The sequence below is a fragment of the Myotis nattereri genome (genome assembly GCF_964212035.1).
Source record: "Myotis nattereri genome assembly, chromosome: 17".
Classification (NCBI taxonomy): Eukaryota; Metazoa; Chordata; class Mammalia; order Chiroptera; family Vespertilionidae; genus Myotis; species Myotis nattereri.
The window spans coordinates 27,979,883-28,051,971 of NC_138092.1; the positions used below are offsets into that span (position 1 = coordinate 27,979,883).

The 72,089-nt window shown below is 41.2% G+C and overlaps 2 pseudogenes across 2 annotated transcripts; both read right to left on the reverse strand.

The window, feature by feature from the left end:
• Positions 1-7,237: 7,237 nt before the first annotated feature.
• On the reverse strand, positions 7,238-30,862 carry LOC308533258 (cTAGE family member 2-like; annotated as a pseudogene). Its single transcript has 2 exons — positions 30,734-30,862; positions 7,238-7,991 (listed from the first exon to the last, which is right to left on the reverse strand). The product of its transcript is annotated as a cTAGE family member 2-like (transcript).
• Positions 30,863-57,691: 26,829 nt separating this feature from the next.
• Positions 57,692-58,211, reverse strand: LOC308533664 (ferritin light chain-like; annotated as a pseudogene). The gene has a single exon. The product of its transcript is annotated as a ferritin light chain-like (transcript).
• Positions 58,212-72,089: the final 13,878 nt, after the last annotated feature.

Below are 72,089 nucleotides of genomic sequence, written 5' to 3' on the forward strand. Positions count from 1 at the left end.
GCTATCCTTTATAATATTTCATTTGCTTATTAAGTCCTTCACAAATAATATGCCAGATGTGGTAGATCACATGTCCAAAGCCAGCTACAGCAATGCCTCCCATCCCATAGTCACTGTGCCATGTGACTTTGTCACTTCCCACCAAGAGATAATGTCTCATTCTCATCGGCGTGAATCTGGGCCGACCCAGTGACTGCTCTGACCAATGTATAGCAGTAGAAGTCATGTGCTGAGACTGCAAACACATGAAGAAGGACCAACAGGCTCCTAGGCATGAAGAAGGACTGACAGGTTCTGTCTTTCAGCTCTTGGAAGTCTAGCAGGTAAACAGTCTGGCTACTGGGTAGACCATGAAAAAGAGGCCACATGGAGAGGGAGAGGTCCTGAAACTATATATTGAGAAGTCCAGCTGTCCCATGCTCCAGCTGAGCACAGGCCCTAGCTAACCTGCCAGGCAAATGAACCCGCATGGCATGGCCCCAGGCAAGACCAGCAGAAGAAATACCCTGCTTCTCCTACGTTGCAGAATCATGAACAAATAAAAAGTTGTTATTTTAAACTACTAATTTAACTTAATTAAGTAGCTTATTTTATTTGGTTGTTGACAGTATTACAGATGTTTCTCATTTTCTTCCTTTTGGGCCCCTCCCACCCAAACCCTGCCCCACCCCAGCCCTCTTTATGCTATTGTCTGTGTCCATGGGTTGTGTATATATGCATATATGGTCTTTGGTTAATCTATTTCTGTCTCCCCTCCGCATTGAGATCTGTTATTCTGTTCCATGTAGTCATATCTCTGGACCTATTTTGTTCATCAGTTTATTTTGTTCATTAGATTCCACATATAAGTGAGATCATGTGATATTTGTCTTTCTCTAACTTATTTTGCTTAGAATAATTGTCTCCAGGTCCATCCATGTTGTCTAAAAGGGTAAGAATCCTTCTTTTTTTATAGCAGCATAGTATTCCATTGTGTAGATGTACCACAGCTTTTTTTTTTTTTTTTAAATCCTCATCTGAAGATATCTTTTCCATTGATTTTCAGACAGAGTGAAAGGGAGGGAGGAGGGGAGAGGGTGAAAGAGAGAGAGACATGGACGTGAGAGAGACACATCCAATGGTTGCCTTCTGTACCACCCTGACCACACCCCCACCCGGCCTAGGGATTGAACCTGTAACTGAGGTATGTGCCCTTGACTGGGAATTGAACCTGAGACCTTTTGGGCTGCAGACCAATGCTCTAACCACTTAGCAAAACTGGCCAGGACTGTACCACTGCTTTTTTGTCCACTCATCTACTGATGGGCACTTGGGCTGTTCCCAGACCTGAGCTATTGTAAATAACGCTACTATGAACATAGGGTGAATATATTCTTTTGGATTGGTGTTTCAGGATTCTTAGAATATATTCCCAGAAGTGGGATCGCTGGGTTGGACAGCAGATGCATTTTTAATTTTTTGAGAATCCTCCATACTGTTTTCCATAGCGGCTGCATCCCACCAGCAATGAATAAAGCAGTGGTTCTCAACCTTGGCTGCACATTAGAATCACCTGGGAATCTTTTTAAAATCCTGATTTCTGGGCCTCATCCTCTGGAAATTCTCTCTCTTTGTTATGGGGTGGGGCCACAACATTAGCAACAAAGAAACAGAATTTCCAGAGGATGAGGCCCAGAAATCAGGATTTTAAAAAGATTCCCAGGTGATTCTAATGTGCAGCCAAGGTTGAGAACCACTGGCATAAAGGTTCCCTTTTCTCCACACCCTCATCAGTACTTGTTGTTTGTTGATTTATTGATGGTAGCCATTCTGGTATGTGTGAGGTGATACCACATTATAGTTTTTAATTTGTATCTCTCTGATTAGTAGTGACCGTGAGCATGTTCTCATATGTCCATTGGCCATCTGTATGTCCTCTTTGGAGAAGTGTATATTCAGGTCCTTTGCCCATTTTTAAAATTGGATCGTTTGTCTTCCTGGTGTTGAGTTGTATGAGTTCTTTGTATATTTTGGAAATCAAACCTTATCAGATGTATCATTGGTGAATATGTTTTCCCATACTGTAGGGTCCCTTTTCACTTTGTTGATGATTTCTTTTGGTGTGCAGAAGCTTTTTAGTTTGATGTAGTCCCATTTGTTAATTTTTTTCTTTTGTTTTCCTTGCCCTAGGTGATATATCGGTGAAAATATTGTTAATTGAGATGTCTGAGATTTTACTGCCTATGTTTTCTTCTAGAAATTTTATGGTTTTGCAACTTACATTTAAATCTTTTATCCATTTTGAGTTTATTCTCATGTATGATATAAGTTGGTGGTCTAGTTTCCATTTTTTGCATGTACCTGTCCAATTTTCCAACACCATTTATTGAAGAGACTGTATTTACCCCACTGTATGCTTTTGCCTCCTTTGTCAAATATTAATTAACCATATTAGCATGGGTCGATTTCCTTTCATTTAAAGGCTGAATAACATTCCATTGTATGTTCATGCCACATTTTGCTTGTCCATTTACTCACTGATAGACATTGTGTTGCTTACACTTTTTGCTACTTTGAATAATGCTGCTATGAACATGGGTACAAATATCTCTTTTAGTCCCTACTTGCAATTATTTTCTCTTTAAATTTTTTTTAAAAAAACTTTTATTAAAATATAGACAAATAAAATTACATATATTTGTGCATCCAGCAGACTTTTCTGTAGGATGTAAGCTCAGTAGAAAAAGTTGGAGGTATCACGCTATCTATCAAAGTATTCAACAAGGCCATACTAATTGAAACAGCATGGTGTTGGCATAAAGACAGACATACAGGGTGAGGCAAAAGTATGTTTACAGTTGTTTGTATGGAAAATAGTACCATAATTAAAAAATTTAATAATACAAGAATAAACTCTTTGGGTTTTGGGTACTCACAGCTATAAATATATGTTTGCCCCACCCTATATAGATCAATGGGACAGAATAGAGAGCCCAGAAATAAACTCACATTTACATGGTCAATTAATATTTGACAAAGGAGACAGTCTATTTAATAAACGGTGTTGGGAAATTTGGACAGATGTATGCAAATAAATGAAACTAGACCACCTTCTTACACAATATACAAGAGTAAACTCAAAATGGATTAAAGACTTAAATGTAAGACTCAAAACCATAAAATTCCCAGAAAATTACATAGACAGTAAAATCTCAGACATTTTTCTTAGCAATATTTTTCTGATATATCTCCTTGAGCAAAGGAAACAAAAGAACAAATAAACAAATGGGATTACATCAAACTAAAAGCTTTTGCACAACAAAGAAAACCATCAACAAAACAAAAAGACAACATACTAAGTAGAAGATATTTACCAATGATACATCTAATAAGGGGTTAATATCTAAAATCAGTGAGATACTACCTCACACGTGTAAGAATGGCTATCATCAGTAAGTCAACAACAAGTGTGGGTGAACTCTCATGTACTGTTGGTGGTAATGAAGATTGTATGGAGGTTCCTTAAAAATAAAAATGAAATTGCCCTATTACCCATCTATTCAATTTCTGGGAATATATATATATATATATATATATATATATATATATATATCTCCAAATCACTAATTTATAATAATATATGCACCCCTATGTTTATTGCAGCATTATTTACAATAGACAAGATATGGAAGCAACCCAAGTGCCCATCAATAGATCAGTAGATAAAAAAGCTATGGTACATATACACAATGGAATACTACTAAGCCCTAAAAAAGAATGAATGGTTACTTTTTGTGACAGCATGGATGGACCTAGAGGGTGCTATGCTAAGTGAAATAAGTCAGACAGAGAAAGACAAATACCATATAATTGAACCTATATGTGGAATCTAATAAATAAAATAAATAAACAAAAAATGATTATAGTGTTCGGATCTTTTAGCATCTCATTAAATTCACATAGCTATAATTAATGGGTAAAAAATATCTTTATAGATCTGGAGGCACCCCGGCTATTTTGCTGTCTTAGACATCTCTTCAGTCTTTTTACTGAAATGGATATACTAGTACAAATGGAAAATACATAATTTCTGGAGTATAGGTCACATTTTCCTGATTCTTTGCATATCCAGTAATTTTTCATTGTATACTGATGTTCAGGGAGTGTTAGATTATGCTATCTGCTTTAAAGGCTATTGAGTTTTATTCTAGCAAGCAGTTAAATTATTAGTGGGTTCTCTTGATCCTACCAGGTGGATTTATTTCTGTTTGTCTCTTAGTCCTTTTGTCCTCAGTCCTAAAGGACATAACTTTTTCCAAGGCACATGCTTCACTCAGAAAGCATGGCCTTCCCAGGTCTGAGTTGAATGCCTGCAGTGCTAGCAAAGTTTCTCCACTCTGAGTGGTAGGAATCCAACATCTCCCAGCCTGAGCGACCCGAGGACCCCTGTGGAGCTCTCAGCCTGCAGCTGCTCTTCTCTGCAGGGCCTATTAGCATGTCCTCTGCACTGATGCAGTCCAGCCTTCAGCCCAGGACCATGGGGCAAACCCACTCAGACTTGTGCCATCCCTTCTCCCTTTCCCTACAAAGTCCAGCTGCTTCACCTGAACTCCAGTATCTGCTTCTACACGTTCAGAGCTCTTTGCTCCCTGTGCTGCAGTTTGAGTGTGTCCCTGGGCTGAAAGCCAGGCTAAATCGGGGCTCATTTCGAGTATTTCCCTTTTCTCTAGGATTACCACATTCTGTTTCCTGTTGTCCAATGCTTGGAAACATGTGCTTTATATATTGAGTGCAGGGAAGCTAGGGCTGGTACCAGTCACTCTGTCAAGGTTGGAAACTGAAGTCTGCATTTTGGATGAAGTAGCGAAGTTTTCAGAATTGTACACAATTTTTACAATATTTTGTATGGTTTTGTGGTCTCGTTTACATAAAATGATAGCTTTTTATAGCCTGAAAGAATTGTAAAAATGTCGTCATTTCTTACTTTTAGAAACAAGAAAACAGAGACCCAAAAGGGCAGATAATTTTCAAGGTGAAAAGCTAGGGGAGTGGCAAAACTAGTTTTATCTGGCCCTCTTCATTTTTTTTTTTTTTAAATATATTTTATTGATTTTTTACAGAGAGGAAGGGAGAGAGATAGAGAGTTAGAAACATCGATGAGAGAGAAACATCGATCAGCTGCCTCCTGCACATCCCCCACTGGGGAAGTGCCTGCAACCCAGGTACATGCCCTTGACCGGAATCGAACCTGGGACCTTTCAGTCCGCAGGCCGACGCTCTATCCGCTGAGCCAAACCGGCTTTGGCCCCTCTTCATTTTTAAATGTGGAAGGCAGAGTTGATAGCTCTCTCTTCTTAAGTCCCACTTTCTTGTCTTCGATTCCCATTCTTTGCAGAGTCTCAGCCAGCCTCAGGATCACAGAGCAGTATGGCAACTCTGCTTGTTATTAATGTCTCTCAGCTCTAAGCCCTATTTCTCAATAATCTGCTCTGTAATATTTTTCTTTTAATTGTGGTAAAATAGACATAACATAAAATTTACAGTCTTAACATTTTCAAGTGTGCGACTATCACCACGAGCCACCTTCAAAACTTCTTCATCATCCCAGACTAAAACACTGTACCTAGTCAACATGAACTCCCCTCTCCCTCCTTCCCAGCTCCTGGCAACCACTATTCAACTTTCAGTCTCTATACATTTGAGTCTTCTAGGTGCTTTAGAGCAGTGGAATTACACAGTATTTGTCCTTTTGTGTCAAGCTTATTTCATTTAACATAAAGTCCCCAAGGTTCATCCATGTTGTAGCATGTGTCAGAACAATATTCCATTGTATGTAGATACCACGTTTTGTTTATCCATTTATCTATCAGTAGACACTTGGGTGGTTTCCACCTTTTGGCTATTGTGAATAATGCTGTTGTGACCATGGATGTTCAAGTATCTGTTCAAATCCCTACTTTTGATTCTTTTGGAACATACCCAGAGTGGAAATGCTGGGTCAGGATAAGTTTGGCCTGATGGAGGAGTCATCAAGAATGATCCTATTCCCAAGGAGGTGAAAGTGACTCCGGGTCAGAAGGTTCCCTGTGAGGATCATTTAAATGGTCTTGGCTTGATTCTCCTCTTTCATTAGAAATCTGATGGACCTGAGGATTCCCTGGGCCTCTTGAACCTCTTCTCCCTTTTCCTGGAAGCAAAGGTGAGAGTCTGAGTGGATCCTCCAACAAAGATGGAAGGGAGAGAAAAGCTCTCCTTTCAGATTAAGGTCTACCCAATGCTGAGGGACAATATGGGGAATGCTCTCTGCCAAAAGCTGTATTTGGAACATCAAGTGCATAAGGATCTTTTTCTAAAAGTTTAAATTTAAGCTCTGTTTTAATTAATTTTTGTCTGAAGTAAGAATTTTCTTTCTTTTTTAAACTTTTATTTTTGTTAATCCTCACCCAAGGACACTTTCCCGTTGATTTTTAGAGAGAGTGGAAGGGAGGGGGAGAGACAAAGAAGAGAAACATCGATGTGAGAGAGATATCAATTGGTTGCCTCTGCACGCACCTCGGGGGCTAGGGATCAAACCTGCAACTGAGGCATGTGCCCTTGACCAGAATCAAACCTACAACCTTTCAGTGTGCAGGCTGGCACTCTATTCACTGAGCCAAACCTGCTAGGGAAGAATTTTCTTTCTTTAAATCATTGAGGTTTCTTTTAGCAGTCCGAGCTGTCAACCACTTACCATGTGAAATTTTTCTCATGGGAAATAATCTGCCCTTGATAAGAATGAATGGTTCTCTCCAATTCTTCAAGATCTTTGGCTCACTTTCTATTGGTCTCTAGCACTTCAGCTACATGGCTGACCTAGCTTTTCATCTGCTTTAGAAAGTTTTTCCTCTTTCTCTAACCAGTTATTTCCTTCTACTGTCAACTTCCTGTGAAATATCATTTCATCTTCTAGATACAGTTCAGTCATTACTGTAAGTTTGTGCTGAAGCTTTGGATTCTCATTTCCAAGATGTTCATTTTCTGACTGCAGAGATGCTGTTCAAGTCTGGAGATTTTTTGTTTTTTAAATATACATTTATTTCAGAGAGGAAGGGAGAGGGAAAGAGAGAGAGAGAGAGAGAGAGAGAGAGAGAGAGAGAGAGAGAGAGAGAGAAAGAAACATCAATGATGAGAATCATTGATCGGCTGCCTCCTGCATGCCCCACACTGGGGATTGAGCCCGCAACCCAGGCGTGTGACCTCCTGGTTCATAGGTCAATGCTCAACCACTGAGCCACGCTGGCGGGCAAGTCTGGAGATTTTTAATACACTCTGTAAGCTTTTTCTTTGTTTTATCTACTTCAGTTACTTAGTGTATATTTGACTTCTTTCTCCTTCTAGGGCTTTTAAAAAAGCCTTAAAAACCCTAGCAGCATGATTCAACTTCTTCAAAGTTATTTATTTATTTATTTATTTTGGTTGATAACCTAAGAGTGCACTATTTTCTGAATCATTCTTCAGTTCCAATTCCAGTTTTCATCTGTTAAGTCTTCTCCAAGCACAGCAGTCCAATCTTGCATCTTTAGCAAGTATTCAGTCAGGGATTTGATCTGATTTTATCACATAGAACTTGTTTTACATATATTTTGGAGTCTTCAAATGTTCTTTTCTGTTTATTAAATTCACTCACTTGTTTGTTCCATCCTTCAGCTTCTTGTAAAAGCTGTTTCTAGTTTTCCTAAAGTTAGAATTTTCACTTAAAACATCTTTCTAGCTATCTTAAGTCATTCTTTATTCATTTGAAACATTTTGAAGGTCATTTTGGCTTCAGTTACTTGTGAAATGAGTGATGTTGGTTCATCTTCTAAGGACTATACCCTTTTTGAAATATCCACCATTGATTCATTTTGTTAAGAATGTTTAGATTTCTCTTTCTTTTTTTCTAGGAAGAGTATTTTATCCTCAAATCCAGGTTTGGAACTCTTCTCGACTCCCCTCTTCTGAGCATTACAATAGGGCCCACAGACTATTCCAAACTACATTATTGAAAGCAACTTCTGTAAGAAGCTTGGAGAAATTACAAGGGGAATGTTCTCCACCTGCCTTTACTATTTCCTTTCCAAGGCTTTCATTTTACCACTCTTAAGAGGCTAAGTCATCTTTCTTAGACCCTTTCCTTAAGTGATTGCCTGCATTCCTTTCTATTCCCCCTTTTCTAAACCTAGCTGGGTTTCTGTTACAATTTTGCAAACACCATTCTCCTCTAGGTGCCAAGAGAAACTGGCCAGAGGGTTAATGTGTTAATGGTGCTAGTGGGTATGTGGTTAACTTTCTCAATCATTTACAGTCAGTAGCCACAGGACCCATGTCCCACTTCCTTCCCTCCCCGCAAAGTAGTTACTGCCTAAAAACCTGCTGTTTTCCATCAGAGGGTGAGGGGAGGTGAGAAACCAGGAAGCTGAGATTTCTGAGAGGATCTGGAAAAAGAGCCAAGGTCATCTATATGCTGTGAAGTGGTTTTCACACACAACTGATAAATCATGCTGTTCTTGAAATTAAGATGTTGGCATTGAACAAGCACAAATGCAGACTAAATATATGATCCTCTCATCCTGATTAACATCCCAATGGCCTGAACAATAGATCCACATAGTGAGAAGGGCTGTGGTATGCTTGGTCTTGTCTTGCTTGGGAATATTGTGAAACCTAGTCAATCAGTATAAGAAAAATAACGTGAAGGTGAAGTGCTTTCTGATAGTACTTAAAGAATTCTTCCAAAATATACAGATTTAATGAAAAGAGGAAAAATTGAGTATAGATAACACCAACATTGAAAAACAAAGCCTGTTTCTAGGGAAGCAGCAATATTTTCCTTTTTAATACAAGCAGAATGTAACAATGAACTTTGAGAATTCCAATCCTTGAACTCAAGAGTTAGGAGTTGAGTAAATTCTCTTATTTTCATAGATTTAACAGATTAACTCAGAAGTCTGTTCTTAGCAAAGCTTGCGCATTCTGAAATAACAGATATTTGCAGTTCAAAATCTTGAATTTCCTAAATTACTTTTCTATAAAAGTCTTCTTTGTTTTTCATTATTATTATTAAAGAAAAAAATGCTCATGCCCCTCATAATTTCAGAGAGCACTGATAAACAAAAATAAAAGCAAAAAGACGGATGACTGCACCCCCTCAGTACATAGGCTGACTGTTTCAGTCATCATGTTGGTATTTGTCCTTTGAGATTTCTTTTCAGAGAACATTTTCCTCTGCAAAAAAGGATAATGCCATAAATCCTATGTGGAAACATGCTTTTCTCACTGCCCAATGCATCTCGAGCATGTTTGCAGGTCAGCAATGTATTGCCAGTGCAATGCAGTATTAAGGGCTGCATTCTAAGCCAAGCGCAGTGCTTCTGGGCTGGCTTGTCAACATTAGCAAGATTGGCAGAGTTCCTGCCATGATGAAGCTGACAGATTAGTGAGAAAGAAACAGGAACTGTAATGCATCACACAGTGATGTAGAAGAACAGGTGTATGATAAAACCATACATAGCTTTTTGGAAGGAGGAGTATTGAAGCTGAGACTTGAAAGATAAGTCAGAATTAACCAGACCGGGATAGCAAGAGGGTGTTGCAGGCAGAGGGGGGTCATACTGGTACTAAGGATTTGTGAGGAAAAAAGCATTCGGGGCTCAGGAAATCAAACCGAGGACAGTATGCATCTGACCAGTGAGTTAGGGAGGAGGGTAACCACACTACCCAATCCAGGTCAAACGTGAGATAAGCACCACAATATATGATCGGGTGCTCAGATTGTACCCTAAGTGCATTGAGAAGCTGTGAAAGGTTTGAGCAGGAGAATGACCATCAGATTTGGGTTTGGGGAAGATGACCAGAGTTAGAACTGAAGAATGGAAAGGGGCTTGGTTGGGCCCAGAGTGTGACAATGACTCTAGGGATGATGCCTCTATAGAGTTCGGAAAGTAGAGATAGAGAGAAACAAGGTTGGTTCAAGAAATACTTAGGAAGTAGATAGGAAAGTACTTTGATTGCATTATTCACTGTGATTGAGAACTCAAACAGAAGAACCAGGGTTGGAAAGAGGGATGTAGATGGTGAGCTTAGCATGGGGCATGTGAAAGTGGGGTCCTTATAGCCTTTTCCTGTGGAGACAGCAGTAGGTGAGCCAACTAGGTACTTGGTTTTGAGTTTGAGGTCACAGATATATATTTTTCTATCTTTTGCTGGCATCTCTATGTTCCTGCTCTTCTGAAAGCATTGCAGCTTCTTACATACACTTTGCTCTCTTTTATCTCAGTCCTTATAAATGCTATTTCTCGGCCTGGAACATTCTTTTCCCCTTATGTTTTTCTCCTACTTAATTTCAACTCATTCCGATGACATGACTTCTACCAGGAAGTCATCCCAGATGCACCCGGATCTGGTTTAGCGGCCTGACCAACACATTCCCAGACCATCCCATATCCCAACCCTTGTCATGTGATAACTGCTGATTTTCTTCTTTGTGTTCTCCCCAAAGTTTATAAACTCCATGAGAGAAAGTGTTGCCAGAGAAGTCAGTGGGCCAGATTTCCTTGCCGCTTATGGGAGTGGGGTTCTTGGATTACTGCTGAAATAAACACTTGCAGAGGCCCCTATGGGAGAATGAGATGTGGTAAAAGACTTTCTTTGCGTGGAGTTACATTTCTCGGGTTCCAAAGTTCCATGTCCCTTAAACCAGCCCTGAAAGAGGTGCAACTGGGGGTTCAGTAGAGCCAGAAGCAGAGCCAGTGTTCAGAGCTTCTGTCCCATGTTGCAGCCGGGTCCAGTTCAGCATCAGGCTAATTAAACTCCATTAGTCCATTATGTGGAGCCCACATGGCTGTGGGCCATGTGAGTGAATGTAGGGGAATGTGCCCCCTGCCATAGGAGTCCCAAGAGGACCAAGAGCCAAGAGCAAGAAAGCCAAGCAAGTGAACCCCCTTTTTCTAGGAGTTTAAATATTCAGGTTTCTCTCCCTTGCAGTGGCCACGCCTATTCTGGCCACTGACTTGTTCCCAGAAGTGATTGACAAGTTAGCACCTTCCCATGTCTCTCAGACCTTACTGGGCATGCGTCCAAACTGCCTTTGTCCAGACCCTTCCCACATTGATCAGCGGGAACAGACTTGGAAAGTGTCAAACTACAGCTTTCTAGCAAAACTGTATAAATGGCATGCCTATATTATCTAGTCTTCCCTGTATTCCCTTCCTGTTAATAATAACCAGGTGATTACAATAGTATCAAAAAGATTTTGTCTGAGTTGTAGAAAGCTTTATTGCCAGTACCTCCTGTGGTCCTGACACTGAGGAAGTATCTGGCACACTTACAGTCAGTAAGTGTTGAGTGAACCACTAGTAACTGAAAGACAGGCTTAGAAAGAAGTGGAGGAATTCTAAGATTTAATGTTAAGCCGGGGGCAGAAGATACTAAGGGAGGCATAGCCAGGACTAAGGGTAACTTATCTACTAACTTTAAACAGAATTTATTAAACTAATATTGTTTGACATTTAGGTCCTTGCAACATTTTCTTAACAATTTGGTATTACAGTGTTATCATAAATGCTCTTCTACATAATAAAGTTTGCCCATTTTAAATTATGTCTTTAGAGTAAATTGATAAAAGTAGAATTGCTGTGCCAAAATTTTCATTTTATTAGATTTTTGATATCTAATAGTAATAATTTATCCACCAGGAACATATTTGTGCTTATTTCTTAGCCCTGAACTATTTAACATTTTTTAAAAGAATAGTTTATTGATTTTTTTTTTTGAGAGAGAGGAAGGGAAAGGAATATATATATAGAGAGAAACAATAATCAGCTGCTTTCTTCATGCCCTCCTATCTGGGATGGAGCCTGTAATCTGGGCATGTGCCCTTGCTGGGAATTGAACCAGCAACCTCCTGGTGCATGAGACAACACCCAACCAACTAAGCCATGCTGGTGAGGGCTTAACATCCTATATAATAAAAGGGTAATATGCAAATTGTCCCCTCAACCGCGAGTTCAACTGGAGTTTGACCAGGGGGTGGGGCCGGCTGGCCAACCTCCTGTGTCCCCTCCCCCAGCCAGCCCACTGGATCCCACTCGTGTATGAATTTGTGCACCAGACCTCTAGTTTTAATATAAAGCTCTTGTTCATTTATTTATACTTTTTTTATTGTGGTAAAATATGCATGATATACAATTTACTATTTTAATAATCTTAAGTGTACATGCCAGGAGCATTAAATACATACATAATGTTGTACAACTTCACCACTCTCTATTTCTAGAATTATTTTTCATCATCCGAATCAGAAAGTCTGTGCCCATTAAACAATTCTTCCCCATTCCCTCCTTCTCAATTATTTCAGAAAATCATTTGCATGTCTTTGGAAGGAACTTTTTGTTTTATTGTTATTTCATTAAACAATGGGAATGTTAACTCTTAAAACTTCTGATTCTGCATTTGGCCAATTACTGGGAAAATGGGTGAATAGTTATATGTCTTTGTGCCAAAGAATGGAGCTTTGAGAAAATAATATGCAGGCCCACAGTGCCATAGACTAGCTAGGCCTTAAGGTTTGGGAGACCCAGAAGAGCATCCTTCGGTAATATTCAAGAGTTCTTTAATCAAGCTGAGGATTTTTCATCTAGTAATCCTATATAATAAAAGGCTAAAATGCAAATTGTCCCCTCAACCCAGAGTTCAACCAGAAGGCAGGTTGGCCGGTCAACCACCCAGGGCCCCTCCCCCCAGCCAGCCTGGCCCAATGGCCCTGAGCGGGGCAGGCCGGCTGGACCCCACCCAGGCACAAATTTGTGCACTGGGCCTCTAGTATAAAATAAGCAAAGACCAACATGTTTAGGATTTTGGAAGTTTATCCTAAACTAGAAATAATCAAGATACAGAGGGATTCTTTTTGTTTTTACAGGTGAATTTTACAATCCTAAGTATTAATGAGGTGTGGTTTACCTAAGTGGTAGCAATTTTAAGAAAAATAAGAAGGAACATTTAGTCTTTGCTTTGAAATAATTTCCCAGAGATGAAAGATTGGATTAATTTTTTGAAATTTCCATGGCATCTACTGGGGTGCTTTCATGAAAAGTCAGAATAACCCAAGAATGAGACACCATGGGATGGAGAGGACCATATATTTGGACTTGATAGGGATCCTGAGGTTAAGGTATGTCTGGAGACCCATTAAAACAATGGCAGCTTGCAACTCTGCTAATTATTGGCTCTTGCCTATCTTTTTCTGTTAGAATTACTAAGCAAAAAGGCATTGTATTGAACCTCTGCATAACAGGAGGGAGAATTTATGGAGGATTAACATTCTTTCATCTTTTTTACCTTTAAATAGAGGAACAAGTCTAACAAAGTGAATTAAAGGGAGGTACTTTCTTAAAGGCTTTGAAGTTTTTCTTTGCAAACAGAGTTGAATTGATTTGAGCATTTTCCCTTCAAAGTAAAAGCCCTGCAAGCAAGTTTTCTTTATGCATTCCTTGCTCTTTGTGAATCAGCAAAGGTTATACAGTAAAAAAGAGGGTCCGATAAGGAGCAGGAGCAAGCCAACCCCTTTAGAATATTAGTCAGTGATGATGAGCTCATAAAATGACAGAACAATGTCTTTAATGATTAAAAAGTTTTCCTTCTGCACCCTGGAAGCAGTAAAACCTTGGGATGGTGTTAAGGTTAACAAAACAAAACAAAACAAAAACACAACAAAATCCAAGTAGTAATACAATCCTAAGTGTCTGCATCTCATTGCTATTTATTTTTATTTTTAAATATGTATTTTTATTGATTTCAGAGAGGAAGGGAAAGGGAGAGAGAGATAGAAACATCAATGATGCATGAGAATCGTTGATCGGATGGCTCCTGCCTCTCTTGAGAGAGAGGAAGGGAAAGGAAGAGAGAGAGAGAGAAACAATAATTAGCTGCTTTCTTCACGCCCCCCTATCTGGGATGGAGCCTGCAATCTGGGCATGTGCCCTTGCTGGGAATTGAACCAGCAACCTCCTGGTGCATGGGAATGTAAGACCAGAGACTCAGGACTATGTAAGACAAAGTGAATTAAAGGGAGGTACTTTCTTAAAGGCTTTGAAGTTTTACAAGTACAAGACTATGTAAGACCGGAGACTCAGGAGAACCTTACTGTATGTCCCCAAGGAGCAATTATGGTATCCCTTAATTCCACACTGGGAATTAAGCCCACACCTGGGAACATGCCCTGACTGGTAATGGAATTGTGACCTCCTGGTTCATAGGTTGATGCTCAACCACTGAGCCACACTGGCCAGGCCATCTCAGTGCTATTTAAATTTAGCTAAATGCTGTCCGATGGTGGGGCTTTCTATGTTTTAGTACCTAAAAAAAACACACACAACAAAATTATGTGTAATATGTTTCAAAATAGCCAATATTGATGTCTTCTATAAGTCACCAGTTTTGATGGTCACCCTACATTCAGGATACTTTCCTAATTGAGCGTGTACCCTGCAGTGGGCTTAAAGCAGCCATGGGGCCACTGCAGCTCTGCCCCTTATCAGCTTTCATACTGCACAGACTTTCTGGGACTCAGTTTCCGCATCTGCGCGATGGAGATGTGAATGGGAAGCAATTCAGGAAGCTACTTCTGGTGTAGTGGCAGGGGGTTAATGAAGAGATACACTTTTGTGCTTTTGAGATACTTTGCATGCATTTTATTTTACTAAGTAGATAAAGGGAATATTTGGATTAAATGAGGACATGTATGGAAAAATCCAGCTCACATCTCTGGGATGGCATTGGAAGTGCTCTTACCTGGAAAGCGGCTGGCCTAGGTGCCAGCATAGCCAGGGGACCTGCCCGGGCTCACCTTCTCTTGGGGTAAAATGAGGGGTGTCGGGCCCAGACCTTTTTACAGACTCCAATGTTCGAATCTTAAAAGCAAGCAGGTACTTTACTCAGAGTTGAGCACTGGAGAACAGGAAGGGATTGGGAACTTTTCCTGTTGGCTGGGATCAGAAAGGGGAATCCGACACACGTGAGGCAGTGAGCATTGCCTATGGTCTCCTGGGTGCTCCCGTGGGAGGACACCCTCTGCACACCGTCTCACGCAGGCTGGAAAACCAAGGCAGCAATCGTCCTTGCTGAGCTTGGTGGCCTCATCTCTGCTGGCCCTTCAGTGGGTAAGTCTTTCGGGCTCCTGATTTTCTTCTCACCTTTATCGTCCCTCCTCTCCCCCTATGTGTACACATGCATGCAAAATTTTAATGCAACCCCCTTTCATTCTACCATTGATGAGATGCTGTAGCAACTTAATACTTGTTTATGTTAATTAATTAGCCTATGGTAAAATTGGTTTCTCTTTCTTCTTTTTAATCCTCACTTAAGGATATGTTCATTGATTTTAGAAAGGGAGGGAAGGGGAGAGGGAGAGAGAGAAACATCAGTGTGAAAGAGAAATATCAATCGTTGCCTCCCATATGTGCCCCGACCAGGGATCGAACCCTAAACCTTTTGGGTTCACTCCAGCCAGCTGATCCACCTGGGCAGGGCCGAAATGGTTTTCTTTATACTCGTTTTGACCCAGGTCGTTGTGACCAGAGACTCAGGAGAACCTTACTGTATGTCCCCAAGGAGCAGTTATGGTATCCGCTAATTCATTGCTCACAGTGACTTTTGAGGACACAACTATTGTGAATAATGAGAATTGACATGCATGTGTGCATGTGTGTACACAAACTCATGTACAGAATACACACATAAAACCATCTTCAAGGAAGATAAACCTAATTGAGAAGGTAAAATATAAAAATAAATGAAGGCAATACAAATGGAAGCACTCGAGTGACGACTTAAAGAGACTGTAACAAACCGACCGCTGAATGCAGAATGAGTTAACCTATTGAACTCTTGATATCCGAGTAAAGCTTTTCCCTGCAATGAAATGGAGCAATGACACCCACTGCTTGGCTGATTTCTGCTTGTTTTTTCAGTACAAACAAAGCTGTGTTCAAAATAAAGGATAAGTATATCCATGTTAATTTTATGTAAGACTAATTTCCCTAACAGCAGAGAGCGTGTTTCTTTGATCTCTGCCTGCCATCTAGGCCGCAAAACGGCTACTTAACGTTCTTTGGGCGGGTTTATGTTCCCTGAAAGTGACAGATCGAATCTGTATGTCTGCCAAATTGCAATTTTTTTCCCTATTTAGCAATGGACCAAAGTATTCATGTGAAGAATTTAAAGCCAAAGTTTGTAGTTATCAGATGACAAAGTTAACTTAAAATGACCATTCTCAGAGGAGAGGCTTGCATCAGCTGGGGTTTTTCTACCGTTTAACTTGATGTCAAATGCTTTATAAATTCAGAAATTCTGGCAGAATTTCAGCCAAGTGCTAGTTTTCCCCAACTTCTTCCTTGAAGAAGTTAAAACACCTGAGGCTTGTAGAAGAGAGAACGCACAGCCATATGATGAAGCATTGAGTCCATAAATTCGCAGTGTCTAGGATTTGATCAGTGATCCACAGGCTTTGTTCATGGCGGGGTGGGAGTGTGGCGGGGGGGGGGGGGCGGGGGGGGGGCAGGGGGGGCGGCTAAATCAGTGATTTTCCACCTCTTTCATGTCATGGCACACATACACTAATTACAATGATACCAACCTCTAGAATTGTTATTATTAAAAAGACTGACAATGCCACATGTTGGATAAGATATAGAGGAACCGGCCCTGGCCAGTGTGGCTCAGTTGCTTGGGCGTCATCCCATGCACCAAAAGCTTGAGGGTTTGATTTCTGGTCAGGGCACATGCCCAGGTTGTGGGTTTGACCCCTGGTAGCGGGCATGCAGGAGGTAACTGATCAATGTTATACTCTCGAATCAATGTTTCTCTCTTTCTCTCCCTCTCCCTTCCTCTCTCTAGAAATTAATTTAAAAATCATATATATATATATATATATATATATATATATATATATGGAGAGAGAGAGAGAGAGAGAGAGAGAGAGAGAGAGAGAGAGAGAAACTGGAATTCTAATACATTGCTGGTGGGAATGCAAAATTGTTCAGCCACTTCAGAAAACACAATGTATGGTTTAATTTATATGAAATCTTAGAAATGGCAAAAAACTATTGTGCCAGTCTGTGCTAGTAGTTGTGCAAATGTATACAACTGCCAAAATTTATCCAACTTTACACTAAAAAAGGGGGAGCTTTATCATATGTAAATTATACCTCAATAAATCTTGGGGGAAAAGTAAATTGGTGATATTTACATTGGAAAGATAAATGTTGAGTAACTATTTTCTGTAGTAAATGGTGTAGCAGTGCAGCTGACCTGCCATCTCTTTTGACTCTTAGGCTTCTCTGCACCCCATTTAGAAAAATCTTTATTGTTGAAAGTATTACATATGTCCCTTTTTTCCCCCCATTGACCATCTAGGCCTCCCCCCGCCCCGGCCCAGACTTTCACCACCCTATGCACCCATTTTTATGGTATTGTTGTTGTTTCTTTCAGGCATGTTTTAAAGAAAATAATATAAATCTTTGAAGTACCTTTAATTTTTTCATTAAAACTCCAATATAAATATTACATAAATCCCTATGAACATTCTATAAATCCACACCAGTTTGCAAATATGTGATTAACAATTTAAGTTGGAAAATAAAGACAGACTAATGACTCCATATGTTTTACTCCCTTTGCTTTAAATATGTGTGCTGTTGGCTAAAGCATTGAAAACACACTGAAAGAAGGAACACTGCTAAAATACTGTACTTTCTTCACTGAGGAATATTAAAATCAAAGCTTAATTTGACAGCTTAAATGTTGTTCGTCCAACAGTAAACAGTGGTGTGTTCAAATAGTGACCTTTTTCCCTTGGATCTTTGAAACCTGAGATCCACTTTGATTATTTGAGCCAAAATGTCAGTGAATGGAAATACTGCCAGAATTGTGCTTTAAAAACCAGTAGGACTATGGAAGTCTATACATAAAGAGGGGCCCAAAGTGTAAATCTCAGTGGGCAGAGACGGTTTTCAAAACACAATTCCTGAAAAATATTTTGCATTTCTAATGTACAGTGTGGTGCATTAGGTGGGGCTTAGAAATCTGATATCCAGTAATGATCTATCTGTGGAAACAAATGTCCTATGCCTGAATTTAAATGTCAAAGCACTCCCTTTTTTTTTTCTTTTCTTTTTTTCTGCTTTCTCTTCTTATGCTTCTTTTGGCTTCAGGCCCTCTTGTCTCCTGGTTTCACTGATGTCAATTTCCCCCAAATCTGATTATTTTCTTATTTGTATATTCTCTTAAGTGATAATAAAAAATTTGGTAAAATCGGGTTTGTGGGTAAAACTATGGCATGGTAGAGCCCTATAGCATTTGCAGATTATAGATATGAGGGACCTGTGGGAGATGGATTCTTGGGAACATTGAGCTTGGAAGTCACACTGGGTTTGAATATTAGCTCTGCTGTTGCTCTGTCCTTGACTGTGTGCTAGTGTCGTAACCTTCGCAGGCCTTAGTTTCCTCATCTGTAAAATGGGATTAATGCTTAAAGATTGTTGAGAGGATTAAAAAATATTGTACCTACAATCCACATGTCCCTGAAGTTTGTCACTAAATCTATTACATCCTAGTCTCCAATCTGCCAAATGAAAAGACCGCCGCCCTGTCTTTCTCTAGAATTCCTAGGAGCCCTGATCCACATATAAGCCGAGCAGTGGACTGCACATCTGCAGTCAGCTCTGCCCGGCTGTCCTTGGCCGCCCTGCTTAGCTGGGTTGAGGCTGAGCTGGGCTAGATGCCCAGAAGCGGTGCCCTGTGTGGGCCTCTGGAGTGGTACCTGGAGCTTCTGTTCCACGTGCCTCCACTTCTCTGGTGCTCTGCGTGGCATCTGAACAGAGGAGGGTATCTTCTGTTTGTGTCTCTCCCCTGCACCGCCCCCCGCTCCCCTTCGCCCAAAGTCACAGGGATACTTGTTCCCTGGTACTGAATGTGACCTGGAATGCCCAGCCTTTCCTCCTCTGTGAATTAGGCTCTCAGAGGCTTTGTTGTTTCTATCACCGTTTCCTTTTCTCCAGGTCCTGTGGTCCAGGAGACGGACCTGTAATCCATGCCTGGACCCAACATGGGGACAGTGTCTATGTATGTTTGTTCCCAAGGGGCTCCTGGGTCTCATAAAGATCAGGAAATGGAACTAGATATGTTCATTTACTCGTCATTCAAAAAATATTAATCACTACACTAAGAGCTGAGAATCAGCGGTGGACAAGATAGCTTTGGTAAATATCCTTACAGAACTTTCAGTCTGGTGGCAATAAATGCAATGAATATGCAATTTACCAGGCAAATAAAATAATGCGCTGAAGGGAGAGTAAACAAGGAGCTATAATGCCCAAGTGGATTGGTGGGTGTGAGGGAAGCTTCTTGCAGAAATGCTGTTGGAACCTGATCAGCCAAGAAAAATCTATGCCTTTAATGAAGGGGAAGAATATTGGAGTAAGGGCAAGGCAGACAGGGCTTTCCTCCCAAACTGTGCAAAAGGGAGTATCCCCCAAAGGGAGTATCCCCTAACAGGGAGAGCAGGGTGTGAAAGGAATGAGCTGGGGGTCGGGGATGGAGAGCCCTAATGGGATAGAGCAAGCTATAGCCCAGCCCGCAGCAGAGAGCAACTGCTGGTCGTGGGGCTTCCAGCAGCTCTCAAAGGCTCAGCCTGCTCCTGAGCAGGTACTTTCAGCCTGAGCAGAGGCTACCTGGTGAGGCGACATCCCAACGCAGAAAGGCGGCAGACGGGGCCAGCTTATGGTGACTGCATGAACTGGGACCCGGGCTTTCTGTAACTCCCCTGGGCAAAGCCTGCATTCCTATGTAAACCCCACGAGTCAAGGGTTCTCTTCACTATATTCTGACAAGATGCAAAATAATGAACACAGAGACTACACTACCGAGCAAGTGAGCTTTTCTATATGCTCAAGTTCAGTAGTTTTCCCCATTTCTCTCTGAAAACATGGTAGATGGAGATGTTTTCCTCCCTTCCCTGGCTCTGTTCCGCTTCCTCTCCCGTCAGACGTCTCTGCGGTATAGTTATAAGGAAAGGGACGCTTTCTGACAGCGTTTTGCATTTCCTGCGGCAGGTCAACAGGATGTTTTTAAATGTAGAAGCTTTGACCTCGAACAATAGGATGAGCAACTTTCAATGAAGAGACGACGGGGACTATCTGCCTGCCTGGCTCTCTTGTTTCTTCAGGGATGAACGACACACGCATGCCTGGATCTGGACAGATTCCTTGACATCTTTTTTTTTGTTTTTTTGACCTCTAGGGCGATGGCTTTTTCATTTTGAATCCTCTTGTTTTAAAAAAACCTAGTGTCCTATTTTAAAAAACATTTCAATTATAAAATAAAACACATATTAAAAGTACATAAAACATCTACATGTAGTTCGACAAATAATTATACAAGACCACCCAGGCTGAGGTAGAGAACATTGTCGGGTTCCCAGTATCCTAATGTGGAGAGGTGAAGACTGGGATATACGGTCCTTGTTTTTCTTTATGACTTTTGTTACCTCTGATGCTAGCCCGGGGGCACACTTCCCTTCTCCTCTTGCTTTTCTTCCCACCTCCCATACCCTGGAATGTCTTTTGGTCCCACTCCAATTGTGAGCTTGGATTAGGACCCCCTCATCGGTCTTCCTGTTGGACCCGTTCTATACTATTATCACTGCCCTGGCACAATGCATGCCAAGTATTGGCATCTTTAAAAAAGAGTAACACTCTACACAGGATACTCCATGAGGACCAGGGCAGCTGACTACTCCTTGGGAACCCAATGCCCAGCACAATGCTTAGCATGTGATGGGCACCCAGGACATGCTTGTTGGTTTGGAAATTAACTCTGAAAAGCATTGTCAAGGTCATCAGCCTAGTGAGTTCTGTTGACTGACTGTGTTGTAGACATGTCTGTAGACTCATTAAGGTGAGAATTTTCTCTCACTATTGTTAACTGCTAAATGATTGTTAATTTGGAATGCCAAATCCTTCGCTGAGGCTTTTTTTTCTTCTCAGCAAAGAGGTGCTGGTAGTGGGTTGAGAATGGATGGGAGGAAAGGGGCAACATTTGGAGATTGGCTAGCATACCCAGAGGCCCTCAGAGCCAGCTGTGAATACTGGATAAAAGGCCGTAACCAAATCCTCAGAAGCATCTCTGCCCCGTGTCCTAGAAGAAACAGTTACTCCACATATTTGGGAGCTATGCAAAGCCTGGCAAAGGGGAAGAGGGAGCTGCTTGTGTGGTTTGGATGAATCTGAGGTAGCCACCATATGGATTTTGTGCTATTCCTGCTGTTTATCTTTTAAAAATAGGGCAGTGGTTACACAGCTGAGGCTCGGAGCCTGCCCAGCTCCCTGCACGACTCTGCCCGCTCCCAAGCTTGACAGCACTTCCTTCCTGACCTCGAGTGGCTTCCTGCTCTGGCCTTATCGCGCACAAAACTTGACACTGCACTGGATGGAATGCACTTAAAGTCCATACATGGAAATCTTTTGCTTTCTACATTTACAAACAATTGTCATCGACAAAACGCTTTCTTTCTTTCTTTTTTTTCCCCCTCCAGACTCTCGTAGCGTAGGATTAATACGGTTGCAAAAGAGTAAGGGAAAGAGAGCACTTTCCATCTTCATGGCTCGTTTTCATCTGAAATTTCAATATTTTGTTTTATGAGCCAAAGAAATAAATAGTAAGTATGACATATATGTATACATCAGCAAGAGAGAGTGGTGGGAAGTTGCAGTGTTTACAGGGCTTTGGGAAATGGCTTCCCACACAGAGTGAGTTATACAATTATGCAATTCACTTTATATGATTTTCATTTTATTACGTCTCCACCTTAAAGAAGAATGGTGGGTCTTTTGGTTGTGAATATTGTTATATAAAGACAAGTAATCTTTTAGTACTGACATCTTTGGCTTCCCTTGCACATTTTAAGTGTTTCAGTAATTCTGAAAGCTCTTTTGTTTCCCTTCATCTGAGACCTCCTGATGTACTTTCTCCCATAAAATTTCAAGGTACATATAAGATAATCCTCACATTGAAAATTAAAATTTAGAATGCCAAATCCATCAAAGATAAATGGGGCTCACAAAATTTTTAAAGCCTCATTTTCTGAACTGTTGAATATTGATAAAGATAATGCAACAGAAGTTTCAGGGACATAGATCACAAACAGCTTTGCAATGCATTAAAAACAAGCCACTCTGAAAATAATTTAAAATTTGGTATGGTGCAGATCTGGAAATTTCAAGGGGTTAACAGAAAAGAACGTAGCTTGGAGAAGGTTCCTGGGAGTGTCTTGGCTTTCTAAATTTAATTGCTTTTCATGAGCTCATCAGCCTTCTTAAGATATTATGATCTTTTACCCAGGCTAGGGGAATTTCCTCAGATGTGATTAAAGAGTGGGCTGGGCCATGTCCTCAGAAGTCAGAGTACTTAGTATTGGAAGCATGAACTCTCTTGGAATCTTTCCCGATTTTATTTCAGAGAAATACCCCCTTGAAGAGCAACTCCCACGATGGAAGGCAAGGGACAGAGGAAGCCTTTTGAAATGGATTTACTTTTTAATTTGAAAGTTGAAAAGTCTCCCCTCACCTCTTTGAAAACGATTTAAGTAGGAGTCAGGGGAAAGAGTTTGAAGTCTCTTTCTTAGGATGAGTAGATTAAGTAAGTGAAGAGTATTCAAAAATACCCGTGAAAGTGCACACTCATCCTGAGTTATTATTGCCAACGTCCATGACTTAATTACTTCAGGAAGCCTGGTGGACCCCGTGGGTGAGGGTAGCCTAGGTTTTTCGTTGATTCCTAAGGAACAAGGCTGCCTTAACAAAGTTACTACATGTGAATATAAACTCCCCTGTGACATGTGACGAAGTTGAAACATGTGACAGAGATGGTAGGGGACGGACTGAGGGGTGGAGTGGGAGGAAAGGTCTCTGTGCAGATTGTATTTGAGCTGCCGCCAGCTGAGGTACAAAGGCCTGTGGGTTCACCGCGCCCTCCCAGTGCATGGAGGGTAGGACTGTTAAGAGGGGAAGTTGAGGAGGTAGTCGGGGGCTAGATCATGCAAGGCCTTCGAGATCATGGTAAGAGTTTTGGATGTTTAAGTGTTGTAATGTACATAACATATAATTTGCCATTTTAAACATTCTTAAGTGTACAGTCCAGTGACATTAAGAACATTCACTTTTTTTTAAAAATATTTTATTGATTTTATACAGAGAGGAAGGGAGAGAGATAGAGAGCCAGAAACATCGATGAGAGAGAGAAACATCGATCAGCTGCCTCCTGCACATCTCCCACTGGGGTTGTGCCCGCAACCAAGGTACATGCCCTTGACCGGAATCGAACCTGGGACCCTTCAGTCCGCAGGCTGACACTCTATCCACTGAGCCAAACCGGCTTCGGCAAGAACATTCACGTTTTTGTGCAGCCATCACCGTCCTCCTTCTCAATAAGTTTTATCTTTTGAAACTGAAATTTTAAATCCACTAAACAATAACTCCCCACTTGCCCTCACCACAGCGCTTGGCAACCACCATTGTACCTTCTCTCTCTATGACTGTAACTATTCTATGTACAAGACATCTAAGTAAAATCATACAGTACTTGTCCTTCTGTGTCTGGTTTATTTCTCCTGGCATTATATCCTCCAGGTTTATCTATGTTCTTGCAAATAGCAGGATTTGCTTCCTGTTTTTTTTTTTTTTTTAATAGGTAGGGAGAAAGGGAGAGAGAAAGAGAGAGAGAGAGAGAGAGAGAGAGAGAGAGAGAGAGAGAGAGAGAGAGGTGTGAGAGAGAAACCTCGATCGGTTGCCTTCTGTATGCACCCTGACCAGGAATCAAACCCACCACCTTTTGGTGTGGGGGGCACTTCCCCAACCAACTGAGCTACCTGGCTAGGCCAGGATTTACTTCTTTTTAAAGGCTGAATAATATTTGACTATGTATATACCACATCCCCTTTAACCATCCATTTGTCAATGGACAGTTATTGTGAATAGTGCTGTAAAATACACTCCAGCAAGGCACAAATATCTTTTTTGATTCTCTACTTTAAATTCTTTTGGGCATATCCTTAGAAGAAGAATTGCTGATCATATGGTAAATTCTCTTTTTAATTCTGTTTTCCACAGCTGCAGCTTTTTACATTCCCACCAGCAATGCAAAGGGGTTACAGTTATTTCACATCCTTGCTAATACTTGTTATTTTTTCCCATTTTATTTTAAATAATATAGTCGTCCAATGGATATAAAGAAGGTTTGAAATCCTTACGTTAGAATCCATTAAATGATTTTAAAGGTAGTCACACGATCCTCTCTCTCTTTTTTTGAAACAGCCACTCTGGCTGCATCATGGGGAATGAGTTGAAGGGGGAGGAGAGAGCAACAGGGAAGATTAATTATGAGAATACTTTGGTGTCCAGGAAAAGGATGATGGTGGCATGGGCCAGGTGAGTCATTTTAAAGAAGAGAAGTATGGAGATTCAAGCTATACTTTTAGAAGGTAAATGTATTGGTCTTAAAGATGGATTGGGATTTGGGGTTCTGAGAGAGAAAAAGCAATAAGGTATTAAGGTTTCTGGAATAAACAACTGGGTGTTGTTGTTACTATTTTCAGAGAAGACTGAATGGAGGGTCGGGGAGGTACCAGGATTGGAAATGAAAGGCTCGTAAAATATTCAGTAGAAGCACCAAAAGATACAAAATTGGGTTGGTAACATGGGGCCTGGGAAAACTGCTGCAAGTCAGAAAAGTTAAGTCAGTAGCTTAAGGTCACAGAGCACAGAATGCAAGTGGCAGAAGCAAGAAGCAAACCCAGGATGGTGTGACTCCGAAGCCTGGTCTTATCTATTCTGTGTCACTGTCTTCCAGTCAGAGCAGGTCATTCTCCAGAATTTTGATCAATGACCACGTTTATCTACTTTGGAAAATCTCTAGTAATAAAAAGGAGTCAGTGTGGAGTGACCTCCGAGGCACAGTGGGGAACCGTGTCATTGTGATAGTCGTTCGAAAGCAAACCAGTTAAAAAGCTGAGGAAAGCACAGCTGGCCTGGCTCAGTGTTTGAGCATCAACCTCTGAATCAGGAGGTTGTGCCTCAATTCCCGGTCAGAGCACATGACTGGATTGCAGGCTCAGTCCCCAGTAGGGGGCATGCAGGAGGCAGCTGATCAATGATTCTCTCTCATCATTGATGTTTCTATTTCTCTCTCCTTCTCCCTTCCTCACTGAAATCAATAAAAATATATTAAAAGAAAAAAAACAGCTGAGGAAAGCCAAGAAAGGAAATTAGGAAAACACTCTACATATTTTTCTACACATATTGCCCTCATCATGAATGGCTTCTGAAGCATCACTAATAACTTTATAGTCTTAAAAGCATAGAATGCTTCAGTAAGGATCAATGGCATGTTTTGTGGCACGCTTCTTCTGGAGGTTGGAGAAGTACAGGCAAAAAAGTAGTGGATTTGGCCCCGGGTAGTCCTTGGTTTGAATCCTAGTTCTGCTTTTTAGTTGGCTGTGTGACCCTGGAGAAATTAACTTCTCTGCACCTTTTTCTTCATTTGTAAAATAGGGACAATCATTTTTTTCTCAGGGGATCCTTTGAGGCATGTAAAGTGGTTACTTACAGCTGGGTTCATCTCAGGCTATGTATAAATGATAGCCATTATTAATGATAACCATCTTTACATTTTTTTCTTCTTCTCTTTTCCTCTTGTTCTGTACAATATGCTTTTCTCTTAGGTGAAAGGATACAGAAAAAACAAACAAACAAAAAAACAGTACAGAGCACAGGCCATCAAGGTCTCACGGAATTATTGAGAAATCAGGGGCGTCATTCTCCCTATTGAGTCCATTTCCTAAAATAACTCCTTGACCATCTGTGACCCGCCTTGACAGAAGTTACAGATAGAAACGAGTGAGGAGTTCAGCTTGTTTCTTACCAGCACTTGTCTGGTTGCTTTCTTGGCTCTCCTCAGCTTTTTAACTGCTTTTGCTTTTGGAAGACAATTATAACAACAAGGTTTCCCACTGCTCCTCGCAGAGGTCACTCCACACTGCACGGAGACTTCCCGGAGGAAAGCACGCATGTTCTTTTGCTCACTGGGTAGCAGCTTGACCTTTTCTGACTCTCTCTTGCCTAGGTCCCAGTGCAGAGCCTGACTTTTTAAATCAAAGGGCAGAGGCACATACAGCGGGAGCTGGCATGGTTTGGGCACTGATGGAGTGCGGCTGATTAGGAGGGAAAGGTCAACACTGCCTTGTAAGGTCCGTGGCTGAGGAGGTCCAAACTGGTCTGTGAGGTAAGTGACAAGTTTAAAGTCACTGAGCCATCATCAGGGGCTTAGAAGTAGGGATCGGGGCTTGTGGACAGCTCCGGAATTGGAATACATCCTGGTGGTCTTTTGCATAGAAGCGGAAGGTAGACAGAGGGTGGGTGGATCACCCATGAAGAAGCAGAGTATGGGCAGAGAATGCTGTGGGGTCAGAATTTGAGACTGGTCCCTAACCAGTTTGGCTCAGTGGATAAAGCATCGGCCTGTGGACTAAAAGGTCCCAGGTTCGATTCCGGTCAAGGGCATGTACCTGGGTTGCGGGCACATCCCCAGTGGGAGATGTGCAGGAGGCAGCTGATCGATGTTTCTAACTCTCTATCCCTCTCCCTTCTTCTCTGTAAAAAAATCAATAAAATATATTAAAAAAATAATTTGAGACTGACTATACTGTGGATTAGGAAAAGGAAAAGGAGCCAATGACACAGGCACGACATAGAAATCCTACATCTCAAAATGTAAAACAAAGCCCAGGGGTACCCTCTCCCAGAGAAGCCAACCCTGGAGGTACCAGGAGGTTAGGAATGGAGGCAGGCCATGGCACTTGGTAGCTCGCAGGAGCTGGTGACTCTAGTACCCATTTCAGAGACGGAGGGAGAAGTTTCATCCTCACATTAAAGGACGATGGGTCACCCAGCCGGTGTTGCTCAGTGGTTGAGCTTCGACCTTTGAATCAGGAGGTCACGGTTCAATTCCTAGTCAGGGCGTGCAGGAGGCAGCCCATCAGTGATTCTCTCTTATCATTGATGTTTCTATCTCTCTCTCTCCCTCTTCCTTGCTCTCTGAAAAAAAAAAAAAAAAGGTATTTTTTTAAAAAGGGAGATGGATCATTAACTTGAGGGGCTGGCGGGTGAAGGAAACCTTTACACTAGTCTTTTGAGAAGGATCTACAGTAAATTAAATTTGATCAACTTACTTTTTGGAAATTACCACAAATTTTATCACTGTTTTGAGCAGATTATCTAAATATAGACTTTTTATAAATTACAGACATAGGCATAGTACTGCTTATACCAAAAAGGTTTTTAAAACTACTGAAGTGTTTAAGAAACAATGTTCCATTTTCTCCTTATGTTTTAACTTGACCTAACACACTCAAACTAAATACATTTCAACTATTTTCAACCGATTTTTGAGGTCTTTTTTGTACTTACTGTTTTGAAACTTATTTTAGTTTTTATTTTAAAATAAAATTTAAGATTTATTTGTTTACTAAGATTTCTTTACTGAGCATCTTAACTTTGCTGCATCTGGTGAGTGTTCATTTCCCTACATACTAACAGTTGCACCTAAAGCACTTTCCAATTACCTTTAGATGAGTAAGCTTCTAGGCAAGGGGGCCAGAACCTTTCTGTACCTTAGTCCCCCTCCTTTGAGAAAATGACACATTACGGAAACTATTAGTTCTTAACAAGGGAGTGGTTATTTCTAAGATTGAAGAAGAGATAGACCATTTCAAAAGGTTCACCTCTTTCCCTTTTATCTCTCCTTGTTTATAGAGATGGGAAGGTTCATATAAGGAAACCTAGCCTTACAGCACTTTCCTTTTGAGGGTGTTTGCAATGTTTCTGTGTGCCAAAATGCCCGAGTTTATTAATATGCACTACACATTGTGTTTATTTCTGTTTCATCAAGGTTTTGCCAGATCATGGCCTGTCTGTGTCTGATAGTGGCTGTGTTTGTGTATGAGCACAGGGTCATCTGATAAGGAATTGTCGCATCATGCGATTAAGCGATGTTTAACATGGGTGTGAGCCAGAGAGTTTGACTCCCAGCACACTTTTAGAAGGTCTGATCAACAAAAGAAAGTTCAAGGCATCTTGAAAGAGGTCATTGATTACAGCCAACGTCTTGATCATTCTGGACTTCTTCCTTCCTGCAGAGACACAATTAAAATAATGTGGTACAGTAGAAATGCTTCATTGCTGGAGGAAGGACACTCCCCCCCCCCCTACCCCCAGAGATAAATCGATGTAAAAATCTATCTCCTGTTCAAGAAGATAAAAACAAATAGTTTTACCTGGTAGAAGGCCACTCAATGAATTGTAGAAGAATGGATGCTTTATTACCTGCATCAATTCCCGAATGCTGTCTAGCACGACTTTCTCAGCACATCCAAGGCCCCAAGGGCAGACTGGGAGCATCGTGGGGGCAAGAATTCTGTATTATTTACTTTTGCATCCCTGGTTTGGTTTTGTGGTACCCAGTAAGTGCTTCATAAATTTCATTCCAAAGACTGGATGATGCTTGAAACAAATCCAGTTACTAGGCAGGAATCTTAACTAAAACAAACTGACTTGTCATAGTTTAATGATATTTTTGTATTGATATATAATCTCCAAATTATCAGTGCTGTAATCAGCTATAAAACTGAATTAGTCTGGAAAATACTGGAAGAAAGTTTTGTGTGATAGCTAGCTAACGCTCAGAAGCTATGCCACCCTCATCGCTATTGGTTTTGTGTGCCAGGGAAAATTCCAAAATGAAAGTTTTTCCTTATTATTTTTTTGGCCTTGGATTCTTCTCCTAAATACTATGGGTATATCATCTTGATGAAACTTAAGAAAACATGCACACACACACACACACAAAAAGAATGTGTGTTCTCTTCCGTAAAGTCTGGTAATTTTAGTAATCCGTTGCCCTATGAGATACAAGGCAACTCTGCTTCCTCTGTAGTCTGTTTTTTCTTCTTTTCTTTCAAAATAACCTGCCATCTTTCCAAAATAAACATGAAGGGGAAATACATTAGTGGGTATGTAATCACCCAGCTATCTGGAGCAGCATGCCTCTAAAAAAGTAGTAAAAATAAAAGTCATCAGAAATTTATTCTGGTTTTGCAAGACTTGTTAGTGTTCTTGTCTTTTCTTTATACGATTTTTAAAGAGAAACATTTATATTTATGTAAAAAGTTTGCTAAAGTGAAAATTAAATAGTAATCTTCCTAGAACTTATTTTCTCTTAGATTTTTCAGGTTATAATTTTGGTGAATGTCATCAAAAAAATTTACCTTACAGATTTTTAGCATTCTAGAATTATAATATCATGTTCTCTATCTATTCAATACTTATAAAGCCTCATTCTGATGAACTTATCTAATAACTTTGCTAACCATATAATTACGTTATATACATTCATCATAAAATGTCTATTTAACATTCATTTTTAGACACCTTGAGTTTAAGGATACTTTTAGGATTTCTTTTAATCCTGAGGGGTCTTTGATATTTAGGAAACATTTAGAAAGCTGACTTGCTCGAAATACTGGTGAATAATTTTACTACCTTCAATTTATATTTTGGAAAATACAATGATCACTCTACTTTTCCTTTCTCCTGTTCCTCTTTTCCTCCTCCGTCCCTTCTTCATCTTCATCTTCAAAACAAATGATTTATTTAGCACCTACTCTGATACTGTGCAACAAAAGTCCAAAGTTTTCAACTACTTTCCTTAGATCTCAGAGCAAAAAGCTGACCTAGGAGTCAAATCCTGACTCATTTTATATCATTACCACATCCAGGAGCAGAATGTTAGAAATAGAATACAGATTTGTTACTAAAGATCCTGCTCTTTTGGAGTCTATGATAATTTGTAGAAAGCTAAACAAAACTCTCTGTGTATAGCCTACCAATCTAGAAGACAGGATTTGCCAAACAATTTAACAGCTTCGTGGGATAACAATGTTTACTCCTCGGAGGCAAGTCAACGGCTTTTGCCCAGACACATGCTTATGAGACCTGAGGGTCCTTATCTTGTCACGAAAGTCACAAGAAGGTTTACTTGCAAGCAGACCTTAGTAACTATGGGGATCTTAAAGCCAAATAAACGAATTACTTAAAAAAAAGGATTCTTCAGTTTAGAATGGCTGCACCCTCAAATTCCAAACTACTGTGACAATCATCCCTGGTGTGTATAGACCTTCCCTTGCCTTTGAAGGCTTATTTATTAAAATTCTACATGCTGAAAAGGGACCACATTGCTCACTCTCCTGTGAGTTCACCTCCAGCCAGGACTCTGGAAGGAGAACCTGAGTGTGGGCTCACAGCTAAGCCCCTCTTTTGGTGAGGAGGGTCAGTTCTGAGGCCGGAGGTCTCGGTAAGTATGGCGAGAGCCATGACTCCCTGGACCTCTCTATCTGAAATGGACACGTCTTCTCACTGTAGGGCTAGGGCACAACTGGGGCTAGAGATGGGGAAGGAAAGACAAATATCCTCTGCCAGGACCCAGGAATCCCACATCACAGTCCTTTCTCTGAGTCTTCACTACTCACCTTGCCCAGTCAGTGGGGATGGCGCAACAATTGCTCAATTCATAAAAGAAAAGGAAGAATAAAGAAAGAGCCGCAGTGCTTGCTGGCAGTTGGTTTCTGTCTGGGTACCTGTGCTGGCCAGTCTGGCAGGTTTCCTGTTGATGGATGACCAGCTGGCTTCCAGTCACTGTGCTGGGGCTCCCTGGCTGCTTGAGCCAGCAGATTCAATCCCCAGGAAACGAGCTCATCCACAGTCATCATAGCTTTAGTCTGTGGATTATAATAAAAGCTCTTGGAGATAAGGAGGATGCATTCAATTAAAATGTGTAGCCACGCTTCCTCAGGGCAGAGCTATGGAGTATTTCTGACTGTATCTTGGAACTGGGCAAACTAAAAGGCCTCGTTTAACTAGAGAAAGAGGGGTTGGCATTAATGGAGCTAATTCTTTTACCCCCAAATTACCAAGTAGGAAAGTTCCCAGGCTAAAGAGTTAGCCTGCCTACATTAGTCCAGCTCTATGACTTTGGGCAGGTTACTAACCCTGTCACCTCAGTTTTAATGTACAGTTTTCCCCGAATATCCATGGGGGATATCTTCCAAGACACCCAGCAGAGAGTACTGACCCCTATTTATACTAAGTTTTCTTCTGTACACACATACCTATGATAAAGTTTAACTTATGAATTAGACACAGTAAGAAATTAGCAACAGTAACTAATAATAAAATAGAACAATTATAATACTATACTGAAATAAAAGATACGCGAATGGCTTTGGGGCCACTATTAGATAAAATAAGAGTTACCTGAACACAAACACTGTGATACTGCTACAGTTGATCTGCTAACCCAGATGGGTCCTCAGTGACTAACAGGCAGGCAGCATCTACAGCGTGAATACGCTGGACGGAGTGGGACAGCATGAGATTTCATCATGCTACTCAGAACAGCTTGCAATTTTTAAATTTATGAATTATTTATTTCTGGAATTTTCCATTTAATATTTCCAGACTGAGGTTGACTGCAAGTAACTGAAACCACAGAGAGCAAAATCATGGATACGGGGGATTACTGTATCTATAAAAATGGGAATAAGAATAGTGATATTTCAAACAGTTCTTAGGAGTTTCCTTTGCAGATTTAAATGAGTTAATATCTAGAGACACACTCATGGATAGAGAGCAGGCCGACAGTTCTGTTGTGTGTTGGGGAGTGGGGGAGTGGGGGTGGAGTAGAGTTTGGGGAGAAGTTGAGAGGTTGAGCAAAAAAGAAAAAGAGAACTCACAGACATGGACAACAGTGTGGTGATTGCGGGGACGGTGAGGTGGAAGAGGGCAGAGGGGAGATAAACGGTGATGGAGAAAATGAAATAAAATAAATGAGTTGATATCTGTAAAGTACTCTTCACAGTGCCATCACAGAGTCAGCACTAAACATGTTTATTTACATAAGCACAGGCGGCCATTATTACCATTTCATGAAATTCACCAACTCTGGATGCACAGGAGAGAAAAAAGAAAGAGGAAAGCAGAGAAAAAAAAACTTTCTGGCAAGGAATAAAGATAACTTTATATACACTATCTCACATAGTATTTCCTTTAGTCCTCATAATAACTTTGAAATAAGTAAAGAGCTACTATTTTAAGAGAGCTGGGAAGAGAAGTAATTTTTTTTCCAGCTTTATTGAGGTACGACATGCCAAGGTTGTATATATTTAGGTTGTACAATGTGATTTTTAAGCTGCAAAACAAGAGGATTTAATCACATGTACATGTGCAATGATTGGCACAATCAAGTTAATTAACACATTCATCACCTCACATAGTTTCCACTTTTGTGTGTGGTAAGAACACTTAAGATCTACTCTCAACAAGTTTTAAGTATAACAATACGGTGTTATTAACTATTGTCACTATTAGATCCCCAGATCTTATTCATCTTGGAACTGAAAGTTTGTATCCTTTGACCACTGCTGGCTCCAAAAATGATCTAGGACTGTCTGTTCAAGCGCATATTTGTTTCCTGAGGGCAGTAAGGACCCAGTAGAGGTTTGACAAAGAGTGACATGACCATTGTTCCTGCCGCCTAACCACACAGCCTCTGGTAGCAGAGTCAGAGAGACCTGAGAAGGCCTTGGACACAGTCCACAGAGATGGGTCTCAAAGGGGAAGGAGGATATGGGGATGGAGAGATGCAGCCAGAGTTGAGACATAGAGTGTTAGGATTTCGTGACCGGCTGTGGGGGTCAAGAGAGGAAGGAATTGAGGGCTGACACCAAGGGTTACTGAACATGGTAATAGTGACTCTACACATTTTGGTTTAATTGTGGAATTTAAGCTTAGTCAAGTCATCGAATTTAGCTTATTTTCTTTAATATATATTTTATTGATTTTTTTACAGAGAGGAAGGGAGAGAGATAGAGAGTTAGAAACATCGATGAGAGAGAAACATCGATCAGCTGTCTCCTGCACATCTCCCACTGGGGATGTGCCCGCAGCCAAGGTACATGCCCCTGACCGGAATTGAACCTGGGACCCTTCAGTCTGCAGGCCGACACTCTATCCACTGAGCCAAACCGGTTTCAGTGAATTTAGCTTATTTTCTACAGTATCACATGGCAAGCTAATACCACATGGGTTCTGTCACTTATTAGCTATGTCATTTTGGGCAAATCGTTCACATCCTGAGCCCCTACTCTCTGATTGATAAAATTTGGGTAATATCTATTCCTGTAGAATTCATTTTATAATTTATGTGCATAGCCCAGTCATGACCCAAGAGGTAGTTGGGTTAGTATGTTAGTTCCCTTTGAAGCAAAGAATTTTGACTAATGGAGAGAGACGAGGTCAGTGCGTGGCTAGGGTGCCCATCCTCCCTTCCCCTCCTTGGCTCCTCTTCTCCCTGCCTTCCTCTCTCTCAACCTCACTGCTCTCCCCTCCTCTCCTTCCCTTCCTTCTTCCCCTTTTCTTTCTCTCCCCCCTCACCTTTACTTCTTTTCCTAGCTAGATTCTGCAATTCAGAGAAGCTAACTACCAGTATTTCTTTCTTGTAAATAAAATGAGACAAATAAGCCATTTCTGGACTTTTACTTGTGGTTCTAGAATTTAGCTCATGTGCACGTTGATATTTAAATCTTAATATTTAAATCACCATTAAACTGGTCCTTTGCCTCAATTGATCTAAGTGTTTTTAATTTCTATCTTCTTTCAGATAATTGGTTCTCATTGTTTGAAAAGTGATGCCCAAGTGGCCAAGAGGACTCAAGTGGAAGCATGGGTGAAGGGATGCTACACTGTCTGCTCACACTGAACTTGGGCAGGGCCCTGGCTGGTTCCTCCAGACTGTTCCTGCTCACCTTGCTTCAGCGCACGCACGATTCCATTCTAAAGGAGGTGGAAACAGAATCCCCTCTTTCTATGTGCTGAGCTTGGAGGGAGGTAGGCCAACTCTCCTGGTCTCTTTGGGCCTGTGTGCACTTCTGGATCATAGTCCCCCAAATCACACTATCATTTAAATACCTGTTTGTTTCTCTTCTCCCTTACTAAACCCTGAACCTCAAAAGCTGGACCTTGTTCTATTCATGGCTCTATTCCAGCACCTAACACAAGAGTGGGCACAGAGCACTTAGTGAATGACTGAAGAGCAAGGTTGTGTGTGTCTTAGGGGTGTGGGTAGAGATGTCTACTGCTACACTAATTTGAGAGAAAACTTTGGACCATGTGGAACTGGTGTTATTTGTCAGACGTGTGTATACAGCAGACCAAGCCTTGGGGGAATTTGTTGTAGCATCAGGCACTGGATGGGGAGGATAAGGTATGAGGCTTCTGGTCTTTCTAGGTTAGTCTCTCAAGCCCTTTCTAGTAAAACTTCTGCATAGATATTCCATTACAAGAATAAAGCTCTTTTAAGGCGGAAGAAGCATTAAGCTACCAGATGGTTCTCCATAGTTTATCTGGACACAGCAGCATTCTATTCTTTGCCTACTAGATGGAGTCTAAAGTGTTGGCACCTCTTGATTATTGTATTTAATAGGTGCTTACTGAAGAAATGTTTAGGAGGGGAGATTGGCCCCTCCTTGAGTTTGTGTATTCTCCTTCCATGGGGGCCAGAATCTGACAATTTCTGGCCCTGCGGCCAAGGCTAAGCAATGCTCTGCCGCTTTTCTGTTGGCTTCTCAGCTAGGTTACTCTCTGGGAGACAGGAGAAAGGAGAGCATCACTGTGCTAGCTGGGAAAGGCTTTATCTCTGTCTTTCTAGCACGTAGGCTTTGTAAATAAACCGGAGTCTCGACTTCCCTGCTTTGTTAGTGTGTGCTATCGTCAGGACCTGGAGCCACTTGGCCTTTCTGTCAAAGACACTTGTTTATGTGTCGTCTAGAAAGCCAACCACTGCCCAGAGGGAGGGCCAGTTTGCCCAGGGAAGTGTGTCTGGAGTGTAGACCAGAGTGTATCTGTATCCCTTTTTTATATTTTGGACTGATGGGAGCTCAGTGTTATAAACAAAGTGAATATTATAAGCCAAATGTCCACAAATAGAGAGATGCTAAATTGCTGATAGCTTTCTGATAAAGTAGCATGTTTCCTGTTCCTCTTGGAATCATCTCCTAAACTATGTTCTATAATTAAGATTTAAATTAGGTGTCATCCACCTCTGATCAGATACTACTACCAGAGGGGAAAAAGGAAGATAAACATTAAAAAAAAAGAGAGAGATACTGTTAGAGGAAGACAGAATAAAATACCCTGGTTTTTTTTTATTGTAGTAAACTGCATACAACTTAGAAATTCATCATTTCAATTATTTTAAAGTGACACTTAGTAAATTCACAATGTTTTGCAACCATCACCACTATCTGCAACATTCTGATCACTCCACTGACCTTCTCCTTTTAAAAAGCCAAAATTCTATCTTCCTAATAAAGAAACCAGAACAATATTTTAAAAAAATATATTTTTATTGATTTCAGAGAGAAAGGGAAAGGGAGAGATGGAGACACCAATGATGAGAAAGAATCATTGATCAGCTGCTTCCTGCACGCTCCCTACAGGGCATGTGCCCTGATGGGGAATTGAACCTCAACCTCCTGGTTCATAGGTCAATGCTCAACCACTGAGCCACACCGGCTGGGCAAAACCAGAACAATTTTAATCAACCACTGACTGCAGCAATCAATTCATAAAACATCCATACTATACATCCACCATCCACAAGAAACTAAATCTGATTTAATTCTTTGGTAGGGACTGTTATGAAGAAATTTACCAAAGTACATATTGCATAGATATAGGCAAAAAATTTGACATGTAGAATATTTTAAGAAATATAATTTTATTAATTTTATGTTTGTAGAGTATCTCTACTCAAAGAAAAGAGAAGGTAGAAACACATTTGGTTATTTTATTTAATAAATATAAAGATGCAGATAGGTGCCCAGATGGTGTGGCTCAGTGGTTAAGTGTCAACCTGTGAACGAGGAGGTCATGGTTCGATTCCTGGTCAGGCACATCCCCAGGGTTGTGGGCTCTATCCCCAGTGTGAGGCGTGTAGGAGGCAGCCAATCATTGAATCTCTGTCTTCATTGATGTTTCTCTCTCTCTCCCTTCCTCTCAAAAAAAAAAAAAGATGTAGGTAGGTGATATCAATGTACAGTAATATTTTTTAGTATTATCACCTAATAATAAGGTAGAAATCACTAGTGATTATCACATTAACAGTATGTGGTTTAATAGCAATATTTGTATATGATGATCTTCTAGGAGTTCATGCTTATTAACTCTATTTTAAAGCAGGCTACACTTTCCTTTGGTTACTTAAAAAATTTTCCCTAGCAAATACTCTCAGAGAAAATACAAAGTTAAATTTCAGTGAGTCATGACAAACGCTATGTTATTAGAGCTCCAAAGCATTGCTTTATCAGCAAGTACTCTTCAACCATTCTCATCAACTAGTAGCTTTGCAGCAAGATAATCTTACTTTCTTCTTCATAGGCTAGTTACAGAGTTCTAGTTATAATGTGAGTCAATACTTCTAACAAGTGGCATATTAGGAACTACTGGCAGCCATATTGGATGGTGGCTCTCAGCTCCAACCTGTGGGATTTTAATGTCATTTTAGGTGAGGGGCTTTGCCGGCAATTGATGCTGAAGCCAAGCATGGGATACCTCACTTGGAGACAAAATATTCCATCTCTTCCTTGGGGGAAGAAGTTAGGATGGTCTAAAGACAGAGCAGGTGGCACATGTTAGGGAAGCTAGATAGACAGACTATTTCTCAGCAACGATGTAGAGGCCCAGACAAAAATCTACGATGATCCTAGAGAAGAACCTGTATTTAGGTGGAAAGAAGAGTTCACATTAGCAAGACACAAGGCAACTGGATCCAGAGAGACAAACTCTAATGGAAAGAAAATTTAAAATTCTTTAATTGTGAGAACAGTAAGTTGATTCTTCCTTTCTTAAGATCACTGCTAGTTCTCCATTTTGTAGAATAATTAATAGAGAACAGGCATCTCTACATAGAGAAATAAAGGTGATAATAACCTAAATTATATCTCTAAGCAGTAAATTGTAAACCTGGCAAAGAAATAAAAATGTAAATTTCCAGTGTAAATTTTATCTCATTTTTGTTATTGTTTTCTTTTTAATTTTTTAAAATATAATTTTATTGATTTCAGAAAGGAAAGGAGAGAGAGAGAGAGATAGAAACATCAATGGTGAGAGAGAATCATTGATTGGCTGCCTCCTGTATGATCCTCACTGGGGATCAAGCCCACAGCCAGGGCATACGTCCTGACCGGGATCAAACCATGACCTCCTGGTTCATAGGTCATTGCTCAACCACTAAGTCATGCTGGCTGGGTTTTATTATTGTTTTTTTATTTTTAAATATATTTTTATTTACTTCAGAGAGGAAGGGATAGAGAGAGAGAGATAGAAATATCAATGATGAGAGAGAATCATTGATTGGCTACCTTCTGCACAACTGTCACTGGGGATCCAGCCGCATCCTAGGCATGTGCCCTGACAGAGAATCGAACCATGACCTCCTGGTTCATAGGTTGATGCTCAACCACCGAGGTATAACTGGCCAGACTTGTTATTGTGGTTTTTGTTTGTTTGTTTTTATCTAGAACAAGCATGTAGTATTTTTCTTTAATGTGGACTTGATCATTATTATATTTTATACTAGAAGCCTGGTGCACGAATTCGTGCATGGGTGGGGTCCGGCTGGCTCACCCCAATCAGGGCCGATCAGGCTGGGCCAGCTGGGGGGAAAGGATGTGAGAGGTTGGCCAGCAGGCCCTGCCTCCTATGGGGGGCGCAGCTGGGGATTGGGCCAGCCAGGGGGAGAGGCCACAGGTCAAACTTCTGGTGGAGGAGACAATTTGCTTATTAGCCTTTTATTATATAGGATAATGCATATGAATATTTTTACTTAAGTGAAACACAATTCTACTTTCTAACTTATATAATATTATGGAAAAGTGATATAGTATACTAATAGAAATTTTCTTAGCAATGTCTTCAAGTTAAGTATGTTATTGATACACTCAGATTCACATATGCATTTGGACACATATGCATTTGCCTTTAGGAAAGAAACACATATAATAACATCTCTATAATGTTTATTTTTTATCTCAAGTTTTTGAAGTGATGTGTTTTAAAGGGCCATTGTTTTCTCCATTTTCTCTTTCTATTTGGAACAATAAAAGTACAAATATTTTTTACAAACATCTTTTAATTAAGTTGAAGGAGGATTTTATTCTAGATTGTAGAAATTGAAACTGATTTGCTAAACCAAGGTGGTTTTTTTTGTTGTTTATTTGTGGATTCTTTTGTCTTTTTTTTTTTTTTTTGGTCTTTGAATCAGGATTTCTAACTCCAAAAGTCACCTGAACTTTGATAAGAAAGATCACTATAAAGAATTTTTATGAAGTTCCTGACAGGTACTTTAAGCAAACTCAGCGCTCAGCTCTTGTAGATATGAAGCATACTTATTATAAGTTGAGGTCTCATTGACCCAATGGAAAACTACAGATTGATACTTCTTTTGTTGAACAGCCTGTGATTTCATTAATTTCATTGACATTAATTCTGAGTGAAATTTATGAAGGCCACAAAGTAGAGTTAGTGAACCACATGAAAAGTCAGCATGTCCACTTTGGACTCTGAGATCTACATTTCTTTTCCACAACTCCCACCCTAACTGTTTGCTTTGCCAGATGGCTTCCCTGCCCCCCTACCCCCCCACCCCCAATCTAATTTATAATGCTTCAACATTTAACCGTGACCTTACTGGAGCTACATTCCTGACAGCCTTAGAAGGCCTCTCTAATTCCCCTGAGCAGCAGGTCTGTTTTACTGTGGACATTTTGTTCTCCATGTAGGCACCACACTCACACACACACACCCCACATACCACACACACCACACACCACACACCATACAGGTGCGCATTACACATACCACACAATACAGCAATACCACATACCACATACACCACACAGACCACACACCACACATGCATATCCCACACCACATACACAATGTCTCAGAGGCAGCATCTACAAAACCACTTTCCTATGTTTAATACCAGATGGATTCTTTTACGCTTCATAATCATACTGAGCAATTCTTTTCCTCCCTATGGTCTATCTTCCTGTTTTAATAAAACAGCATCCCATCTCAGTCCTGCTACATTGGCATAGTGTCTCTTTCTAGCCCCAGTGCTGTGTGCTAGGTAAGTTCATCAAAGCCAAGAAGACCTAGCTGTTGCCAGAAAGGCACACTGATTTTCTTCAGCTGGATTTGGGGTTCTGAGTTGTAATCCTGGAGTTGCTGGAAGGGATCGCCTATTTGAAAATGGAGCCAAGACCTAGCTGGTTTGGCTCAGTGCATAGAGCATCGGCCTGCAGACTGAAAGGTCTCGGGTTTGATTCTGGTCAAGGACACATGCCTGGGTTGCAGGCTTGATCCCCAGTAGGGGGCGTGCAGGAGGCAGCCAGTCAATGATTCTCTCATCATCGATGTTTCTAATTCTCCCTTTCCCTTCCTCTCTGAAATCAGTAATGATATATTGAAAAAGAAAATAAGAGAGAGAATGGAGCCAACAAAGAGGTGACCAAGGCTGTGGTGTCCAGACCTGGATCCCCTGCCAGCTTCTCCTCCCCACAGTTCCCACTTATGACCAGGAAGCTTTGTTTTTATTAATTTCAGTTGGATTTTCTGTCATTTGCAATCAGAAATGTCCTGACTAGTCAATGATTTTTAGAGAATATTAGTTTGTTATCTTTTTGAGATAGTTTGAATACATAGTATTCTTCTAGGGCTGACATATTAATTTGTGTGTTTATTAAACACCTTTTCCACCAGTAAAACACAGGCAAGAGGCATAAATTTAAATTACAGAATTTATAACTCAGAGTTTATTATGATGCCCTGATATTAATAATAAATAGGGTTATTTTTGTTTTGATGAGTATAATTTTTTGGTTAGGAATTTTAGATATTTTGTCTAGATATAAAAATAAACATGTAGCCATGAATTAAAATATTAAAGGTAATATATATTTTAAGTTAGAAAGATGATTTATTAAAGAAAAGAATAGATAATTGCTACCCAACTATAAATTAACAAGTTGAATCTATTAACATAACAGGATAGCCAAAATATGAGAAAAGATAAATATTTTAATATACTTATTCTGTGAGAATTTTTTTAAAATATATTTTATTGATTTTTTACAGAGAGGAAGGGAGAGAGACAGAGAGTTAGAAACATTGATGAGAGAGAAAGATTGATCAGCTGCCTCCTGCACACCCTCTCCTGGGGATGTGCCCGCAACCAAGGTACATGCCCTTGACCGGAATCGAACCTGGGACCTTTCAGTCCACAGGCTGACACTCTATCCACTGAGTCAGTCAGAGCTATTCTGTGAGAATTTTAAAAAAGAACAATAATTACAAAAAATCACTACTGAGTATTTAAATCAATACCTAATATTACTACATGTGTACTTTCAGTACTCTGTGTATGGGTGTGTTATGTATAAATATTTTTTAATGAGAAAAGAAGCACTACAAATTACAAGTCTAAAAAACTTAACAATGCATCACAAAAAGACCACAAATCAGAAAAACTTCACAATATATTTTATTAACCAATTGTTTGACATATCTCTATAGCACTTTCTTATGTTTTTTGATAACATACTTTTTAAGTGCCTCTCTATATTACACAGGTTTTATAAGAGAATTTTTCTTAAAGAGAATATAAAGATAAATAACTCTTTCCTCTAGCATGGTTGGCAGATTTTTAAAAAGTTTTTAAAATTTTATTATTCAATTAAAGTTGACATTCAATATTATTTTGTTTTAGTTTCAGGTGTACAGCATAGAAGTTAGAGAATCATATACTTTACAGAGTAATTCCCCAATATTTTAAGTATCCACCATGCATAGCTATTACAATATTATTGATTATATTACCTACACATTTTTTTCCATTTCACAATTTGTTATTGGTAATATCATCTAAATCTTAACAATTATTGCCAAATTTGGGAAAACTATCAAGTTTCTTTCACATATGAGTGTAAGATTTTAGGACATTTCAAACTTTTTTGCAAAGTAACTACTCTTAAATACTTTTGGAATTGTCAACGAACAATTTGTCCTTGATGGTCTTCTTGTGGTGGTGTCTTATAAATTGTGGACCATTTTCACTGACATCATAACCAAATGCCTTAAAATAGTCCCTTCAGGTACCCAAAACAATGTGTGATGGGGGACCCATTTGTCAGCGGAGGAAGTTCAGGCTCTGAGGTCGGCCTTACTTCCCAGAGCTGGACAATCCTATGGAAAATCAAAGGAAATATACTGCCTGAGCTGAATCGTTGACAGATCTTTCCCATGCAAAACCATCCTAGAGGGAGCCCAGTGTCTGCTGCTGCAGCCCATCCACAGTGGTGATGTGTGTCAGCCAGGACACCGTAGGGAATCAGGGAGGAGTTGCTGGTGGAGGAAGCAGTAGCTGGGCCCAGGGAGCCCTTGTGTTTAAGGGAGAATAGCCATGAGCTGGAGAGTACATTAACCCACCTGCAAGTGGTGGTGAGCAATTTGGACTGCAAAACTATCAGAAAGCAGGCCAGGTGAAAATGCGAGGATAGAGCATTTTTGACCATTTAAGCCACTTTTGTTTTCTTTTGTCTTTGATTCAGACATTTGTTCATCCCCTCCCTTAAAAGATCAATTTGTTTAAGGTGAAGTTTCCATGTTCGTGTTAGAGAAAGCATAGCACATACTTAAGCAAACAATATTCTCCTATTAGAGTTCCCATTGCCCAATATGGAGAATATTAAAGTGACTTTAGAATACTTTTCTGGAAAATATCCTGGGCTCTCCCTTCGTTGGTGTTTGGTCCCCACAAACCTCTCTGTAAAGCTACTGAGAGGTGATCACCCATTTTAGGGCAGCATACCTCTAGAAGGGCCGGCAGTGCTTCTTCGTGGCTCTAGTGGAGTCCTGAGGTGAGGAATGTAAGTATCTGCAAAGAGTGTCCTTGGGTATTAGCAGTCCCTGAATGTCAGCACTACCAGCAGGGGCACCTTGTTGAACGCGTAGTACACCACAGTGTCCTGTTCTACCAGATTATTCTTTTTAGGAAACAATCACAGGGCAGCCAGATGTGTCTAAGTAGGTGTAGTGCAGCTTATCTGGGGCACGTCTGATTTCTTAGGGGCTGTCAGTTTGGATGTTCTTGGCTCTTCAGGGCAAGATGATCTTCACAGCCAGAGAATCTATCACGTGTTCATTAAACACGTGGTCCACAAACCTCATCTTCAGTGCATATTATAGAGGTTTGGTCTCTCAAATTATAGAGATACTTAAAACTTGGGAGGTTGTAGCCAATGATGTAGTGGGTCTTCCACCCTCCCAAAAGAGGGAAACAAGGCCGGATCTCCATTTCTATGGAATCATCCAAAATAAGGAGGTGGCTGGTGGAAATATAGCCAGTCTTATTCCGCTAATAAACATCTGCATCCAAGTGACTGCACTTGGCCAGGTGGCTGCTCATGTTCACTGTGCGCTTCACGACCTCAATGACCAATGGTGGTGCATCAGAAGAGGCATTGCCTGGTGCTGAGGCCCAGGCCCAGAGCAGAAGGAGCAAAAGCAGCCGGGAGGGAGGGACTCTCCATGACAGGGACTGAGCTGAGCTGCCAGGTATTTTCTTTAAGTATATATTTTTTATTTTTGAATTACAGTTGACATACTAATATTATATTAGTTTCTGGTATACAACATAGAAATTAGACATCTATATAACTTACAAAGTGATCACCCCCATAAGTCTAGTGGCACCAAACATAGTTATTACAATATTATTGACTACATTTCCTATGCTGTACTTTACAGAGGATGGATATTTTAATCATTTTGTAGACGAAGCCATAATACTAAGGGAAACATCCCTTGTCCTTCAGTGTAACATAAAACTGTAGTAGGTTGCTACTGAACAACTGAAACAGAAGTGCCCCTGCACGTCATGTTGTCATAGCATAGGTGCTATTTAGAGCCAGGAAAAGTGAAGCTCAGTTACCACACAAAAGACCTCCCCAATTGTGTATTGCTGATTTCCTCACATTGTGGGCCTCCAGGATCTGCTGGCAAGCGTGGGGGTGAGTCAGGCTTGAGCCGCTGATTCCAGGGCCTCGATAAGGCATCTGGAAATCTCTCCATGAGCCCACAGAAATGGTCACCCACTTTATCAAGGTTGCTTAGGGTGGTGTCAAGGGCATAGTCCTGCTGGGCCCTGTGGCGCCTATGTGAAGGCAGGTTTGGGCCATTGTATCTGCTCAGTCCAACACCCAGGCCTGTGCTGGAGGGTGAAAGAACTCAGCCTCAGGAAAGAGGTTTATCCACAGAGGGAAAAACGCAAGGCAATTCCCAGCACTGAGGAGGAACTAATAAATTTTCTGTGTATGAATTCCTTCAAAGCAGCCTTAAAGATATATCCCCAAAGGTTACAACCCAGACTATTATTTCCCTTTGAAATATGCAAGTAGTGAATAAATGAACCAAGCACCTCAGCGAGCCGGTGGCATGAATCTGTTGCCTGATTGGTTCAGCCTGACCTCTTTGTGAATTCTCTCCTCTCAGGTGTTCTCCTTGCCTGAGGTCCAGTTGATGGAGACCCAATGCCTACTGGTCAATTGAAATGGTCACAGGCACCTTTAAATCCACTCCAAAAATATACTCCTGCACTTCAGCTAGCCTCCTGACCTCTCTTTTCAGCCATCCCCCATTCCTTCAAGTCCAAAATGCAGAACCATCTTCCATCTCTCACTTTTCTCTGACCCATATCTAATAGTTTATTTGTTTGTTTAGGTTACAGTAAAATATACAAAACATAAAATGTACCAATTTAATCATTTTTAAGTGGACAGATTGGTGATATTAAGTGTACTCACATTGTTGTGCAACCATCGCCACTATCCATCTCCAGAACTTTTGTCATCCCAAACTGAAACTCAATATCCATTAAACAATAGCTTTCTACTTCCTCTAGCCCAGTGGTTCTCAACCTTCTTAATGCCGCCACCCTTTAATACAGTTCCTCATGTTGTGGTGACCCCAATTTCATTGTTACAAATTGAACATAATTAAAGCATAGTGGTTAATCACAAAAACAATATGTAATTATATATGTGTTTTCCGATGTTCTTAGGCGACTCCTGTGAAAGAGTCGTTCGACCCCAAAGGGGTCGCGACCCACAGGTTGAGAACCGCTGCTCTAGCTCCTGGCAGCCTCTATTCTATTTTCTGTATTTATGAATTTGACTACTCTAGGTACCTCATATAAGCTGAATTGTGCAGTACTTGTCCTTTTATGTCTGGCTTATTTCACTTAGCATAATGTCTGCCAGGCTCATGCATGTTGCAGCATGTTAGAATTTTCTTCCTTTTTAAGGCTGAATGATATCTGTTGTATGTATATACTATATTTATTCATCCATTCATCTGCCAATGGATGTTTCTAATCATTTGTTAATCTTATTAATTACTAGTTTATCATTCCTCCATTACTCTAATTGATGCAGAATTTCCTACTTTGTCTCTTTGTCTTAAATTTCTTCTTTCCAATCTTCTCTATGCACCATCTGAATAATTTACCTAAAATTTCTAATAATTGCCCTATCCTTCCATGTATTCCAAATTCTTGCCTCTCAATGGCCTGAGCTCAACCAGCTCTTTTAACCTCATCTCATTTCTTTTATTCGTAGTCCCATAGTCACCCTACTTATCAGGCCAAGAAACATTAGTTGGATGAGTAGTGTGTTTAGGGCACAGAATAAAACAGAAAGTAAGAAAAAGCTCCAAAGGATGAGTCCACCCTAGTGACCTGGAACATGGCCTGAGAACTCTCTACCTCCGCCTCTCCCGTACCCTCTTCATGACTATGCCACCCACCAGTCGTTCTCTGGTCTGTTCTTCACACCTCACTCTGTGAGCTTTGTCTCCCAGTGCAAGTGGGACTCTCACCCTGTCAGGTACTAGTTCCCACATGGTTATGAGCTCACATTCTGGAGCTAGATGACCTATCCTCAGCCCCAGCTCTAGGCTCACTAGCTTGTGCTCTGGGGCAAATTACATCACTTTTATTACAGTATATTGTTATATTTGTTCTAATGTAGTATTATTGTTGCTAACCTGGTACTGTGTGTGCCTAATTTATAAATTAAACTTTATTATAGGTATGCATGTATAGGAAAAACCATGGTATATATAGGTTTGGCATTATCCATGGGATCTTGGAAAATACCCCATGTAGATAATGGGGGACTACTGTATTATTGCAGTTACCTCTTTGTAATTACCCTTAACTGTAAATTTTAGCTTATTTATTAAGTTTCTGCTCTCTCTAAGGAGTCTTCAAATGTGCCTGGCACAGGAGTATACCGGTAACAGAAACACATCATCGCCCCTCTTCAGCAGCTTCTACTGCGTATTTCTGTTTCTGTCTAGAGCCCCATGATGATGACATCATACTCTGCTCTTCCTCCCTCCCTCTCTTCCTTCCTTCTCTCTTTTTCTTCCCATTCTTCCCTCTTTCCTGCCTTTCTTCCAACATATACACACTGGGTGACTACCCTGTGCTGCATACTGCCCCAAATGCTGGGGACTCTGCAACAGACAACACACACATTCCTTCATCTAGTGCACTAATCAATGAAGAAGGCAAATTATACATGTGTAAGTGAATAAGTGATATGATTCAAGCAAGCAATAAATACTCTGGGAAAATCGAGAAGTATGACAGGAATGATGTGTGTTGCTTGACATAGTTCTGTCAGGGGCGTCCCCTTGGAAGGGACCTCACCTGAGCAAGACCTGAAGGAACGGAAGGTGTCAGTCCTGAGCAGACCTGCAGGAAGAGCCATCCAGGCAGAGAAACCATCCAAGAACCAGAATCAGGCCTGGGCTTGGTGTACTTGGGTGAAGCTTGTAAAACAGGGTGAAGGTGGTAGGAAGTGAAATCAAAGAGGTGGGTAGGAGATCATGGTCTTGTTGGTTCTTGAAATGTGTGGTTAGGGGTTTGTCCCAAGTGTAATGATAAGCCACTTCGAGAACAAGTGACATGATTAACTTAGCAAGCGACAGGAGCCAGTGTGTATGAGAAGAAGCAGAAAGACCAGGTGGCGGCTGCTGCATAGCAGGCATAGCAGGCGTTTAGTGAATGTCTGGCGAGCCAAGCATTTGCTGGTACTGACTGGGATGATGTAACTCTAACTGAGCACCCGCCTCTAACTTATGCCTTTTAATGTTTAAAAATAAAATAAGAACTAAGTAGATATTGTGTTGCCTGAATTAGATTCCCCAAATCTTAAACTTGTACTAATTAGAAGAATGAATTGATTAAATTTCTAAGTTCAAAAAGAGACTATGTTGGGCAGTGGTGGTAGCAACAAAAAAAAAATTTTAAAAATTAAAAACATATTTCCTACAAGAAATTTTAGATAGCAGAGATGGAAGAGACAAATTCAGTCCTTTCATCTCCCTCTGTTACAACATGTGTTGATGTCATTTTAAATATCTCATGGGGTGAGTTTTTATTGTTTTTTAAAGGCAATTGTTTTCACATTTCAAACATCCTTCCATTAAGAATTTAAACTGAAATTTTTTTCTATTTTAAACTAACAAAGAGCCAGTGAGTGTATGTATATTCAATATAAGAAGTAATAAGAGAGAGCTGACCGGGGGACAAAAGGTTGTGACATAAATACTTTTTGAATTAATTTCTTAGATCTATTCCATTATGTTGGCTAATTTGAAAGGAATTCCTGCCTCATCTGTGAAATTATTCATTTCAGGTATTTGTAGGTTACTAATCTTAATCTTTTACTCCTCTCCTGTTCCCTAATCCATGCCCCAAAGGAAAAAAGAATCATTGATTAGCCCAGCTAAACATCAAAAGAATGATCTTCCCCATAAATCAACCCCTCCAGTCTCTTTATTGCTTTGTTGATTTCTCCCAAACATCCCCATTTATCTACTGAAGTACCTATTCCTAAAGCCTTAGACTTGTTGTTAGAAATTCTTCTTTGCTTTTCTGCTACAGGTAATTGTCCAACTAGTGATGATTAGAAAATCAAGCATGGGAAACAGCACAGACAGTATCCAATCTGAGAAACTCAACCACATCTCATCTTGGGCATCAAACTGACTAAAACCCAAGGCTCTCAGTCCCTCACTTTTTTTAGAAAACACCTTCAGGTCCCTGTTATCGCAAAGGTAATCGGTGTGCCTTTGTTGGTTTCTTCTTTTTTAGAAATGAAATTAATGTGACGATAACCTCCTCACCAGACCTGAGTATTGATTTCTGCTTCATTTTCTGATCCCTCTTCTAAGTTCTGAAAACACTACCAAAGGGGGATATTGATCAGCAGGCTGCCTGTCACTTCCTTGGGCACAAAAGGAACAAACCCTGTCACCTCCCTGCCCCAGAAGAGAGCTAAAGGTAAAGGGTCAGAGATGAAAGGCTTCTGATTAGTTCTTCTTTGTAATCAGCCTCCCGGGAAGCTCTGAGCCTCTGTTTACACCTGTCCTTGGAGTTTAAGATGGAAAACTTTTACTCCCAGGCCCATGCACGGATGGAGGTGAAGCAGAACCCTTATCTTTTTCAGTTTCTTATTGGGAGAGATGGATTGTTTGTTGTGAAGGCGGTTTGTCTTTTTAGGTGAAAAGCGTATGCTTCCGGGGCCTTTCATTTGTCGCCTACACTGCCAGGACGCCATCTGCTATAGGAATCTCAACGCTTTTAGGCCTTGACTACAGAACAGCCAAATTAATTTCCTCTGAGAAAAAAAGGGCGCAGCCCCTGAGGGACTCCTTTCCCTCTCCTCAAGTTGCAGTGATGCCATTGATTTCATTGTTAAACCAGAGCAGAGAGGGTCAAGGGAGTTTCACGAAGTGAAGAGAAAGAACACAAGAAAGAAGTCATTGCTTACCCATGTTCACAGAATGCCTCAACCATCGCCTGGAGAACAAAAGTCTGCTAAGGTGGCCTTGGCTTAATCCATCCCCTTAGAGTTAAGTCAGTGACTAACCTTTAAAAACTGGGCATGTCATAAAATTCTGGTACTTCTTGTTACTCTTTGATATATATTCTCTCCTTCTAGTCCCAGATAATTGCTTTAAAGCAAGCATACATTTCTCATTTGATTCTGCCAATATCCTCATCTACTCTCCTCCCCCTTGCCATGTTCTAGTCACTTACTTCTCACTTATCAATAAGGAAAGTTATTTTCATGCAAATCTCCTAAATTGTGTCTAGTTTCTAGAGCTGTGTACATGTGACTAGGTGCTATGTCCGATAAGCCACAAAGAAGGAAGGAATGTGCAGGGTTTAGTTTAATAATCAAAGCGACTCTTCATGCTTTGTGTAATTGTTAGGGTGCAGCATGGTAGGTGGGCATAACACCTTGAGGATTTGGCCCCCAAACAGCCCTCTTCACCTCTGCTTACTCCCCTTCTCTGCTCTTCCCTGCTCCTTTTTCTCTGAGAGGGACAAAGAGAAGCAGTTTACTCTGGTCTCAGAGCAATAGCTTTCAGTCACCTTCTCTTTCCAGACCTGTCAAACGACCTCTCAAATCTACCAAACTACTTCCTGACCCCATAAGGAGCTCCATCTCCTAGTCCTCTCAAATCCCAACACAGAAACCAGAGAGCAGTTGTATGTGGGCTGTGTGTAACCATACCTGTACCCAGTTTACTAGGGGTATGTTCACTGCATTACTTGCACCCAGATGTTATTATATTTAATAAGTTATATAATTATATTTCCCTTGTGTGCAGGCAATAAACTGGAAATTATTTTCACAACTGGATGAGTATAACTAACTATAAATACAAGGCACATTTTTTGGTCAAGGCTCAGTGATCATCTTGGACTAAGGTGGCCATCACACAGCCCTGGAGGGGAATGAGAGTCTCTGATTGCTTGAGAAGCAAACTCACATTCGCTAAATTTCCTGGAAAATATCTTTCATGTGTACATCCAACTTTCCTGAAAATTTCAATCGTGAATAAAATGTAACTATTTTTTTTTGGAAAAATCCATATAGAAAGATTGACTATTTGTCCATATTTTATTTATTTATTTATTTCCTCCGCTGAAGTTGTGTTTTTCATTGATTCAAGAGAGAAAGGTAGAGGGAGAGAAACATCAATATGAGAGAAGAAACATAGACTGGTTGCCTCCAGTATGTTCCCTGACCTGGGATCAAACCCACAACCCTTCTGTGCTCACAGGACGATACTCCAGCCAACTGAACCACACCAGCCAGGGCATGTCCATATTTTAGATTGTGGCAATCAAACTTAGCCTAACAGGCACAATGAGAGTCCACAGATACCTGACTTACCAAGGCAATGTTTCCTTCTCTCTACTCCTCCAGTGTCAATTTAATTCTGTTATAAAATAAATAGGATGGTTTTTTTCAGAAGCCTATCTACAAATGCTAATTTCATCATGATAAGGAAGAAATCTCAGTGCTATTTGTTTTAGAGTATTTTCCATCCACACTGAGCCCAGCTGGTAACTCAACTTGGTTCATAAAACAATTCACATAGATACTGGGATTAGTAGACCTTTGAAGACAGTGTCAATCAAGATAGGATCACTTTGTACCCTGCTGCTCCTAAATCCTGCTGCAGTTGAGCTCCTCCTTATTGTCTGGCAATTCTGGATCACTAATTAACAACACTTGGGCATGTGAACGTTGCTTGCCCAATGAGTATATGATAAAATTTAAACTCACTCCATTAAACCATGTCACCAGCCAGTAACAGGTGCCCTTCAGAATTAACCTGATGTGACTGGGTTAAGTCAATATGATGTTTACTGTTTGCTTGTTTAATTCTTGTTGGATCTCACTACAGATGAGATTTGGCCAGTTCCTCATGACTGCACACCCAAGGACTTGAAGCCTAGCAAGGAAGATGTCCTTGGGGAAACTCAAACAAGAAATAGAGAAATTGGTTCTAAAAGACATTGGAAGAAGACCCACCTACTAAAAGAACTTAGAGCTAATCCTACTCTCATTAACTATTTGTATGATATAGACAAGTAGATGCCCTAGGCATGTTTGCCCTCTAACTTAATGATGAGTTGAACTAGTTATATTCTTTAGGTTCCTTCCATTGATTAATCAAAACGTTAATTAATCAACTGGCCTTCTGGCTGTTCCTCCAGCCCTGACCTCGTTCCTGCTCAGTAACACTGCACACACTAGTCTCCCATGCTGGGTGCTCACCCTGGGTCTTCACACAGCTGTCTCTTCACCAACAGGACTCACTCTGATGGCAGTGCCGTCAGAGGCCTTCCAGACAGCTCGGCCTCTTGCAGAGAGTCCCCTTGCCTCCTCTCTGCTCATTTAGGCGGCACATATCACCATCAGAACTCAGAGTGATCACATTATGGATCTTGCAGACTTGTGCTTGTCTCTCCCTTTCTCTCTTGTTCATAGCCAAGTCCGCCCATCAGAGAAGACCCTGGCTCTCCCTGGAGTTCAGTAATTGGTTGAATGGATGTTCAGAAAGAAAAGGTATCACTCTGTATCATGTGGACTATTCACATATGCTATGACTATCTAACTGTCGTGGTTGTTTTCCATAGCCCATGGGTGTGCTTTTTTTTTTTTTATGAAGTGCTAGCTTTTTCTTTTTTTTTTTTTTAAACCCACAACCTTTTTATTGATAAATAATATCAAACTTACAGAAAATTTCTAAGTATAGTACAAAGAACGTTTGTCTATCCTTTACCCAAATCCGTCAGAAGTCATTTACTATCAACTAATACTGTGATATCCTGACAAGCTTAATGTGCCTGAAAAAGACAAGTAATTGCCATAGATGTACTGAAAATTCAGTGTCTCAATTCCATTTGTTTGCTGAGACTATCTACCCAAACTGAAAGGGATAGTGGAATAGAAATCTGAATAGTTAATCAAGGAAACCATACTTTCCCCCTTTTCTTTAGTAGCAAAGTTCCCCTTCTGTCTCAGCCCATTTGGGGGCAGTTGCCTCACCTTTGTATTGTACACTTTTGGCATTTGCCAGCAGTCTCGGGCTGCCACTTCCGAGGCATATTTGCTTCTTTATCATCTCAGCATATCTTCTTGCCACTCTCCTTTCTCTTCTTTGGCTGAGAGTTGCCAGACAGAAGTTATGGACAGACTGAGAATAAAAAGAAAGCAATGGACACATTTAATTCTTAAACCTTTTGGGGAAAATTGAAAAGTTCCTGCAGTGATTTCTAAGATCATCTCCTCTTGGGGGTGGAGAGCAGCATGATGAAGTAAAGAGCTGACAACCAGACAGAGCACAGCCTGCCCCGAGCCGGCTGCTGTGAAAGGCGCAGAATGGAGCCTGGAGGTCATGGCCATCGGCAGCTCCCTTCTCTGAACCTAACAGATAGTGTGCCCTCACTGCACATCGCCATTGTTTGTTTCACACTGTTGACACAGAGAAATGAGCTGCCCCGTCACCTACCCTGTGCAGAAACCGCCATTTCCTCTCTCCTGCACAGGTAAATATTTACTGGCTCTGTGGACTTCCAGGTGTATCAGCATTAAGGGTGACGTGTGGCCAAGTCAGCCCGGGGTCAGACGCCAAGGGGCACAGAGGCTGAGCTTCTTGCAGCAGGCAACAGTAGCAGAGAGGGAGAAAGGCTTTAACTCTTTGGGACTCCGATGTCATTTAATTCGGCACTGAAATACTGTTGTCATTTGAACCCTCAGATCATTAGTCTTGAAAATAGTCTTGATCTCAGGTACAAGTATGTAGACTCTGTGAATTTCCTCATTGTGGACATCAAGGCCTAGGAATTAAAAAGAGGAAGAAAGGAGATGAAGAATATAAAAAGAAAGGGAAGGAAGGTCCCTGCAGTGGATGGCTGGCTGAGGGACACATAGACTTCCTTTTGTGGACATTCCTGGGCCTCAGGACTGTGGCTTGCTTTCCCAGTCCTAACTAAAACATGGGAATGGTGGGGTCCCATGGACAGATTCAGATACCTAACCAAGTTCATTATTAGACTGTTTTTGGAAGCCTAAATATACCTTCCAAAGGGATCTAGATCCCAGATAAAACCCAGAGTTAGAAAAGATGTGAAATCAGAAGTTAGGAAAAAATCAAACCTTTATTGAACCATGCTTTACAGCTGTCCTTGATTTTTAGTCCTCAGCGTCATCATGAAAGGATGGTATTTGGATCCGCATTGGATCAGAGAGGCTGTCTCAATCAGAAAGGGTCAGTGACCCACCTAAGTCCGCCGAGAAGTAGATGACAGGACCAGGCACCCATCATGTTCTGACTCCAAATCCTACCCTCATTTCTCCACAGAACCTTAACTGCCACTCCATCCTAGAAAACAACAGATGTGGCTGGAAACACATCTGAAAGCAAACACGATGAGAGGCAAGCCAACCTCAGGGAGAGGCAGCCCCAGCTGCAGGTGTGAGGGGGAAGGGACCAGGACCGGGTGGGCGAGGAGGAAGGCTGGCCTGGGTGCTGGCAGGCCCGCTCCCACGCAGCCAGCCGGGTCCTGCGAGCAGATGGTGGCACACGTTTCCTCCGATTTCACAGGCATTGTTCTGCCTTTATTGCATGGTCTCACTGTCTATCATAGACGGAAATGAAATTGGTCTGGAATGGTTTCCTCTTCCCACAGTCTTCTTGGTTCCGTACTGACAGATGACTTGTAAATATAATATCCTTACAGATAGGAAAATTAAGCGGATCTATCCATTTAATGTTTGTGGGTTTTATTTCCTATTTTAACATGAAAGATAGCACATTTGCCTCCAAGATTTCCTTATCATACTAGACTCTAAAAAAAATGACTTAATTTTCCTGGGTCATCTTGACTGTGTCCGTTGGAGCCGTGTGGTGTCAACACTCGCGCTTGGGAGCTTAACCAGCCTTCTCCCTAGTCTCAGGCCTTCGGGCAAGTGACCACAGGTTTACAGAGGACGGTGAAGAGGAGCGAGAGCTTGCTTTCCCTGCCCGTGGGCTTGCCTTCTCCCGGGGCCCTGCTTCACCTGGTCTTCCTCGCTGTTTTTCTGCAATCTACAGATCTTTTCCCTGCTACTTGCTATGTCTCTTAGGAGGCCCATTTTGTGTGCTGCTATTTTTTTAATTATTATTCATGACGTGCAAACCACATGCTTTTCTGCGTTATCTGCAGCTGAAGGGTTTTTCTCACCCTGGACCTAGAAGGCGCATGTTTTGCTTTTTCGCTCTTTCTCTGTCAATGTAATTAATCATTTCTGTGGCCCTAGAAATGTGTTTAAGGAAAATCCATTTTCCTTTCTGCTCTTCTCTAAAGCATATTCTAATATGCTTCTGCCACTCATGCTGACAATGCTTGTTTTCCATAACACTGTGAATACTATTACCTAGATTGGTATTTCATGAATCTTTATAAAGGAATTTTTAGAACTGTCTTGTGCTAGCATGCATTATCTCGTTTAATAACCCAGGAGGTAGATACGCAGATCATCCACCAATTTATAGATGAGGAAACGGGCTGTGAGATACGCCAAATAATCTGTTTTCATCCCACAGCTCGCAGCCCCAGCGACAGAAGCTGCTAGACTGTGGGACATGTGCCCGTCCGGCTGCGAAGCCAGGCCACTGCCCTGAGGGTTCTACTGAGGCTGGCAGAACCTTTGAGAGTGAACTGACATGGGGGGTCCAGAAAAGTTCCTTGGTTGGTGCCATGTCCTTATTCTCACCTTGAGAACCACTGATCTTGTGGATAAATTCCGCTACTTTTTCATTTGCTTCCATCATTAAATATAATTCCTTTCCATTTGCAAAAATTAACTCTAGGTGCCCACCTACCTGACATGCCCATTTCATCTTCTGTACTGAGAAATCATTTAGAAAAATCATTGGCCTGAAAGATTACATTTGCTTCCCACCCTGAAGCACCTTTTTGCTGGAAGGATTTGGTAACCTGTGTCATATTTGGAACTTTCGAATTGAAGTAGAAGTTTTACACTGTTTGTCATTTGCTGAGGGTTTTAAGGGGAAAGTGTCAACATAAATTTGGAATTTCCTGACTTTTGCAGATTTGAGTTATAATCTTGACAGGACTAGAAAGGAAATCTGAAAAAAAAATTTAGAGTGTTTTATTGTGGAAATGTCCCCAAACATTTTCATCCCATTTTCCCAGAGAAACCTGACAGCTTGGGGTGGGGCGAGGGGGGAGAAGAACAAAACCCGATGGCCACATCCTTGAACTCTTTTGTGTGTTTAGAACAATGTCCCGTTAAAATCAAACAATATTGCTGCTAAATCTGTCTAGAATAGTCCTTGGTAAGTGCTCTTGCCTGGTGGAACTGCTCTGTGGGAAGGACGGGTGGTCCAAGTGATGAGAGCTAGGGCTCCTGTGAAGAGCAAGGGTTCAATGCTGACAGTGGAGGCTGCTAGGCCTGGCGAGATACAGTATCTGTCCAATAACCCTGTCATCAGCTCCTTGAATGCCTGGGCCTTTAAATCCTGATCAGAGTGCAGAATGAATACCACCACTGCAACCAAGTGGAAAACAAAAGCCCGGGAAAGGGCTGGGGGGTGGGTAAGACTCATAAAGAAGAAGTCATGAAGTCTGGCTTTCTGGCCAGATTTCCTCTGGAAGGTGAGGTGTGGCCGGCACTGTGTGTGAGGACCGCCTGGGAGGGGACGCACACCCTGCCTTCAGACGGCAGGACCTCAGCCTGGCCTGCAGCCAAGGAGCCAGACGCCAGGCCCCGGGCTCTCAGCGGTGGGAGCGGTCGCTGCGCCTCGTTATACAATGGTATTATCTCAAGCCAACCACGGTTGCAGAACCTCGCAATGTTTCCTGTCCTTGCATTGCAGCACAAACTGTCCGATTTCCAACTGCTTTCGGACACACTCACTGGCACTCGGTCACCAAGCTCGGAATATACATGTCTAAAGCCACTTCTTCCTTGGGAATTGCAGACGTGGCATGCCGTAATCCATTGTATTTTTATCCCCTCTAGAAGGACCTGCAAGACCATGAGTCACATGAGGAAAGGGATTAACTCTCAAAACAGTTTATGTAATGTAGGCAAAAGCCCGGAGCGTCTTCTACTCGGGAACGTGGAAACATCTTTACAGTAATCTGACCATCACATGCACTATGCAATTTATTCCTGTAGGCCCACCATCTCATTCTCGTTCCCACTTTCCAATCCCTGGACTCTTTGTACAGAAAAGCCAGGAGACTGCGGCAGGAGAGGAAAATCCGGGTGAATGTGAAGGAGGGAGCTGGCTTTTCATATGCTGGGATTGCTTTCAATATACTTTACATTTGATCTAAACCGTTACGATACTTTCAAACACAGCCCTTGGAGTACATTATAGAAATTTAAAAAACCATTAAACCCCGGTACTAGCAATGTGTCAAAAAGAACAAGAAAGACTGGGCTCTCCTTCAAAAAAAAACTGTCTGGTGTTCTTGGCTTTGGAGTGTTGCGATTAGGTTATTAAATATCTGATCGAGTCTTTCCAACTACGTGCCTATGCCAAAAAGTTAAGTTCTAGCAGCCTGCTCCCAGAAATCAAGGGTTTAATCTAACAGTTACCAGAAATGCTCTTAAAACTTCTGCTTCCGGGTCAGGAAGTTTGTGGCCGGCCTTGGACTTTGCTACAAGCTGTGCCACTTCAGGAGTGTTGGATCAGGCTAGATGGGGGTGAGGGTGGGGGAGATTAAGAAGGGGATGGGGGAGGGGGAACCCTCTGCTTTGTGCTCAATGGCAATTCCTGCTATTATAGTGCAACTCTTTCAGTAGAACTGGATGACAATGGCTCTAAATAATAGGGCTCTTGGTGTACCTTTAAGGTGCCTGGATAGATTTTCTCTCTCATCATTATGCATGAAGATTCCTCTGGTCCTTGCGTCTGTGGCAATGGGAAGGCTCTTAAGCCTGGACTAAGCAGCATGCTGACAAATGTTGAATGCCCAGCAACAAACAGGCCCCATGGAAGGCATTTGTCATGGCCTTTAATGAGACAGACTTAGAAATGTAGACCATTTTTAAACTGTGAAGTATTTCAGGCATACAGACAAGTATAGGGAGTCCTACAATAAGTGTTCATGTTCTCACCAACCCACTCTGATGAAATCTGAACATTTTGTGATATTCACTTCAGAGTTTCTCTTAAAGAAACAGTTGAGGACTTTTGGGTCCCCTCTCCGACACCCTTCCCCCCTCCCTGCACAGAGGTGATTGCTGTCTGAACTTGGCGTTTACCTTTCCCTTGCCTGTAGGACGGATGTTCTTCAAGTACTCACTGCTGTGTAAGGGTAGGTATCTATTCTGACGAGTCAGTATGCTTTTCAGTATATGAATACCACTGTTGCCTGTTTGTTCCCAAACATGTGTTTGTACAATATGTAATACTATTTTGCATGTTTTAAAACTTGAATATGTGGTATTATAATGCACGTAACCTTTTGATAACGTTTATTGAGATATAGTTCATATGCCATACAATTCACCTATTTAAGGTGTACCATTCAATCATTTTTAATATATTCACAGAATTGCACAACCATCATCACAACTGACTTTAGAGCATTTTCATTGTCTTCCTCCAAGAAACAACCCCTTTCTCCCCCCACACCCCGCAACCTCCCAGACCTACACAATCACTCATCTGTTTTCTATCTCTATGGAGTCACCTTTTCTGGTCATTTCATATAAATGGGACCATACAATGTGTGACCTTTTGTGTCTGACTTCTTTCACTCAACAGCATTTTTATGGTTAATTCATGTTGCAGTAGTGAAGCATTTAGGCACTTCTTTCCTTTTTATTCATTATATGGAAGTATTCATTCATCTGTTGATGGGTATTATGGTTTTTTCTACTTTGGGCCATTATGAATAATGCTGATATAAACATTTCTGTACATGTCTTTGTGTGAACACATTTCAATTTGGGGGGCTATATTCCTAGAATAGAGTTGATGAGTCATATGATAAATCTTATTTAATGTTTTGAGAAGTTGCTAGGCTGTTTTTCAAAGAAATTGCATCAATTTGCAACAGCAGTGTAGGAAGATTCCAATTTCCCTACATCTTTGTCAACAGTTCATATTGTCCAAGTTTATGATTATAAGGCTTCCTAGTAGGTGTGAAGAGGTATTTCATTGTGGTTTTGATTTGTATTTCCCTAATGACTATTGATACCTTTTCATGTCCTCATTAACTATTTGCATATCTTTTTTTTGAGAAATGCCTGATCAGATCCTTTGTCCATTTTTTTAAAATCGAATTATTTGTCTTTATTATTGATTATAAGAACTTTTATTTATTATAAAAACTTAATATTTATTATAAGAACTTTTTTTCCAAAAAAGTTTTATTGTTTCCATTTGGTCCAATACATGGAAGAGGGCTTCAGGGTGGTTAAAAGAATGGCTAGTAGTTTCGGGGAGAGGCTCAGGCAAAACCAGACACCAGGGGAATGCAGAGGGGTACCTCAAAGGCCTTTGGGCTCCAAAGGCTCCTAGTCCTGCTTGAGGGTGAGCCTTTCAAAGAGATACTCGCCCAGCCCAGCCTGGGGGCCAGCCAGCTGAGGTGAGTTAGGTATTGACCATCTTCTTGATGAGTTTCACCTCCTCATCCAGGAAGTGGTTCTCCAGGAAGTCACAGGATGAGGGTCTGTGTGGGGAGAACCCAGGGCATGCAGATCCACAAGGGCTTGGTTCAGGTTCCTCTCCAAGGCCAGGGGGGCTTCCTCAGCGTCCTGAGTTTGTCCCACTCACCTTGGGAAGCCTTCAGCACGTCCTGGAAGAGAATGCAGCCACCGCGCTAGTTCTGCATCTTTAGGAGATGCCCTGTGCCCTCAAGCTTCTTCTCCCTGAACTCCCTGAAGAAGTGGCCCCTGTCCTCCAGAGCCACATCGTTGCGGTGAAAATAGAAGCCCAGAGAGAGGTATGTGTGGGAGCCCGCTGATGCAGGCTGGCCAGGCGGTTGACCGCAGCCTCCACCTCGGTGAAACAATGCTGACGAATATGGGAGCTCATGGTTGTTTGGCAATAAGGAGTTAAGGTAGAAGAAAAAACCCGGTGTGTTGGCTGGTTCGGAGGTGGTTCTGAAGGTGGTGACTGGATAAGATGCTGGAGGGTGGTAGGAGGCTGGAAGAAGGGGTGTCCCTGGGTCTGTTCCATCCAAACACTATTGAAGCAAGAGACAGATCTGGGACCGCTGAGGGCACGATTCAGAACTCTTTCTATATTGTAGATATGTCCTTTGTCAGATATATATGTCCTTTTCAAATATTTTCCCCCATTTTGTTGGCTGTTTTTTCACTTTCTTGATGGTGTTCTTTGATGTACATAGCCTTCTGAAACTTTTTAAGTTAATAAACTTGGATAAAACAACATTATTCAATTAGAAACATGGAACATTAGTACATGAATTTTAACTAATTTCAACCTCTGTAGTAGTACTCAACAGTATGAGTTCTTGTATTATGTTATTGATCCACTCTTTTGTCAATGGAAATTTGGGCTATTTCCAGTATTAGTGTATGACAAACAATGCCAACACAAATGTTCTTGTCCATGTCTCCTGAGGCATGTGTTTATTGGGTAAATACCTAGGAGCAGAATACCCAGGTATTCATAGACCTGAAAGCAAGCCTTTAGGTATTAGATATCATCAAATTAATATTTTTCTTACCAGCAGTGTATTAGAAATCTCAATGTGAGACATCTTTGCTAATACTTGGTACTGTTTGACATTTAAATTGTAGGTATTGGGATGTGAAATTGAATCTCAAAACTGTGTTAAAATGTGGCCTTATTAACCGTGAGGGACAGATAAGCTGCTGGTGCTGTTTTGTTATTTGTAAGACAGTGTGAGGAAATTGTGGCAATAATATGTTCTTGAATGTTGATAGCTCTGGAGACCCTCATATAAATAGAACAATATTAATAACTGTATAGAATGTTTGTATGCTTCCTCTGCACAGTCTTAGATATCACAATTATTTAATGTGGAGCATATCTTAAATCTGCAATATGAAGTTTTGCTATTGATTAACATAAAGTTTTAGAACTTATTAGTATAAGCTGTTGTCAAATTCTTTAGTCCCTGGAAGTCCTGTAAAAGCAGAATGTATCCCATTCCCATTCTTTGTTCCCAGTCTTCACTTAGTCTTGTTAATAATGCCAATTTCTTCAACATTTTCTCATGTAGTTCAATTTAACGCTTTAGACTTTTACGAGTTGATGTTTTAAAAGTCAGTGTTTTCTGTACTACACATTATATGATGTAATTTTGCTTTTTTTGGGTAATTTTGCTTTTTTTGGGTAATTTTGCTTTTAAAGCATTCAAAATTAACTCCACTTTCAAGACAAATATTAAATAAATGATGTCGAAACCGGTTTGGCTCAGTGGATAGAGCATCGGCCTGCGGACTGAAAGGTCCCAGGTTCGATTCCGGTCGGGGGCATGTACCTTGGTTGCGGGCATATCCCCAGTAGGAGATGTGCAGGAGGCAGCTGATCAATGTTTCTCTCTCATAGATGTTTCTAACTCTCTATCTCTCTCCCTTCCTCTCTGTAAAAAATCAATAAAATATATTTAAAATAAAATAAAATAAAATAAATGAGACCATTGTGGTGTTACTCTTTGAAATTTTTAGTAGAGTGAAATTCCTTTATTCTAGATATCTCGTTAAAATTATACTTCAATCAATATAATATAACATTTATGCAAAGAAGAAACTTAATGGCAAGTACAGGTTTCAGTTGTCCTTATTGGAGTTTGGTTTAAAAGGAGACTAAGTAGAAGTTTCTTTTTGGATTGTGAGAGCTCTAAAATTTGAATAATTTTTTTGAACTGAATGTCTTATGCATAGGTAAGCAAGCAAACAAAAAACTAGTAATAAAGTTAGGATTCTTTTTTTTTTAATATTTTATTGATTTTTTACAGAGAAGAAGGGAGAGGGATAGAGAGTTAGAAACATTGATGAGAGAGATCAATCAGCTGCCTCCTGCACACCCCCCAGTGGGGATGTGCCCACAACCAAGGTACATGCCCTTGACCGGAATCAAACCTGGGACCCTTCAGTCCGCAGGCCGACGCTGTCTATCCACTGAGCCAAACCGGTTCGGCAAAGTTAGGACTCTAATGGGGAAAGCTTTAAATGTTGTAATCCCTAATTTCCACAAAATCCTTTTTTAAAGTGTATTTGAACAGATGGGCTCTCTTACACAAGGTTTAAGGTACGCTCATCCTCTCACACATATTCATTATACCATTCACTGCTCACCAGAGACCTAGGAGGAAGGTACTACCTCACTCATCTTGGCTTTAGCCATCTGCCAGAATCTTTCACAGATTTAGATGGTGAGATTAGCTTAGGCTCTGAAAAGAAACCAAACTTTAGAGTCTTTGGACATTTACCTCCAGCAAGTTTTCAAAAGCCAAGAAAGTTCAAGAGTTTAATTAGAGATAGTTGGTCCATTCAGCTGTAGTACTATGGAGCATTATCCTTCAGAGTGCAAGGTAAAGTCAGGAAATCCTGAGATGTTCTGTCTAAATTCTACTTCACCGAAGTGGTGAAAGATTAACGTTCAGTCTCAAAGTTAATTTTCATTGAAAATTGGGTAGACTCCAGTTAGCACCAGATTTTCTTGGCCAGACTCGCTCATCTCTCTGGGCGGAGCTCGGAGCTCAGCTCTCTGTGTAGTTGGTGGAACCTCGCCCCTGGAAGCTCCTCAAATGAAGAGATGGGGGGTGTGGAGCAGAGAGTCTTGTTCCTAAGCCAGTGACCATTCAGCGGTTTCATAGGCTGTGCATCAAAATCGCTGTGATGTGCTGCTGGTTGACATGGCACCATCACACCACAAGGGACCAGAAAAATGGAAATGTCCTATTTCCTAGGCCCTGCAGGTGTTCAGCTTCTGCTGATGCCTTCTGCCTCTTAAGTAGCTATTATGAAATTAAGGAGATACCTGGGTTCAATATCTTTTAGCATGGAAGCTTTATTACACATTAGCTCTGTGTTTCTTAAGTTCTCTGTGTGTTTCCTCATCTGTAAATTGGGGATCATAATAGTACTATCCCACAGGGCTAATGGGAGGATTAAATGAAATGATAAATGTAAAGTGCAAGAATCGTGTCTGGAAAATAGAACATTCTCAATAAATATTAAAGAGGACTGTGATTATAATATTATTAATAACACATTGGAATAAATTCAGGGGAAAATAAATTAATTCTTGATGTACTAAAAAAATTACTTGGATAAATCTTTAAACTTTTTACAAATTATTAGATCTATTCAATTAGATACAGAATCAACATAGGTCTTCTCAATGCCATGGTCAAATTAAACTTAAAAATAAAAAATAATAACTTTACATGCCATGTAAAAATGTAACTTTAATAGATGGTCTTGAAAATCTGAATAGTTTTTCTGGTTTCAGGACATATATATCAAAACAGAAAAAGTCTGTGCGTTCATTTTAATATTAAAAATCAAGAAGCATATATTACATGGCAAATATGTTTAAGTATAAAATTCAGTTTAAAATAAAAAGCCACAAAAATTTTATTTTACTGAATAAATACTACAAAGGAAGTTCATCTTTAATCAATCTGAATTTCTAACTTCCTAGCTATGTTTTTACTCACGCAATTAAGAAATGGCCAAGTCAACATGTAATAAATCAGATGTTAAACAACTTACAATTAACTTTTCACTAATTTTTATTATTAACAAACAGAAGTAAGAACAGACACATATACAATCACCCCAAATTAAACCCAAATTAAAATCTGTTTAGATAGTGCTGTTTCAGATCATGCAGCAAATCTGTTTTATCTAAACAAATAATTCTCGATAGTGTGTTACATAATTATGATCCTTCACCAAAACTTACATTGTTCATGAGCAAGTGACTTTTCAAAAGTGGCTCATGAATGTTTTCTTAAGTAAATTATAACGATAAATCAGCAGTAATATCTTAAATAAATATCTCCTAACATTTTCCCTTGATTTCCATGCCCAAGGTGAACAATTTATTTCAGGAGGAGTATTTCTGCTGACAGGAAAGTTAGAAAAAAATCGTCTAGCTGAAGATGATTTCCTGATAATCACGGAATCTTTGAAAGCTTGGCTCTGGACATCACTAGATGACGGTTTAACCTTGGGGTCCCCTCCCTGGGAGGAAACCCTGGTGAGAAGGGAGCCTCCTCGTTACTGGAGGGCATGCCTGCCAACAGAGACCATTTTGGAAGAGGGAAATTTAAATAGAAGCATCAATGGCCACCGACAAATTTCAGGAAATAGCAGTCAGGGGAGTCTCCAAGGTTGTCAGATTTTGGGTTTTTCTTTTTTTTTTCTTTTTGATTAGGGAGGTGAGATGAAAAAGCAGGAACTATGCTTAGTCCTTCATGAAACAGAAACATTTGCTAGTCTGACTAATGGAAAAACACCATGCCTCAAAATTTTCCCTGGAGTAATGACTATTGTGATTTGGCTAGGTTTTTTAAAAAATAAAACCTTTACATCTAGAAAAGACTACAGATCACAAATATATAGCTAGGCACTGGGACCACCGCGCTGAATGACACATGGCCTTGTCCCCAAGGGGCTGGCAGTCAGGGGTGGAGACAGACACTTAAACAGGGAATTCCACTTCAGCGGGTTGAGTACTATGGGGATCCTGGGGGACTGGAGGGTCGCTTCTGAGCTGGTTTTAGGAACCCGAGTCATGAAAGATGAAGAGAAACCTGTAAAACATGGCCGAGAGGGGAGGCTGCTGTCCCAAAGACAGAAAAACAAAAGGAGCTGGAGGCAGAGGGGACCGAGACACAGCCTTGGAAGGGACAGAGTATGCGCTGTCTTTGGGGAGCCCTAAAAGAATTCAGTTCAGTATAAAGCTTGGGGATGGTCGGGGAGAGACAAAAAGGTGAGAATACGGGGTAAGGGAGGAGGGGTCAACCTTGCATGTGTGCTAAGGAATTTAAAGTCTCCTCTGCCGGGCCGAGATTTGGGTTTATAAGAAAGACAGAGACTGGGGCTGGGGCCTGGCCCAGGGTGCCGGGGAGCAATGCCTGAGGGAGGCGGACAGGACAGTGGTAAGTGGTCGGCATGGGTAGTGATGAGAGCAAGAGCAGTGGAGGGTGTGACCTGGGTCTCCCCAGAGGGGAAGGTGGTGCCATCTTCGAGGGGAGGCAAGAAGTCCAGTCTGTGACGACAAAGGGCACCTGGCTCGTGTCAGCCCTGGGAGCATTCCTGAACCCCTGTGCCTCAGGTTCTTCATCTAAAAATGAGGATAATAATAACAGAACCTCGCAGTGCGGCTTTATTGCGTGGATTAAATAAAATAACACATGCAAAGCGCTCAGAGCAATGCCAGGAGCTCATATGCACTCGTTGTTATGGTTAGGGACAGAAGAAGATAGTCTTGGGGGAGAAAAAAGGCTTAGGGGGAACAGAAAGTCTAATTCTGTTACAAGAGGCTCCCTCAAGGCCAGGAGAACCCATTTTGGCCACTTTGTTAGAAAAAGGTGAGCTTATCCATGGAGGGTGGCCTAGCTGGCTGCTAGCTGCGCAAACCCAGAGCAACTCTCTTCTGAGCAGTTTTTTATAAAATCTGGGACATGTGGGACCATTGATCCCACATTTGCTTCAGAGCTGGGCAAAAGAAATGTAAGTGAGCATGCTAACACCCCGATTCCTGGAGGCTGTTCAGACTACAATGTCTGAGACTACTACATCCGGTGGGAATGTGATGTGAGCAGTTGCTGTGTTTTTTTTTTTTTTTTTTCCATAACTGCCACCAACATACCTGATGTTTTTTCTCAATATCTATTCCTTCTAAGTCTTTTCATAGCGCCAGTAAATAACAAATTTTTAGTGGGTACTTTTGGAAGTGTATGCACCCTAAATGGGAAATTGACAACCAAGACATTTTCAGATCAGCTTGCATCTCCTCTCACTCTCCAAAATAATTGAGCTTTACAAGTTAGGATGACTGAGGGTGTCACTAAGCCCTCTCCTAGGCACTCACCGCCATTCATTACAGACTCTGGAACCTGGTTCTTCATCTTTATCCTTACATTTGTCTTCATTCTAGACATATCCGACTCTGCGACCTCTTAGCTCCTTAACCCAATGACCTTATTCTCTGCTGGGCCACCGCTTCCCGTTCTCACGGTGCAGAATGTAAAGTCTGAAATATGTTATCTCTTGAAACTGCTCCACCTCCAAAATCACAAATTCAGACATCCTCCTTGCTGGCCACCAAGCCAGTCACTGCAGCTTCTTGCACAAAGATTCCCACCACAGCTATCCTTCTACCTCTGGTGACTTCTGTACCCCCCTCCCACTTCCTCCCTATTCACAGGCTCCTCCTCTCTGAACTTTCCTAATACTGAAGTTGGATTCTGGGGCCCATCCTGCCAACCACTTGCTTCCAAGCACTCTAAGCTCAGGCACACTCCTTTTGTTGCACTTGCCTGGCAAACTCGAATTGGAATGAACTGTACTCACTCTCTGTCCTTGCACCAGGCAGCCGGGCACTGCTGGAGGGAAGTTCCCCAGCTGGGCAGTTGGTATCTCTATCCACCCTTGACCACCAAGCACATGGGAGGCTCCCTTTTTCTGACACCCTCACTGTACCTCTGATCTGCTTATTCTCACAAAAGCTTTTCAAACATTTTCTATCTCCTTCAAGCTCATATATGTCCCACCTCTTCCCCAATGGCTTTGCTTCCTATTTCAGGGGGAAAAAAAAACAAACTACACACACACACACACACACACACACACGTGCACACAGAAACACCAGACAAGACCTCCCTTGATTTCTTGTCACCAAATCACCACCACCTGCATCTGCCCTAGTTTTCCTTTCTTGAGACAGTGGAGTGGCCGGTCCCTCTTTTAAAAAGGTTTGTTTTCCATCCTGCTTTGAACCTGAAGATACTGAGAAGTGGCTTATGGTTCCAGCAATGTGGGGGTCATTAGTGACCCTAATAAACACCATATTGAAGGGAGATGAAAAGGAACCATAAGGAAAGCAACCAGACAGCTGTAGACAACTCATTCGAGAAATCTGATTATGAAGGGAGGTGATTCCTTACTGCTTTCTCCCAAACTTTAGGCTACCAGTTACTGCTTTCATCTTTCCCTTCTACCTTTCTACCCATTCCCGCTGCCCTTCAATATACAAAGATCTCTGTCATCTTAACAATAACAGCAACAGCTAGACAAGCAACACACATCACCCCCATTCAACCTTGAATCCGTTAGCCATTGGCCTTAGTTACTTCCATTCATAATCAGATTTTTCCAGTGGGTTGTCCATAGCTTTCTTGTTGCTTTTCCACCGTCTATTTCCTTCAAACCTCATTCCAATATGGCTCTTATTAGAGTCACCAATAACTTCCAGATTGCTGGAAGCATGCGCCACTCTCAGTCTCCCGGGGTGTTTCCCGGAGGCAGTCCTCACGGCAGAGGCTTGCAGGTTTGGGAAAGTAACTTCCAAAGAAGAAGATACGATCAGTTTCACAAATCAACTCCACATTTAGCAACTCCATACTGTGCGAGGCACCAGTTAAGTGATGGGCCTTCATAGTTGCATAAGACACAGTTCTGTTCTCAAGCACCTACAGGCTGGCACAGTAAAAAAAAGATACAGTGATGTGCCCAGCTACAAGCAGGAAGTGAAGCCAATGGGGCCCAAGGAGCACAAACGAAGAAGGGAGGATTAACCTTCTCTATAGTGGTCAGGAAAGACGATGCCTAAGCTGGGGTTTAAATGGTGAATTGGAGTGGCTGAAGTGGGGGCGGGGGGGGGGGCGGTTAGGAGTCGATGCGGGGAGCATTCTCCAGGCAGTGAAAACACATGGCAGTGGGGATCCTATTGCAGGCGTGATATGCAGGGAACCTCATGTGATGTGGGGCTGCAAAGTTGGGGTGGAAGTGGTGATGGACAGGGAAGGGCAGTATCTAATTCATAAGGATATCAAGGGGTTTAAATGAGTTCATATATATAATGCTCTTAACTCTTCATAATACAATCCTATCTAATAAAAGAGAAACATGGTAATTAGTGTACGACCGCTACCCTTCCCATTGGCTAATCAGGGCAATATGCAAATTAACTGCCAGCCAAGATGGCGGCCAGCAGCCAGACAGCTTGAAACTAACATGAGGCTTGCTTGCTTCAGTGACGGAGGACTCCAACGTTCCCCACCTGCCTTGCTGGCCTCTGAGCTTGCAGTTTGAAACATTGTAACAAATATAGAAGCTAAACAAAACCCCGGAAACCTGCTTTCAGCCGGCCAGGATCTCAGAGCTGGAGTTATACATTGTTTCGATTATAGAACTCAAACAAACCAGATACCTGCTTTCAGCAGCCGAGGCCTCAGAGCTGGAGCCAGAGCTAAAGCTGGCCCAGAATAAAAAAGAAAAAAAGAAAAAAAGGAGCAGTTGGGAGCTTCAGTCACCTGCCAGCTTGAAAACAGCCCTCAGCCCCTCACCCAGACTGGCCTGGCACCCCAGTGGGGACCCCCACCCTGAAGGGTGTGTGACCAGCTGCAAACAGCCATCATCCCCTCAACCAGGCTTGGCAGGCACCCAAGTGGGGACCCCCATCCTGATCCAGGACACCCTTCAGGGCAAACCAGCCAGCCCCACCCATGCACCAGGCCTCTATCCTATATAGTAAAAGGGTAATATGCCTCCCAGCACCGGGATCAGCAGAGCCGAGAGGCCTCCCAGCACCGGGATCAGCATGACAGGGGGCAGCGCCCAAACCCCCTGATCGCCCTGTGGCTCTGTGTGTGACAGGGGGTGGGGCCACAACCTCCCTATCTGCCCTGCTCTGTTTGTGACAGGGGAAGGCGCCCCAACCTCCTGCTCAGCCCTTCTCTGTGCGTGACAGGGGGCGGTGCCCCAACTCCCCTTTCACCCTGCCTTGAGTGTGACAGGGGGCGGTGCCCCAACCCCCCAATCAGCCCTACCCTGAGCGTGACTGAGGGTGGCATCGCAACCTCCCAATCCACCCTGCTCTGTGCGTGACAGGGGGCGGTGCCCCAACTCCCCAATCGGCCCTGCTCTGAGCCTGACCAGGAGCTGCACCTAGGGATTGGGCCTGCCCTCTGCCACCCGGGAGTGGGCCTAAGCCAGCAGGGAGTTATCTCCTGAGGGGTCCCAGACTGCGAGAGGGCACAGGCCGGGCTGAGGGAGCCCCCCTTCCGCCCTGAGTGCACAAATTTTTGTGCACCGGGCCTCTAGTTAATAATAATTGTTCATAATTATCACTTATAGTAGGTACAATAAACAATTATTTTTAATAATTTAAATTATGATTGAAAGCATGCTAGATACCAGCCTAGGAAATTAGTAGCAACCATCCATAGAGCTAAACATTATGATATTGCAAAGTCCAGGTAGCTTTTCTTCCTTGTTTAAAGTATGATTGGATAATTCATGCATAAACCAGTATGTCTGCATGGAATTATGTTCTAGAAGACCAAAGAAAGAAATCACTGCTCTAGGTGTGCACTCTGGAGGGTTCAGATGACATTCTCCCCATATCTTTTCTTTATTGTAATCTCAGCTTTCAGATTTACTGTTCAGCCAGTCCAAAGAGCATGTGTTTTTGTATTCTGAAAAACTGTACTAACCAACGGTGTACAACAACAGAAACTGGTTGCAAAGCTTTCACTTTTAAAGAGTTTCCAAGCACCCTGCCCTTTTCCTAAAGGACTCTTTTCCCTTTTATGGATGAGCACCAGGCTCCAAGACAGTGTAAATAGAACTTCCTGTTCCAGGGAAGTGCTGGCTCCTGCAGGAGCCCAGGGGTCCTTTGGGAAAAGTTGATAGGAACTATGAGCTGGATGTGACCTGAGGCCCAGGAGTAAGCTGAGCCAGCAGGGAGGGAAACACATTTAACAGCCCCTTTGTGCAGACTGAGGTCCCAGAAGCACTTCTGGGAAAGTAAGTCTGGTGCCATACACACAGTCCTTGTGAAGAATGGCAGGGAAACAGGCTGGGCTGGAGAAGGATGTTCCCAGATGAAACGCCCAAATCTTGGACCTGGCTGCCCTGAAGAACCAAGAGATGTCTTGAATTCCCACAATTTGGGAATCCTGTGCTTCACATGAGTGGAGATTTTAAAATCAGAAAAAACAAGTGGCTCCTGCACAACTGAAGCCTGGTCCAATAGCAAATATCTTTTAGGGCGCTGACTGCCTACTCACTAAGGACATGAAAATTAAAATCTATTTTCCTTCTTTATTGACCATAATATTTTTTTAATATATTTTATTGATTTTTCACAGAGAGGAAGGGAGAGAGATAGAGAGAGTTAGAAACATCGATGAGAGAGAAACATCGATCAGCTGCCTCCTGCACATCCCCCACCGGGGATGTGCCCGCAACCCAGGTACATGCCCTTGACCGGAATCGAACCCGGGACCTCTCAGTCCGCAGGCTGATGCTCTATCCACTGAGCCAAACCGGTTTCGGCAATTGACCATAATATTTTCACATACTTTTAATTGATAATATTTAAAGTGTTATTTCTTTGTGGTTGAGTTGCTGTGTCATTTGTTCTGATAATTGTGATCTTTGACTTTTGTGTGCTTCACAAACTCATCAACAGTGGCAAGACAATAAGCCAAAGAAGCATAACCAATCCTTTTACACTTACTCATAATGGTATTATAACAATTACAAACATTGATTTGATGATAACTAACATTTACTGAGCATTTGCTACCTGCTAAGCAGTGAATTAAGTCACTCAATAGTCTCCATCAGTAAAAAATTGTTTGATCATGAACTGACAAATTGTGCTTGCTAATTTAATATTACGTATGCAATTATACCACCAGAATATTATAAAATGTGTAGTTATAAAACATAAACAAAAATACAAATTAAAAGGGTGATACAGCTAAACAAATAGAAGTTCTTGTATTTTCTTTTTGCATCATAGTAATTTGTCTACTAATGGAGTATGGGGACCTCAGTTTGGAAACTATTCTGAAAACACTGTATAAACTGTTATTAAAGATAGCAACTGTGGTGTACAGAGGTAAAAACAAAAACAAAAACAAAAAACAACCTTGCCCAGTGTCACCAGAGTGTCACTGTGGGACAGGCTATTGGCTTCTGTGACCTCCCTGTGACCTCAGGACCGCTCTCACTCCCGCTGCACTTCCAGGAAGCTGTACCATCCTGCTAGTATATTCATATTTCTGGTCCTTCTTAATCCGAATAAGCATGTACTTAAATAAGATGTCAAGATGAGTTCTAGTCTTAACATCTGAGATCTTTAAAACAAATTGAATCAAACTTTTAACTTCATCTTTGGGTCATATGTAAGAATTTCAGAATAAATTGAGATTTCTTCACCTGAAGGTGTTTCTCTCTTAACCAAGAAATGAAGCCCGTGTTAACAGGATGGCAGTAGAGTAGGAGGATGTTACAGTAACTTCCTCCCAGGACAAAACTGGAATTATAACTAAAGTAAAGAGCAAGCAACCTGAATAACCACCGAAAGATTAGCTGAAGGGAAGTCTTATAATCAAGTATTTACAGAAGAAGCCACATCAAAACTGGTCTTGGACATTTCTCATAGCAATATTTTTTCTGATATATCACTTCTGGCAAGGGAAACAAGAGAACATAATAAACAAATTGGGACTATATCAAACTGGAAAGTTTGTGTACAGCAAAAGAAACCATCAACAAAATGAAAAGACAGCCCATTGAATGGGAGAACATGTTCGTCAATGATACATCTGACTAGGGGTTCATACCCCAAATTTATAAAGAATGTATACAGCTTAACACCAAAAATCAAACAGTCCAATTTTAAAATGAGCCAAGGACCTGAATAGGCACTTCTCCAAAGAGGACATACAGACAGCCAATAGACATATGAAAAGATGCTCAACCTCACTAATCATCAGAGAAATGCAAATTTAAACCACAAGGAGATATCATCTCACATTTGTCAGAATAGCTATTATCAATAAATCAACAAACAACAAGCATTGTCGAGGATGTGAAAAAAAGTGAACCCTTCTGCACTGCTGGTGGGAATGCAAATTGGTGCAGCCACTGTGGAAAGCAGCATGAAGTTACCTCCAAAAATTAGAAATGGAACTGCTTTATGATCCAGCAATACCACTTTTAAGAATATATCTGAAGAAACCCAATACACTAATTCAAAAAATTATATTATGATCACTGCTGCTTTTATTTACAATAGCCAAGATTTGGAAGCAGTCCAAGTGCCCATCAGTAGATGAGTGGATAAGTAAGCTGTGGTACATTTTCAGAATGGAATACTACTCAGACATAAAAAAGAAGGAAATCTTTCCTTTTGGGACAGCTTGAATGGACCTGGAGAGTATTATGCTATGTGAAATAAGCCCTTCAGAGAAAGACAAGTATCTTTGGTTTCACTTCTATGTGAAACCTAATGAACATAATAAATTAACAAACAGAATAGAAACAGATACATAGATACAGAGAACAGACTGACAGCTGTCAGAAAGTTGGGGGGCTGGGTAAAAAGATGAAATGATTAAACCAAAAAACATCACAGACACAAACAACAGTATGGTGTTTACTAGAAGGAAAAGTGTGTGGGTGGTGATAGGAGAGTGAAGGGGGGATACATGGTGATGGACAGAGACTTACTGGGGTAGTGAACACACAATATAATATACAGATGATTTATTATAGAACTGTACACCTGAAACCTATATAACTTTATTAACCAATGTCACCAATAAATTCAATAAAAACAAAATAAAATAAAGAAAGGAAAAGAAAGAATGAAATGAAGCCTAGATATTCGGTTTATTATGGTTAAAAGTAAGCATGGAACTGAAAATAGAATTAATAAAATTATTCTATTTAGAATGGCTTAAAAAAGAATGCAATATTTAAGAATAACAAAAGCAGTGCAAAATTTGTACTCTAAGAACTACAAAGCATTGTTGAAGGAAATTTTAAAACTTCTAAATAAATGAAATGATATCCCATGTTTATGGATGGAAGACTTACTATTGCTATCATAGTAAAATTACTCAAATTGATCTACAGATTCAACTCAATTCTTATCAGATCCCAGCTGGCTTTGTAGAAGAAATTTACAAGCTGACCCTAAAATTCATGTTGAAATCCAAGGGACCAAGAACAACTGAAACAATTTTAGAAAAGAAGAACAAGGCTGGAGGATTTACATTTCCCAATTAAAATTTACTGCAGAACAGTAGTAATCAAGCCAGTGTGGTACCAGCATAAAATCAAACATATATCTCAATGGAACAGAACTGATAGTCCAGAAATAAGCCTTCAGATTTATAGCCAATTGATTTTTGACAACTGTGCCAGGCAATTCAATGGGGAAAGGATAGTATTTTCAACAAATGGTGTTAGGACAATTAGATATCCACATGTCAAAAATGAAGTTATACCCTTACTTCATGTCATATAAAAATTTATTCAAACTTGATCAAATACCAAAATTGAAGAACTAAAACTATACTTAAAAGAAAATATAAATTTAAATTTTCGTGACCTTGGATTATGGAATAGTCCTTTTATATGGCACCAAAAGCACAAACAACCAATGGAAAAATTAATAAATTTGACTTCTTCAAAATGAAAATATTTTGTAGTTCAAAGGACACTATCAAGAGAATAAAAAGGCAATCAAAGAATAGATTTTTTTTGCAAATTATCTATATATATAAAAGGCTAAGAGACTGCCAACTGGTCGACTGGCCAGTAGGTATGATGTGCACTGACCACCAGGGGGCAGACACTCAACGCAGGAGCTGGTGAGCGACAGCAACTTTGCAGAGTGCCCTCTCATACTGCGGGAAGCCTTGGGGGATGTCGGACTGCC